This window comes from Elaeis guineensis, chromosome 4 (assembly GCF_000442705.2).
Source record: "Elaeis guineensis isolate ETL-2024a chromosome 4, EG11, whole genome shotgun sequence".
NCBI lineage: Eukaryota > Viridiplantae > Streptophyta > Magnoliopsida > Arecales > Arecaceae > Elaeis > Elaeis guineensis.
The window spans coordinates 37407447-37468095 of record NC_025996.2 but is presented as its reverse complement, the minus strand read 5'-3'; the positions used below and the strand labels follow the sequence as shown (position 1 = coordinate 37468095).

General features: G+C 37.1%; 1 protein-coding gene and 1 long non-coding RNA gene across 2 annotated transcripts; both read right to left on the bottom strand.

The window, feature by feature from the left end:
• Positions 1-22158: 22158 nt before the first annotated feature.
• On the bottom strand, positions 22159-23794 carry LOC140857460 (uncharacterized). Its single transcript, XR_012140933.1, has 2 exons — positions 23348-23794; positions 22159-22374 (listed from the first exon to the last, which is right to left on the bottom strand). It is a non-coding gene; the product is annotated as an uncharacterized lncRNA (long non-coding RNA).
• Positions 23795-25187: 1393 nt separating this feature from the next.
• Positions 25188-38696, bottom strand: LOC105042955 (uncharacterized). Its single transcript, XM_010920332.4, has 8 exons — positions 38035-38696; positions 36060-36589; positions 30252-30302; positions 30053-30160; positions 26000-26095; positions 25800-25901; positions 25662-25721; positions 25188-25570 (listed from the first exon to the last, which is right to left on the bottom strand). Exons 1-8 carry the CDS (start codon positions 38549-38551, stop codon positions 25505-25507), a joined length of 1530 nt encoding a protein of 509 aa, XP_010918634.2. The 5' UTR covers positions 38552-38696; the 3' UTR covers positions 25188-25504.
• Between the last annotated feature and the right edge of the window lie 21953 nt (positions 38697-60649).

The window sequence follows — 60649 nt, the reverse complement described above, 5'->3', positions numbered from 1 at the left end:
GAAATGCTTGAAAGTGTAGACTAATCACTAATGTCCCGCTTTGGCTAGCAAGTGCGTTACCTCCTGCTTTGAGACTTTCCATCCCTACTCTCCTAGGTTAACTCATGACTATTGTCGGTTGAGACATGGTAATGTTCTAAGCTATGATTATTAAACCAGCTGGCCTCTTTTGCACCTACATCGGAGACGATGGTGAGGAAGGCGGCATGGTGGCGGCGAGAGACTGGGCTTGGTGGAGACGGTGGAGCGAGAGGTTGTGAAGGCATCCCATGCATCGCATGGGGTGGAGAAGCATCTATTTGATACGTGGAGTGTTTGGAAAGAGAGAGAGAGCCATGTGGAAAAAAACGACGTCTAAGCTTCCCTATTTGCCTACTTCGTAACTCACCTAAGCTTCTCCCCTGCTCTTGAGGATGAAAGCCTCCCGATGTAGAAGAAAATAGCACCTAAGCATCGGATTTATCCTCGTGGCCATCATTATCGGAGGAGGAGGGGTCAAGGTGGGGCGGCAACAGGGAGGAAAGGTTGAAAAAGGCGAAGTTAGATCCAGTGCAGCTGAGAATGAAACGATCGTTGTAAATCGTGCGAGAAGAAGAGAATGCAGAGAGGGGGTGAGGGGTGGTCTTGAGGACGAATGAAGGCCAAGGATGGAGGATGGAGTCTAGGGCTTGGAGTCGAATCGGGGGTTCTCCATAGAAAGAGGAGTGGAGAAGGACAACACAGAGGAGGAGGAAGATGAGGAGGAATCCATGAGACCATTGCTCTCCTCTCTTCTTTTCTGTTCTTTTGTTCTTTGGAGTCAGGGTAGCAGCAAAAAGCTAATTATACACAAGCTAAGTCCTATTTAATTTTTACCCTTGTCAAAATATTGACAAATGTTGGCTTTCATGCCACTAGCTTTAGGTTTCTGTTTCTTCCATTTGATCCACTTCTAACATACCTTTGCCCTACTTTTCTTTGTGTGTCAAGTAGTAAAGCATTGCCTCCTCAAACTTGAGGCTACTTTATCTTCCCTTTGGCGATTAGTAACAATACTTGGCTAACGTAGACTAATAGCCATGGTCGAGATACCTTCCCTTAAATATGCTTGGAAACTGATACGCTTTAGAAAAAAATAAAATAGCTATAAACTATTTTTATGGCCATCCTAAACTCCGGCACCAACTCTTATTGTAATGCTGCCAGCGTCTCCTTCCTTCCCACCATTCTCGTGACCTCATCACACCCACTCGACAGGTGAAGTCGAGTCGTTTAATGGGGTGGCGGTGTTGGAAATCAATGAGTCGATTTTCATGGTAGGTGATTGTAGTCGTAACGGCCATCAGCGAATTGGAAAAGGGGAGGTTCGATGTCAAAGGCACTGAGATATCTATGAAGTATGGTGGGGCTACCGATGTACAACATCTATTCGATTAGATGCTCGAGAAAAAGGCAGCTCTTCAGAGTTCAGCAATATCGAAAAATGTACGGTGTGCCCTCCTGATGGGGATGAGGTTGAGTCATTTAGATGAGCTCTTGAGGTTGATGGTATCTCAAGCTACAGCTGGCCCAAGACTAATATACGTTGTTTCAATTTTATCGTAAAAAGTTGATATTTGTAGTTGGCACTATTATGGACGCACTCGGATTATATCTTTTATGCTAAAGAATAATTGATCTTCTTTCATCGTGTTATACCCTCCGTCCGTCGATATAGATTGTGAGATAATTTTGCATTTTGAAAATTATGTAAAGTGTGATCGAATGGTTCACATTGTGAAAGAACCAATCATCTTGTTATACGAAAGATATGACCTGCATCTATTATGGACCTAAATGCTTCATACTATTAGTTAGTTTGTGAAGCTTGAGATCAAGGATATGATCCGGATGGTTAACTCTCTTTTTTTTTCTAAACAAAAAATTATATCCGGTGTATCGCAAGAGGTTATAAATTAGTTAAGTTAAATACTAGACTTAGCTTGTATTCCATTTGTTTATATTTTGAATTTAAAATTGTTCCTTGTGCTTTTTTTTTTTTGAGATAAAATGCCTATTTATTTGCTGGTCTAATTGATCGATTTCAAGTTAAAGTCCAACACAAGCTACTCGTGAATAGCCCATTTGATAACCTTGGTAGTTGCAGGGATTCAATGCTGGCATCCCCAAATAATGAATTCTTTCCTAAAACTATCGTTTAATCTTCATAACAAAAGTGGCGGATTCCTTTCAAAAAATAATGAAAGTGACAGTTGCACACAAGCATTACAGCTTCAAACGTTTTATTTGCAAAGAATATTAGATGATTGCAAACAAAAAAGAAGTAATATATATTAACAAATATCAAAATGCATAGAAGGTAACACTCCATTTACTCGACTTAATGCATATAAATAAAATATATTTTTTTAATCAAAACCAAATATTATGCGAACGAATAGTGAGCTGTCATTTCCCTAAATACAAGCTGGAAGTTCAAAATTAAACATGTCGCAAAAGTTAAATGACCAAAAAATCATAAAATTATGGAATTTACCTCTTGCTCATATTCATTGACAATCAAACCTATACACACCAGTATGGCATCTCATTTTTCAGTCAGAAGTAATGTTGTACTTCACTGAATGAAATCATGTTATATTAAGTCTAATCTCATATTCTATAGTTTCTGTCATCATTCCCGCAACATTTATGATGGAGAAACACCAGAATTACTCCATTGCTCGTGCATCATTTCTTGCTCATATTTGGGGCTATAGTATGGGTTTCAATAAGACATGCAATTGCACTCGGCGACAAGGCACACTTTCTTTCTTTCTTTCTTTCTTTCTTCCTTTTGATGAAAGTGGAGGCTAAGAAGATTATTTCTTCATTAGCCACCAAAATTATTAACAAAGATTAAATTTACAGCAAAGTTTATAGAGGATGTAGGGATATTCAAGAAATAAGAAAAGTGCAGAGAAACAAGAAATACAATAGTTCACAAAGCAAATAACAAAATAATGCTGTAGAGAAAATAGCAAGAAGGAAGAGAAAGTAAGATGGATCTCATCTTATATCTATATTATAATAGTAAAATAATTAACAAGTTATGGGGTGGTGTTTTGTGTTGACACGTAGAATTATAGGTTAATATTCTATAAAGCCATGTGTCAAAAAGTTTTAATGTAAATCCATCGGAAAAGGACTCCTTAGAACTGTGATTGTAGACACCTCGAAGCAGGAGTAGGTAGGACTCAAAGATCACAGAGAGGTAGGGCTGGAAGTCGGCATGGGAGACGTCAGGAAGAGAGGGCCACCAGAGGGTCCAGGAGGAACCGGAGCGGTCGACGTGGGGGTTATTTAGGATGGAGGAGAGGCTTGGGCTGGAGGTAGCGGTGGAAGCGGAGGAGGAGGAGGAGAGGGATTCGAAGTTGGATCAACTGGAGGCAGAGTTGAAGCGATCGAGGGAGATTGGGTCATCGGCTGAGGGATACCGTCAGTGGCGATGCGGAGTGGGGGCCTTTCTGATTGGGAAAGCGGTGCTTCCATCATAGTGGAGGCTCAGAGGGGCAGAGGCATCGGAGGAACCCACGTGGGGCAAGCAGACCCCTGATAGATCACCACCCTGAAGGTTGATACCGTGGCAGCCAAAGCGATACGATTACAAGCATGGGTGTAGTGGATAAGGAGGTGGAGAAGGTCAGCTATGCCATGGCCTAACTTTGTCGCCGACTGGCGAAGAGCGATCGGGACCCTCTCGATTTTTTTTTTTCCCACAATATCCTCCGAAATCACTTCATTCGATCGAGCCATCCATCTCCCATTGGGTCCCAAGTCGCTTCATTCAGATGTGGGGCAAGCAGACTCGCAGTCGATGATGACGATGATATTGCGCACCTCGAGGCCCTAGGCATGGAGCGAGGTGATGGTCTTGAGGATGGAGGCACCACTAGCGACGAGGTCTTCAACGATGAGACAGACCTATCCGGGTGGAAGGTGCCCTCGATGGCACGATCGATGCTAGCAACGGGGCACAGCAGTGGAGAAGGGGTGGCGGGGGTGGCAGAGATAGGAGCAGCAGTGGGGAGAATGATGGGGAAAGGGGAGGAGACGGAGGGGGGATGCATCGGAGGATGAGGGACTACAAGGAGATGTCGTGGGCTTTAGGAAAAGTGGGAGGGAGCCACGAGTCAATAGATCGAGACTCAGTCTTTGGGGCGAGCGGGTCAATGGGGCCCGCACTCAGCCTGTTATTAAAGTGAGAGGATTTTCTGCGGTAGCCGTCCTTCTCGCATCAAAAGCGAAAGTTGGAACATGACTAGAATACAAGTGATTGACATCTGACCATTGATGGGGTCTGATATTTTAGGATCGATGTATGGCATAGTTTCATGCTAGCTGGGGTGACATGTAGCTTAAGGAGATGATCTGTTTGTTTTAGATTTTTACTGAGAGTTGATCGGGAGGAAAAAAGAAGGGCACAGGCAATTTAATATATGATGGTGTGAGTATAGATACATCCAACCACACGTCAAATAATAATACAGTAATTTTTTACCAAAAGAATAAGACAGTAATTTATAAAGTATTAACAAGTAGATGATATTTTAAATAATAAGACAGTAATTCTTTACCAAAAAAAATAATAAGATAGTAATTTATAAAGTACTAACAAGTGGATGATATTTCATCCCCATTCATTGAAAAAATTATTTTTTCTATTCTTTAAATCAAGTTGGAGAGCTTGCAAACTATTTCGGACTATTTTAAATCTGAAAGATAATATCTTTTTCTAAGCATTAAAGGAGATAATTTTTTTATAAAAAAATTAAAGTTTAGATCTCTAAAATTTTTTATCGGTATTTGACAAGATCGTCATCTATCAGTATATTTGTATATTTTTGCTCTATCCCGAGCTTGAAGATGCTGCTATTATTAATGGCAGTGGTGCCTGACAGATAAATTGTCGGCTCTACCATTGGGAGAATTAGGAGATGTGCGAGAAGAGAATCAAAGGAGAAGAGGAAGGAGAGATAGAAAGGTATAAAAATGATTCAAGATAGAAATAATAAGAAATGATAGGTTTATGAAGAGACTTCGCAGAATTAGAATTGTCAATCTTCACAAGATTTATCTGATAACTTATAATCCACACCATATACATATAGTTTTTTATTATTTTAATTATTTTTAAAATATATATATAATAAATAGAATAGAATAGATAAATAAAATAAAATGTTAACGGTCTCTTTTCTATTCCTTTAGGTTTAAAAAAATATTAGAAAAAATATTTAATACAAATGAAACAAAAGCCCACATGCTATTAATACGGATGGGATAGAAGCTCATCCATTTGTATTTATTCTGAAGCATTTCTGTTTATCCTATAAAGTTTATATTTACTCTATAGTATTTATATTCATTCATCATTTTGCTACAGAATTTTAATAAATTTTTATTCTTGAAGTATTTGCATTTGGAACTACCAAGTAATTGATTCTCAATAAGTTTTCTAAAATCATAAATTTTTTTTCTGAACTATAATTTGTTTAGAAGGAACATTCTTTACTACATGTATTATGTTCTAAAAACAACTTATTGAACAAATGTGTCCCACAAATAGTTTAGATAGTCTATGACATTAACCTGTTGATTAAACCTTACATCTTTTGATCTGTGAATAATTAATCCTTACCATCATTTTGCCGAAATCCATGCTAATTGTCTAACTAATTTATATTGGTTAGATTAAATGTCATACTGATTAGGTCTTTGGGTAAATGATCAATAAGTATTATTCATTTTGATCTAAACTATTACTTTGAGTGCTTAATTTATTTTCTTATTTACTCTAATTAAATTACAAACTAAACTATTATATTTATAGTTTGCTTTATGTTGAAATCTATTATTATGGTGGCTATTCTTCTACATTTACAAAATCAATATATCCAGACATCGCCCGGCCACTATGCTAGTTAGTTGTAAAAGCAACAAAGAAATAGGAAACCATATCAGAGAACCAAAAAATTCAAAGAGTAAAATAATTGCATCCAGTCACACCAAAAAATACAGAAACCATCAGGCAAATAAAGCTTTAGATTTTAGTCACATATGCCACAGAAGATTAGCTTTTTAGTTTGGGTCAAACATTCCTGTTGCTGCTCGTTCTTATGGAGGTTGGAAAGTGGGTGATTAAGCCTTGTGCAGAGATGCTAGAGCAACCTATAAAATAAGTTCGAGCCGGAGATTTTCACTCCAATAAAGATCCTTCGATGCTCAAACCAGAAATTAGAAAACAAACGAGCAACAACGGATTCTCTGAGAATGATGCTTACCTTGGTCTTCAGGGCTTTGATTATTTATATAGAATGTGATTGAACAGCTGATCGAACAGCTGTGAAATTATGCAATCCCGAGATTGTAAAATCATTAAAAATATCATTGCAGACGAGATATTTTAGTCCTTAATTGCTCCCGTAAAATTAGGAGAGGTGGTTATCTCTGAGCCTATCCACTTAGGATGGACAGCTGCTGCATGTGTCAAAAGACTCATTAGTCGAGATAACGAAGGCAGCTCATGCGTTGAACAAGCCATACAGCAGATAGGATGTAGATAGCTTGGCTCCACATACTTCAGCTCTGTGCTTAGGTCAACAACCACAGCAATAGCTCGACGGCCTGAGATATGCCTTGAAAATACATAGATCCGAGATACCCACGATACCATCATAACACTACCTCCTACTCCTGAGTTTGAAAATCAAACGAAAGAAATATCTTAAAAGTTGTACCTTGGATCTGGGGATGCGTGCTCTCGCACTTTCATAAGTGCCCCCAGCATTTAAAGTTGATAACGTCAGCCTGACAGGCAAAAGTATGCTGTGGATGATCATGACTGATGGGACCACATAGCTGATGATTTTCTTGAGAATTAAATTTTTCTAGTGGTGGCTTTTTGTCTTCACTTTTATCCTCTTTTAAATTTGCCCTTCGGGTGTACAGAGAAGATGGCTGCAAGGCTTTTTTGCTCCATATTTTTGTTGCAACTCTCGAAAATAAGATGAATCCAGAGTACTTGAGAAAGCTTGAATTGGTATTAGCCAAGAAGAAGCAAAATAAAGTTTCGTCCATTGACCCTCCAGTCCCAACGAATGGCAATGTCAGGGTTCTGACTGCTGGATCAACTGTCGCGGCCGTGAGGGATGAGGATCCTCTTTTGATCATGGAGCCAATGGTTTCTCCATTGGAAGCTATGAGGAAAACTCTATTAGAGGAGGTTCCAACAGAGGAGAGATTGATGGAGAAGATGCTAGTGGCAGACATAGCCGGCCATCCTGAGGAAGTTTCGATGATGACAACACAAGCGAAGGATGCGGCTGGTCATACCAAGAAGGCTCCGATGATAATGATGGAGGCCGAAGAGTCTTCGGAACAGATACTTTCAATCTAGTGCCCTCCCTTAGCAGTCACTCGAATGGGACATTCGCAACTGGAGACCTCTCCTCCATCCACGACGAAGAATTTCAAGTTCGCGGTGGAGTTTCTGAGAAACCTCCTCTCTCCTATTGAGAGACAGTACCTAGATGAACAAGGGGCTCAACAGTGGACGAAGGGTGCCCTGAGATCTCTCGCCTAGGTTGGGGGTTTTTGAATTTCTTCTTCAAGTCTTCTACAACTTGTATCATCTAACACTTTCGTGTAAATGTATACAGGTTGGACATTATCTAGTCAGTTTTGTTGGCTCCACCTTTGATGCATCAGCGCTGAAGCTTACAGCAGCAATGGAGAAAATAGACTTGCTAAAGTATCTCTTGTAGGGGTGGAACTGGGCCAGGCTGGTCTGGGCCCTACCCCTACTCGAGCCCAGTCCAAAAATTATTTTTGGGCTTCGGGCCAAGCTTAGACCCGATGAATGTATAAAAATCCCGATCCAAGCCTGACCTGAGCCCAGGCTCGAGCCCGGCCCGAAACCATTTGGGCTAGCCCGATCCCATGCATGCCCTTTTCCTCTCCTCCTCCGCCTCATCCTTCGCTACCGTCCAACGCCAATACTGACGATAGCGGAGCATTGCCGGTGCCTCCAAAGGCCGCTGCTTTGCGGCATGTTCGGTAGCTAGAGAAAAGACTTAAGCGGGCGGCCGTGGCGGTAGTTGTGGTGGTGGTAGTGGGAGTTTAGCCTTCAGTCTAGAAAAAATCGAAGGTACTAGCAAAGAAGATCAATCGAGAAGGAGGCAGATCTCATGAAGCCACTAATTAAAATGGTAGGAGTTTTTGAATCAGATCAAGAAGAATATAGGAACAATGATGACGATGAGAAGAAATTGGAGAATGAGGAGGAGGAGGAGGAGGAGATGAAGGTTTTCGTTTCGTCAGTGACTATGATGTCATCGAAGAATGCTCTACTACTGATGAGATGCCGATTAGCTCTGCACAATCGAGTGTCATCCCTGGCCGCCAACCGATTCCCGATCTCTGTCTCTCCACTTCTACCATTGAAAATGAAGTCTTCCACGATAGAGAAGAAGTTGGAAGTGGGAGATGATAAGGAGGAGGAGGGGAGGAACTCAAGCAATGGGAGCTCGAGAGATAGAGGGGAGGGGGGAGAGGAGGGATTGTGGCCCCTGGTCCTGATGCGATACAAGTCGGAGCCGACGAGGAGGGTCGTGGTCCCAAAAGCATCTTATTATTTTTGGGTGAACAACGGCAACAGTAGGTCGGCCCTCATAGATGAGGAGCAGCCCCCACCACCACCACTCCATCACTGAAGCTGATCCAAACAGTAATCAGAAGGAAATGAAGAATGGAGGTACGGAATGGAAGATTAAGAAGAAGAACAGTAGCCTGTTGTCGGGCTACAGTTGGGCTTGGGCCCGAGCCCATCTCAAAAATGAAATGGGCTAGATTTTTAAGCCCAAACCTAGCCTAATTTTGTTCGGACCTGGCCCGAAGCCCGACCCGTAGTCAGGCCGGCCTGAAGCCCATCGGGCAGGCCCGAGCCTATTTCCAACCCTAATCTCTTGGAACAAGAGAAATCGACAAATGTCGAGTTGGTCAAAGAAGCCAACTCCTCTGAAGAGACTCGAGAGATGATTGACCATCAGGACGATGAGCTGAGGAGAGCTAAGAAGAGAATTAAAGATCTCAAACGATAGAGATCTGAAGCTGAAAAGAAGATTAAAGATCTCGAGAGGCAGAGATCTAAGGCTGAAAGAGATTGCCGTCGAACCCGTGATGATGTAGAGCGCCTGAAGAAGACACTCGAAGGAAAAAAGGACCAAGATTATACCTCCTCTGAGGTTCATCCTCGAAGAAGTCACAGCGGAAGCTTAGCTAAGAGGGTCAGGACCTAAAAAAGATCAAGTTGCAGGGAGAAAATACCTCAGAGGGGTGAGGGCTCTACTTCCAAAGAGATTCAGATGTCTCTGGGGCCGTCTGCTGAACTTTAGGAGGCTTCGCCAGAAATAAAGCACTTGAAGAAAAAGCTAAAGGAGAACAGAGAGAGCCAGGATCTTCTCTGACATCGACTCATAGATCAGGAGCTTCTGACTATGAATACTGAAAGAAGAACAGGTCGATTGGCAAAAAGAGGAGTCGAAATCATATATCAGGCTTGCAAAACAGTGTTCTCCATGGGCTTCGAAAGGTGCAAAATAATGGCTCAGGTACATCTCCTTACTGACAATTTCGAGCTTCTACAAGTCAACTTTTTATATGAAAGCATGAAGGCCATGACGGTAGATAGCACAGAAAAATTTGCAAGAGCGTCTCGTCACTCTACTGAAGCAAATAAGGTTGATGCAGCCATCTAGACTAAAGAAGCTACAAATGCTAAAGAAGACTGCTCTAGAGCAAGTCGCTCTGACGATGCTCTGGAGCAGTGATGTATTTTTCTTTCTTTTTTTTTTAATCCAGACGATGTAATCAATTTTAGATGCGAATGAATGAAATTTATTTTTGTTGATAATATTCACAGTGTTTGAATGAATTAGTACAAATCATATTCTGAGCTATATTGGCTGAGTTTTGATCTGTATTAGCTAAGAACTTAGTTGTAACTGAAATCATAAAATATGATTTGAGATATAATTTAGCAAATATATAACCTAAACAACATCCTTAGCGAAGTATGGCTCGAGTCACAAACTAAGCTATAATCTGAGCTATATAATTCATACATGTTGTGCAGGCACTAAAAAAATTGGAGTTGAAATCGCCTCCATGTAGCAGTTACTATCACACATCTTCGCACGTCTCTTCGAAGGTGGCGTAAAGTATGATTTGCCTGTCGCTAGCATTAACTACCATATCGATGGTAGGAATAATATCCCAATAGTGGTTGCCACACATCGAGCATCTGTTTATGCTTTGTCGATTCATACCACCAATAATTAATACTTTGAAAAGAAGCATCGCTTGGAGATGATTTGAATTCTACGTCTATTTAAGACCTCAGACAAGACCAAGCATAGGCTTTTAAGGTTCTCAGTCATCCCTATTTTCTTTCGCTGTAGTTTTTCTTCCTCCTTTGTCCATTGCTTTCAGAACCTTTCTTTGCTTCCAAAACTCTTTCTGCAAGGAAAATGGCCTCTGGAGACTCTGATTTCGTCCCATTGGGATTTCAGTCCGAGCTAATGAATCGAAATGTGATATTGCTCTATGAGCAGTTTCAAATTCCTCTTGAGTTTTAACCAAAAATTTTGAGGCCAAATAATCGAGTCTGCCAACCTCCCCCAGGTCGGATAAGCCTCTATGAGAAATGCTTTCGGACTGGACTGAGGCTTCCTCTCCATCCCTTCTTCAAAGCTCTTCTCCAACATCTTGAGATGTCACCATGTTCGATAGTCCCGAACTCATAGCAGCATATCTGCGGTTTTACCATAACGTGCATGTTAACTAGGATTGATCCCAGTATCACACTCTTCTTTTCTTTCTTCAGTCTTAAGAGGCATTCTGATTCATGCAGGTGGTGGTACGTATCAACACGAAGGAAGAAGAATGTTTGTCCATTGATATAGGATGCTCCTATCATTGTCCACGACTGGAAAGAGAGATTTTTCTTCATCTCTCAGACGTCCAATGAGGATTAGGGGTTCATCACCTAGAGCGAACCTCAAGAGGCTGGGCTAAAAGAGCCTTTGTTAGATCAACACCAGAGGTAGGAGATGGAGGCCCTGCATAACTTCAGGGTCCCGACACTAAAGGAGCTTCTATCGGAGCAAAATTGTTCAACCCCGGTATCAGTCAAGTCGCTTCTCAAGATGCGCATAGGTCACTTGCCTCGGAGCCATGTGTTCTTCAATTTTCACTTTACACTTACACTAACCATTTGGTTGCCTTGGTTATAGAGATAATTGCAGAGATGGGCTTAGATTTGCCGAAAGAAGTGGAGAAGAAGGCCCATAGAGAAAAGACAGCTGAACCTGTGCGTGGATAAAGCACCCATATCAAGATCAAGCATCCCCTGGTGCTATCAGTTCCTAGGCCAGAGGGTCCTGAGCCTTCTCGTGCCAGCGACCTCAGAGTTGTGAGGATTCAATCTGGCCCGACTTCATCAGCTTTTGATGGAGATTAGAGAAGCCAAACCAGTCGAGCCCCTGAGGAGGCAGTTTCAAGCCTATCGGCCCTCGAGGAGACAATTCTGAGCTTGTTGGCTCTTCGTGTCATCGCATTCTCCTCGAAAGATAAGTCATCAATGAGGCTAGGACTTCTGGGGCTACGCTAGCTATACTGAAGTTCAAGGCTTCAACCTTAGAGGACTATAAGCTGGCACATGAGCTATTTACCAGGATACTCCTCCCAGCCGCTGCAACCAAACTGCTGGCCAAGCCACGCAAGGATGTGAGGAGAAAAGCTGTGGAGAGCTTCATCCAAATAAGTTGAAACTTTTACAGTTTTGTTTACTTTAATCATACACTTATCATCTGCACTAATGAGAGATTTCTCTTGATAGCTCGTCCATTATCTGAATGGATATATAGAGAGCTGCTGTGATCTTTCGACAGAAGCAAGGAAGCACCGAACCGACGTTGAGATGCTAAAGGGCACCAAAGGCAAGACTGTACGGGAGTATGGAGAGGCCTCCATAAGGGCCGACACTACTGAAAGGAGGCCTGAAGATGCTGAAGTGGCTCTGACAAGAGATGTCGAAGAGAACACTCGACTGCAAGGGAGAATAAGGGAGCTTGAAGCCTAAGTGAAGAAGAGTAAAGCTGTAGCCAAGGCAGCAGAAGCCGCCTCAAAGACTATTATAGACTTTCGGACATCAATAGAGTACGAGGATGAGAAGATCGAGTTCTCCACTGATGCCTACATCGATGGAAAGCAACTGGTTTGGGACAAGATCACTATTGATATCTAGAATTAAATCTAAATTTTTTGGATGAACTCTGAAAACACGCTACAACTGACGGACCCACTATGGATGTCTCAGCTCCCAACACTGCCTTGTAGGCCTTTATCTTCTTTTTTTTTCTTTTCTATTTGAACCTTTTGAGGTCGTTGTAAAAATTTTTGAAGAAATGAAGTCAATTTTTTCTTCATATCCTCTGCCTTTCATTTGTGATTGCGCATTTTTATTCAGCATGCAAACTGACTTAAGATATTAAACTTTGCCATAAATTTAGTTCTGATCGTAGGAACTAGGAATGTTCTGAGCAAGGAAACTCCAACAGTAACTAGGCAAATTTTGAATTAGGGCCGATCAAAGGTCGTTGAGATTTAAGCCAATCAAAGGCAATTGTCCATGCATGCCAATCTGAGGCAATTATTTGAGAGTGCTGATCTGAGCTCTACTCTTTTTAATGCAAGCGATCATCGAGAATGATAGTTGCTAACTCTTGCGATGGAATAATATCTAGAAAAGAATGTGGGGCCTATAAGCGTATGCCATGTAGTCATGTCCTGATTTATGAGGCATCGCTTAAATTTATTTCTGGTAATAGAAAGACATGCAATTTATTGCCTGATGGATATTTGTATTCTTTCAAGCTGTCGATTAACGATCGATATGGGCACTGGTGCTTATAAATAGGAGCAGAAGGTTGGTTGAACTCCACCTTTCGTTTTTCTCTCCTTTGCTGAAACTTCTTCTCCCCTCTGCTACAATGGCACTACCTTTGTCAACAATCAAAGCCAGAGTGAAGGAACGAAGGGCCTTAGTGAGAGCGGCTTGGGAGAGAGCCAGGGCCAGGCGTGCTGGTCCATTCTCTCGTAAGGTGCCCTCTACCTCTCGTTCCCCACCATCTTCTAGGGTAGGTGCACCCCCTAGCTTGAGCCGATTCCACTCGATGTCCGAGCTCGCTGCATCCATGAGTTCCAAACCTCTATGAAGTTTAAGAGGGAGGCCATCGATATTGCTGCTGCCGCCTTCATCCTCAATTTCAAGGATTGCAAGACCCGCTTGTGGTGGATAATGCCATACCTAGAGCTCTACGGCTTCGAGCTCAAAAACAATGATGAGGAGGTGGGAACCTTCTCATTAGATGAGGACTGAGCCTCTTCATCCCTGCTCTTGTTTTGTTTTGCCCCTTTTTCTTCTTTTTTTTTGTAAGGTGGTGCTTCGAATGCCATCTTCTTCCTTGTAAATATTTGGATGAATGAAAGAAAATCATTTTTCATAGCATCTATATTTTCTGTATTCATACTTGTACATTTCTACTTAGCACGTGAGGCTAGTTCTGGCTTGAGAAACTCAAAATTATCTTGATCTGATTTGATTCCAATCTTAAGAGTTTAGATGAACACATTCCAACTTAAGAGAAACAGAATTATTAAAAACAGTTCCGACCAAAGGAACTTTGGTTTTGAATGAAAAAATCTCAGCAGTAGCTGGGTCGATCATAGACCATTTTGAGTCAGTGCAAATTAAAAGCAATCATCCGAGTGGCACCTTTACTCCGCTCGTTGATGCAAATGGCATTTTTGTCCTACTCGTTGACGCGAGCGACAGTATTTTGCCCTGCTCATTGATGCGAGCTTGTTGACGCAAGTGGCATTTTTGCCTTGGTCATTGACATGAGTAGCATTTTTGTTCTGCTTGTTGATGTGATAGATCGATCCAAGGCTGATTGTTGCAAACTGAGGATCCTTTTGGTTAGCCCTCCGAAGGTCCTTTTAGGTTAGCCATCATTCATTAAACACAATTTCGATAAAAGAAATCTTTGGAATCTCATCTCCAACCAGAAAAACTTCTATAAAAATAATTTCGATTGAAGGAACTTTTGTAGAACTCGCAAGACAGAAATTTGAGCTTTTCGTGCCATTAAATATAAATTGATAAACTTGAAAATTCATATATATAATAAGAGCAAGATATTACAACATCACTGATGATACATATGCAGGTTGGCCGAATTACATGGCCTAGAAAGTGGAGTCCCATCGAATTGCTTCAGCCGATAGGTTTCGAGATGTACTATCTTGTCTACTTAATAAGGACCTTCCTAGTTGAATAATAGTTTCTCCTGCTCAATGGGCTGTGAAACTTCAGCTCGCTGCAATACCAGATCGCCAACTCGAAACTCCTTGATCTTGACCCAGGCATTGTAGTATCTGGCCACCCTCTGACGATAGATAGTCATTCTTACAGGAGCATGTTCCCTGCTTTCTTCGATCAGATTGAGATTAGTCCAGAGCCACACTAAGTTAGTGTCTTCATTATACTCCTCCACTCTGAGAGATGGGAGTCCAAATTCTACATATATGATGGCTTCAGTCTCAAATATTAGATTGAAAGGAGTCTCGCCAGTTGGAATCTTCTGAGTGGTCCGATAAGCCCACAGCACATGATGAAGCTCCTCTACCCATGACCCTCCAATCCGATTTAATCTAGCCTTCAAGTCATGCAAGAGAGTTCTGTTGGTCACCTCCATCTCTCCATTTGCTTGTGAGTGGCCAATCGAGGTGAAGCAGTGCTCTATTCCATATTCTCTGTAGAATTCGCAAAGTTGAGCACCATTAAATTATCTATCGTTGTTTGTGATCAGTACTCTGAAAAGATCATAGTGGCAGATAATAAATTTTTAAATAAAATATTTTACTCTTGCCTCTATTATGTAGGCCAGAGGCTCGATTTTGACCCATTTTGTAAAATAGTTGATGGCCACCAAAAAAAATTTATGCTGACCTAATGCGAGAAGGAAAGACCAAGGATGTCCATCCGCCACTGAGCAAATGACCACGGGGTGCTGATGGGAGTCAGAAGTATTATCGGTTGATGTTCAATATTGAAAATTCTTTGGCACCGATCGTACTTCTTGACGAAGCTGCCTGCATCTTGCTGCATACTGGGCCAGTAGTAGCCCTGTCGAAAAATTTTGTAAGAGAGAAATTTACCACCCAAGTGGCTTCCATAGATTCTCTTGTGGACCTCCCATAGCACATAATCAACTTCGGATGGGCGTAAATACTTTAAAAGAGGTAGGAAGAACAACCACTAGTACAGCTTGTCATCATATAGAACATAATGAGTAGACTGCTTCCTTATCTTTCAGGCTTCCCTGCGATCAGACGGTAGCTCGTCCGACCTCAAATATTTGAGCAGAGGATCGATCCAACAGAATTTTTCATCAACTTACTGGACAACAAGGGGCTCTTCGAGGCTCAAGGTCTTTAACACCTCGAAATAGGTCTCCTTTTTTAGGTCGGTGAGTAGTAAAGCCGCAAGCTTCGATAGTGCATCTGTCTTGGTATTTTCTACTCTGGGGATCTGCTGAATATCAAAACTCAAAAAAAATTGAGGTCAAATCCTTTACTTTCTGAAGGTATTTCTTCATATTCTCTTTTCGGACCTCATATGTGCCCTTGATGTGCCCAACAACTAGTTGGGAGTCGCTGGAGACCTTCAAGTGTTGAGCCCCTGCTTCTCTTGTAACTTTGAGACCAACAATCAGAGCTTCATATTCTACCTCATTGTTGGTAGCTGAAAAATCAGAGTGTAGAGCATATCCCGCTATATCTCCTTCAAGATCGGTTAAGATAAGCTCAACCCCTACTCCAGATGCATTTGATGAGCTATCGACATGCAGTGTCCATAGCTCCTTAGGGTTAGATTCTGTATCCACTTCCTCACTCCTCGAGCTTTCTCTAGCTTTTGAACTCTCTCCACTTTTTGGATCTTCTTCAGCTTTTGAGCTTTGTCCATTTAGGATGGTGCACTCCAGGATGAAATCTGTCGGCATCTGAGCTATAATGAAAGGCCTCAAACGGTATTGCACATCTAACTCCGAAAGCTTCAGAGCCCACTTTGCAATCCATCCCTAGGTATCTGGATGGTGGAGAATAGCCTTGATTGGCTAATCAGTAAGCAGCACAATGGTGTGAGCTTGAAAATAAAGTCGAAGTTTTCTTACTGTGATGACCAGTGCAAAGATCAACTTCTCCAGCTTGCGGTATCTGGTCTCTGCATCATGAAGGACTTTACTAGTATAATATATGGGCTTCTAAATCAATCCTTCTTCTCGAACAAGGACTATGCTAATCGCCACTGGAGAGATGATGAGATACAGCAATAGCTCTTCACCCGACTGAAGTTTCACGAGCAGTGGTTGAGAGCTAAGATATTGCTTCAACTCCTCAAACGTTTTCTGACACTCGATAGTCCATTGAAAGTCTTTTAGCTGTTTGAAGATTTGGAAGAAAGGAAGATACCTCTCGACCAACCTAAAAATAAAATGGTGGAGCGAAGCAACCTTATCGATGAGATGCTGTACCTCTCCAACAGTTCTCGATGTCGTCATCTGAAGAATTACCTTAATCTTCTCAGAGTTTGCCTCGATGCCTCTTCACAATATCATAAACCCGAAAAATTTATCGATGGTAACTCTGAAAGCATACTTTACTGGGTTCAGCTTCATCCAAAATCGATGAAGGATGTAGAAGGTCTCCTAGAGATCAGCAACATGATCTAGAGCGGCTCGACTCTTAACCAGCATATCATCTACGTATGCCTCTATATTATGGCTAAGTTGGTCTTTAAAGATTTTGTTCACTAACCACTGATAAATAGCCCCTGCATTCTTTAGGCCAAAGAGCATCACCTTATAACAGAAAAGCCCACGATCAGTGATAAAGGCTGTTTTCTCCTCATCTTCAAGCACTATCCGGATCTAATTAAAATTGGTAAAGACATCTATGAAACTGAAGAGCTCATATCCAGAAGCAGCATCCACTAGCTGGTCGATCCGAGGCAATGGATAACTATCCTTGGGACAGACTTTGTTCAGGTCGATGAAGTCAATACACATACGCCACTTCCCATTTGCCTTCCTGACAAGGACTACATTCGCCAACCAATCTGGGTACATCACTTTTCTGATGAAGTCATCCTTAAGTAGCTTGTCTACTTCCTCATATACAACCTTCCAGTGCTCCAGGGTGAAGCTTCGCTTCTTCTACTTCATCAGATGACAAGTTTGATCCACCTTCAGGTGATAGAACATCATCTCTGGGTCTATGCCAGGCATGTCTGTAGCTGACCAGGCAAAGAGGTTTGTATTTTTTTATAAAAAAGTGGTTAGTCGAGCCTTGGTTACCTCATTCAAGTGTGAGCCGATCTTCACCATTTGGTTGGGGTTCTCCTTCCTCAACGGGACCTCGAGGAGGTCATCAGATAGTCGGGTGCACTCCTCGGATAGATCATCTCAGGTGTCCAGCCCTATCGAAAGTTCATGTTGGGCCTCTGCTTGGGATGACTGACCTTTTGCTTGAAGCTTGGCAGCAAAACACTGACGAGCCATAGTCTGACTGCCTCAGATCTATCCTACTCCATTCTTAGTTGGAAACTTTACTATTAAGTGATAGCTCGACACTACGGTCTTTAAAGTTTAGAAGCTTGGACAGCCAAAGATTGTATTGTAGGTCGAAAAAAGTTTAACCACCAAGAAGTTGACTTGGATCGTCATTCACTGCGATGGGGTGCCCACGGTAACAGGCAGCTTAATCATTCCCTCCAAAATCACTAAACCTCCGGAGAAACTCTGAATCGGGGTATCGAACCTACTTAGCTGGCTCAGAGTGAATCCCATTTGGGAGAAGACAGAGTAATACAAAACATCAACCGAGCTTCCATTATCAATGAATACACGGTGTACATTATAATCAGTGATATTCATGGTTACAACCACCGCATTATTGTGTGGGGCTAGCACACCCTCCGCATCCTGCTCGATGAAGATAATGGCATCCTCGTGCCTATCCTCGAGCCTTGGCCTCTTCGCTTTCAAAAGCTCCGCTAAGCCAAATAACCCCAGTTATCATATGGATTTCTCCCCGTATGGGTCGGTCTTTTGCTACCACCGATCTCCCTACTTCCTACCTCTCCTACTGCATCGATACTGACTGCAGCTGAGGCAGAGAAAATGGCTGATAAGGCAAAGAAGATAGCTGCTGATCCCTCGGAGGTCGACGTTGAGGTGCTCCCCTCCAGACAAAGTGATTCAACCTCTCCTGCCTAATAAGTCTCTCGATCTCGTCCCAGAGTGGAATGCGATCTTCAGTGTCATGACTATGGTTACAATGGTAGAAGCAGTATTTACTCGAATTGTGGTGGCGCTCTGGCCTTGTCTGCAACTTTGGAGGCTGAGGTAGCTCGGCTCGTATCTTCATCAATACCTCTCTTCTGTAAACAATCAAAGATATATAGTTAGTATAATACCTTGAAAGTGAGGGTTGTCGGTCCCTTCGCTGAGGACTCCGAGATCGACGATTCCGACCTTCATTTTTCCACCTCCGAGATGGAGACTAGGAGCGCTGGTGGTTTTTCTCATCTCCCTTGGAGAGTGCTCCTTATTCCGCCCTGTCGCAATAGAACTGGCAAGGATCTCCTCTACAAAAACCTCCTCCGTGCAAGCATACTTCTCTGCACGGACAAGCATGTCGAAAAAATCTCGAGGGTAAGTCTTGGTCAATGATTTTTTTCAAGTCATTTTTCAGTAGATCGCTCATCATAGCAGCCATCGCAACTGACTGGTCCAGATCATGAACCTCCAAAGTTGCCGCATTGAAATGGTTGACAAAGGCGCAGATTGACTCCCCCTCCTTCTATTTGATGGTGTAGAAATAGTCAGATCACTTCTACTGTCATCGACTCCTGACAAAATGACCGACGAAAGACTAACACAGCTCTTTAAAAGAGTGGATGGAAACTGGCTTCAGGCTCGAATACCATGATCAAGCTGGCCCTTTAAGGGTAGTAGAGAATGCTCAACAGAGGATGGCATCTGTAGCTCCTTGAAGGAGCATTGCCGTCTTGAATATATCTAGGTGGTCGACAAGATTGGCAGTCCTGTCGTAGGTATCAAATTGCGGCACCTTGAAGTATCGAGCGAGTGGCTCCTGCACTATCTTCGAAACAAAGGGCGACTCACTATTGAACCCATCATAGGGCTACAGTGAGGAAGTATTATTGAGGGCGGCATCAATCCACCGATCGATTGTCTAAAACCACCTCTTTATAGCAAGACTACAGATGGTGCAGGCCTCTAAATGCTAAGGAGAATGGCAATCAGGGGTTGAATCATGCCCTGATCGCAAGCTATAAGATCGTCGCCTGATCAGTTGCTGGGCTCTGGGATATCTCTGGTGGGTTTGCCTCTTCTCCAAACTCTGAGGAAGCACATGCGGCTCCGATTGTGATGGTGGTCGAGGAGCCAAGTACAGAACCGAATTTGATGGGGGCACCACCATGGGAGGTGCTGGTGGGATCGCTGAGAAAACCACTGGCTATATCGTCGAAGGAGGTGCAAGGGCAGTCTGAGCAGACTGTGGTGCCGTTGCAGGAGCCACAAGAACAGTCTGAACCACTTGAACAGTGACCATCAAATTCTGGACCTACTGGAAGAGCAGGTTGGGCTGGTCCATCGTGACCAGTGCCGATTGAGTTGGCAGAGTCTCCATCGCCAGTTGCTACTCCTGGCTCTCCGTCTGACGGGAGGCGATGGCGTTGGAGAATCAGGATGACACTTGCTTTGGTAGCATAATGAAGATTGATCCTTCCTCTATCTATTACTGCTCATTCTTGTGGAAATCGGAAGGCGGGTGACTAAGCCTTATGCAGGGATGCTGAAGCGACCTGCAAAATAAATCCGAGCTGGAGATTTTCGCTCTAGCGAGGATCCTCCGACGCTCAAATCAGAAATTAAAGAACAAAGGAGCAACAACAGATTCTGTGAGAGGGATTGCTTACTTTGATCCTCGACGCTTTAGTTATTTATATAGAATGTCATTGAACAGTTGGTCAAACAGCTGTGAAATCATATAATCCCAAGATTGCAGGGCCGTTAAACAAACCATTGCGGGTGAGATATTTTAGCCTTTAATCACTCTCATGAAATTAAGAGAGGTGGTTACTTCTAAGTCTATCCACTTAGGGTGGATAGCTGCTGCACATATCAAGAGACTCATTGATCAAAATAATGAAGGCAGCTCACATGCTGAATAGGCCATGCAGCAAATAAAATGTAGATAGTTCGGTTCCGCATATTTCAACTCTGTACTTAGATCGACAGCCACAACGATAGCTCAGCAGTCTGAGGTATACCTTGAGAACATACCAAACAGCACCACTGTAATACTTCCCAAAGTCCCAAAGCTGGCAAAACTTTTTCTTCATAAAGCATTGACCAACCAAATAGAGGGTGCACTTCTACCAAAAAAAATAGAGGGTGCACAATTTTAGAGGCCATGGCATGTGGAGGAGAGCATCTGTTGGGGAACACTGAGTTCCTTTCTTTCCAACAGCACCATACATGAGCGACAACAAACATAAGAATGGCCAATTGCAGATTCTTGGCGAAGTTGTTGCATCTCCAATTTATACATAGATAGTAAAGTATCACCATCTAGAGAAGGCACCCAAAGAAGAGAACAAAGTAGATTCCAAAGATTACCGGCATAAGAATAGGAGATTAAGAGATGATCGGTTGTCTCTACGAGATCACCACATAAAATGCATCCACCCAAATACCTTGCAGTTTTCTGATGCAAGTTATCTCTGGTATTTAATTTATTGAGGATGCACAACCACAGGTAATATTTTACCTTAGAGAGAGCCTTGATTTCCCAAAGAAAGGATGTCAGGTCCCACTTGATGCCCCAGGAATTGAGAAAACACTAGAGTGAAGCAGAGAAATCACCTAAAGAATTAAGTTGCGAACAAATACCATCGTTAATAACAAAAAAAATAAAACAAATACCATCGTAGTTTGATCCAAGCTGAAATTCTGCAAGAGTCGCACACAATTAGATTAACTTAAATTAAGCATCCAAAGATAGAGAGGGACAATCCTAAAATTCCAAGAGTTAGTTCTAGAATTATAAAATTTTGTCATTGTTCTGGATTTCAAACAGCACGCTTGATAGAGATTAGGAAAATTGTTGCGAAGGGGAACATTAAGGATGCATGGATCCTTTCAAAACAACACATTCAAAATATTTTCCATCATAAATTTAAGTTTGCTCCAAAAGGAGAGCTCCAACTTATAATATCGTTCTACATGCTAGAGCACCTATATTAAGTGCAAAGTTTAAACTACTTAGTATAAACAAGTAGATGGTTCCGAGGACTATTTTCATTGTTGAGCATCCTCTAGCCCGATTTAGCAAGAAAGACTTTCATGCTCTGAACCCAATATTTGGGTCGGATACGTGAAGACCGCATATTCCTTGAGGCAATCCCTAAAGAATATGCAAGGCCTATAAAATTACTTACAACACTTCAATATCTATAAGTAATAATGATTTATTTTACTAACAATTAGCAAAATTTACAAAATTACACATTCAATTTTTTCAATCATCCGATCAAGTATTAGTGATATTCTAGCTATCCATTCATTTATTCATGAATCCAAACCATAGCTAATCGTGAGTGTCCTACAACTCTGAGAAGAAAAAAAGAAATGGAGAGATTGTGAGCTTTACAGCTTAGCAAGAATCTCCACACATTCATACCAACATAATAATAACTCGAAAATAGCATGTGAATAGTATTAAAAGAAAATATAAGCTATAAAATCTCATGTTAAATATTTAGTATAACTCAATATCGATATATATAAAAATATACATCATATACCATCAAATATCTATCTTTTCTAAAAGTCATATACTGTACATATATAACCAAGTAAAACTACTTTTTACTTAATTATAGTTTCGTGTCTTATCGTTCACATCTCATAAACATGATCCGAATTAATCAATAGTTATCTTTAGGATCATGGATTAATCACGGTCACAATCTTGCTCGTGACTGGCAAACCATAATATCTGCGAGCAATGACAAATCATACTAGCTATGCTTCCATCCGCAGTGGCAAACCATACTAGCCGTGCTCTAGTCCATGGTGGCCATATCAGTATATCGATGATTCGGTCTGTGATGGCAAACCATATTAGCCACGCTCCAGCCTGCAATGACCATCTCAAGTGTCACATTCCTATTCGTAGCGGAGCTTTTCTCTGTTTAATGTAGTTAGTCCAAATATCTTTTCTTAATCATCAATTTATTAAGTCTCAATTTATGTCAGAAAAATACTGCATCATATTATGTTCTTTTTTACAATTCTCAATAGTCGGTATCACATTCCAAACTGTCCAAAAAATCATCGTTATTTGATACAAATATATGGTACAAAATATATTGATAATTATATCAACAAATATAAAACAAATATCAATTATGAAAAATCAAATCATACAATATAAAAATAAATATAAATATATCGATGTTTGTGTTCAATAATCCGTACTTCTATTTATGATTGACTCAACATAATAATCAATGAACTTCACAATCTACAAACTCAAAAATAATATATTTCGCTTGATATCTTCTTGTGCAAACAATCGCACTTTTATATGATTAGGATCAAATATAAAAATTATAAATAATTAAAGATAATAGAAAATTATAATAAATGATCTTAATATTATAAATCTAAGTTTCTTTCTGACGTCAATTAAGATCTGAATATGTTCAAGTATTTGAATCCTTCGCTAGTCTATAGATTTTTTAGAGAGAATAAATCCATGAAGATAGAGAAGAAGTCTGAAAAGAAAAAATTTTAGAAAAAAAAAAGTTGGGAGAGAAATTGGTAGAGAAAGTGTGAATAGAGAAAATAAAGGGAGGATAGGAGGAGAGGGGAGGGGGACGATGGCTTAGGACGGCCACACCCACGGCGGCGACCATGACCGGCGGTGATGGTGGCTCTAGCCTGTAGCTGTCCGACCATGGCCACATCCGACGACAACGATCGGTGTGGTGGAGGGAAAAAAAAGAAAAAAACAGAGAAATCTCAGTTGTCCAAGAAATCCGGCGACTTATCGGGCTTAATCCAACAACGGCGAGGCTCTAAAAGGAGGAGAAGGGAGAGAACGTTACCTGGGTTCGACGACACCCACGGAGGGAGATCCGGCGATCTCTCCGATGAAATCCAGCGAAGAAAACTCGACGGAAAAATCCAAAATCAACGGTGATTTCTCATGAAATTTAATGGTGGAAATCTGAGGGAGAGGGATCACTATTTATAGGCATAATTAGTGGTGTTTTAGTCCGATTTTTAGAGGGTATAATCCTAGTGTTTGATGGAAATCGAGAGAGAAGAATCCCGGTCGGATTCCTCTTCCTCTCCTCTCACGTATTCCCTTTCTTTTTTTTTTTTTTTTTTTTTTTTTGCCCTACTTTTACGTTCGTGCTGGGATAAAAATCGGGTCCTTATAATGACAGAATTAAGATCTTTAAGATCTTTGACATTGAGGACATCTTCGTTGGTCAAACAAACTCTCTTCCAACAAACTTTGCAAGAGAGGCCGTTAATCTTGTCCACTCTTTTCCAAAGGAAAGCTTTTCCAGTCCAATCAATTCTTTTGATGATTCAGGATGGAAATTTAAAGAGAGAAATATAAAAGTGAGGAATAGCGATTGAGACCAAATTAACAAGGATGAGTCTTCCCACGTAGAAGAGGTATTTATATTTTCAAGCTGATAGTTTCAATTCAATTTTTCAGAGCAGTGACATCCAATCTAATGTAGATAATCTATCATCTATTTGAGAGAAACCAAGGCAAGTAATTGGAAAGGAGGATAAGTTGTAGTTAAGTCATATGGCATACTACTCAAATTGGTTAGTATCATGACCAGTGGGAACGACGATGCTTTTTTTTTAAAAAAAATAAATAAATAGATTTGGAATTAACTCAAAGGAATGAAAAATAATTTTAAGTGTTGAAATGCTGATCTTTCTCCGTTATCTGTGTTATTATTTTAGCATCGGTGAGTCATCGTCATCATAATTAGCCACATCAATCTCCTCCTGTTCATAGTCCGATCTCTATACTGATCCCTCTCTCAAGGAGAGAAAAAGTGATAATTGGAAGTATTTGGATCTCAAATTCAGACAGTAGATGATGATGATGGTGCAAAATGAAAAATAAAATAGCGAATGGCAACATCGATCAATAACCACATACACAACAACACGTATGACTTCGATGAAATAATGGAGATTGATTTGTCATCATCCTCTTACTCATTTAGATTCGGCCCCTCTCATTCACAATCTATCATCCACCCATCCATCTATATTAGCATGGGGCCTTGCTACTTCCTTCGTGTGAACCCATTATTGGATTCGCACTCATCCAACCGTATAATTTTCAAAGCACCCGGTGGACGAACTAATGGTGGATCCGTGCAAAGGAAAGTGTTTTTTTTTTTTTTTTTTACAACCTGATCTATGCAGCTCTCGGTAAATGTCCAAACCAAAAATTTTCAAAGAAAATTAAATTGCTTCTTTAAGTTCTAAGTTCTAAGTTCATATACCTAAATATGCTTATCAAATCCTTGAAATAGCAAGTAATGATAAATCCCATTTCTAGTGTTAAGATCACATGACTCCCACACCGTAAATGGATATATCATAGGAAGCAACACTTCTCAAGATGATAAACTCAATGAACAATCCTAAAATGCAAATCGAGCTCCAGTCATGCAGAAAAATGGTGTGATCTAGAAATCACTCTCCTATTTTAGACGTCTGTTTTGTTAGCATTATGATATAATTTTACTGTCTTAAAAACATTCTATCTCTTATTCTCCAAACCGGAAGAATAACACACATCCCATGGTAAAGTATTAATTAAAAAATAAAAAAATAAAAGCCTAAAGAAGAGAACTGGGCATGCATGTTAACAACATACTGGTTGGACAAGATTCAGATGCATGGTTGAATCTAATGGTATCCTTGTAGATTTACCCATGTGAGATCTCAACTTGGCTAATCTAAAAGTCTGTCATGCCTAGATAAGCATGATCTAGTCCAATCTTATCCTCATAAACATGATGTGGACCCACAGGTTGCTTGTGTTTATTCAGTACATGACTGGATAGAGAGGATGGTTGCAAAAATGGCTAAAGACCTTAAAAACATCAAGAGGGTTTGGCTCAGCTTATGGAGGGACATAGCTTGAAGAACTGAAAAAAAAAATTGCAAATAAAAGAACTTTTGACATTGAAATGGAGTGCTCAGATGCGATTGCTTCATAACAAGTATGTTTCAACAACAGTTCGTCCAAACTTCTCCTGGACATCTTTCGGGGTTTCAATCTGCATGGCAAAGATGAGATCGAGCAACATGAAATTTTGGACATGACAACCAATCATAAGATAGGAAAACTTAGGGAAATGTTCAACTTACGGCATTCAGTGCTTTGAAAAGAGCCTTCATAACATTAAGCGGATTCCTTGAGCCAATGATCTGAAAGAAAGCCAACATCAAAATCATCTGAGATGGAATAGAAACAGGAGCACAAGTTTTCCATTAGCAGCAGTGCACCTTTGATTTGACATTGCTGAACCCAGCTAAACGCAAGACAGTTTCAACAGTTCTGCTGGCTGCTGACATCCCACTTCTCATTGGACCTGGCCAGAGGTATACCTAACAGAAGTTTCAACACAAATGGGACAAATTTAAAACACCTCAGACCTGAAATGACAGAAAAGAAATTACACAAGAAAAAAGCAGGATGTGCGCACCTTGGTTTTCTCATATTTCATATGGATTGCATGAGCAATAGTATGCCCTTCATATCGCTCCACATAATGAAGATTCTGGAAGCATTTTTCGTATGCCTGAGGATCAAAGGAAAGGCAGAAATTAAGTTTCTCATTGCACCCATACCAGAACAAATGGCAAAAGTACATACCGAAGCATAGCCAAACTTCCATACAAAGCCAGCCTTTCACACAAAAGGAAACAACATCATCTAATGTTGCAGCAAAAATCATATCATAAAAGGGCAGTCCACCAAAGCATTTTATGTCATGGTATTAAGTGCTACACTTAATTGCCTCAAACTTAGTGCTCATGAATACCCGAGTCATGTAACAGTAAGTATTGCCTCAGACTATCCCACTTATATGACCAATCAATGCACCACAAATAACCCAAATTCCTATCTGATGCTTTCACATACCTTTCATTCTTCATATGAGACAATACATGGCTAGCATTAATGCTCATGGTAACTACCACATACATCTTGTAGGGGTGTATCTTATAGGCTGTGTACCCTTGAATATGTTATAGATCATTGCACTCATGAATTTTACCAATTCAATCACTACTGCTAAAGTTTATTGATTCACTTGTCTCACTTGGCATGTAGGCACAGTAAAAGTCCATAGGTCCATAGGTCCGAGGTGAAAGAACACAAAACATTGTAATAGACTAGCTAAACCCAAATGTATTACACTCTTTAAGTCTTAACATTGGTATAGATGTTAGATACATGCAGATCAATCTTTAGACAGTGTTGGTGGTAATGCTTCAAATTCGTTAGTCAGAATTTGCAGTATAGTCAACAAGGTCAATGCATAATCCTCTTACTTTTATGCACATCGAGTATTGAAAGTTGTAGCAAGATCATGCTACTCTACAACATAACATTCAAGTCCACCTTTGTGCAGATCCCAACTACAATAAATCTATACATCATATGAAATGGCCAACAAATTTCCATCCTTGAACAAGATCAATCCTGATTGAACCAAAATGCAAACCAATGCATCAACCCAACCCGATCCACTCTCCTTCTCCTGCCAAAATGAACAGGAAAGGAGTTGGCTTCTGATGGTTGATCTACTATGGACAGCCCAGTCAATTTATCATGACCGCCACTCCCTAGGACCTGATGGAGCTGGAACCACTGAATGACTATCTATCCACTGATAGGCAGGTTTCAGGGTAAAGACCTATAATCCCCTTTCTTTTCTTTTTCCCCCAAATCCAAGACAAAAGGGCATTTTTCCAAATTCACCGCCGCAAAAAGTTCATTTGAGTCCAATCCAACATAAAAGAGAGACTCTTACTTCCTTTCTCTTCTTTAGCTTGACTATGGATATCACCCATTAGTTCTTTTCTTTTTTCATCCCAATGGGAAGCAACCAATTGAGTAGAAGAAGTTAACCAATGAAAGTTCTTCTTACACTTTGGTCCATGTAATTCCAAGTATGATACATTACTTTTTTCATCTGCACTTGATCTCCAAAATAATGCATTTAAACTGTTTATTGTAATGCCTCTTATGCAGAGATTCATGATTTGCGTAAAATAATTCCAACATACCTGTCCAAAAATCCAAAAACTTATTTGAGTTTGAGTCTTTATATTCAGTGAATAAATTCTTGAAACATGCGCTTTTGGATGAATTTCTTGTACATACACCTTCTTGATAAATGACACTTGTTTTGTTTTATTTTATCCTAATATTTGTTTACTTTCCTGCACAAATATGTGCAAATGAATGAGGTTGTTCTAGAAATTTACTAACCTATCCTGTCTCATTTTCCTTTTTGCTATTCATGGGCAAGAATTAGTAACTCCTTTTTGGAGGGGCGAAAAACAAATCAGAGTCCCCAAAAGAAAAATACAAAAGTGGGCACCTACCCAAGCCAAATAACTAGGACAAAAATAATCCATCCATATAGCATCCTCTTTAAGGAATAGGGTACACTAACTCCCTAAACTTTGATATCCTTACACCCAGGGTTTTATATACCAGTACATGGCTGATACCACTTTTTGGCCAGGACAGTATGGTACCAGTCCATCCTATACTAATACATGGTATGGGCTTCGTCTCGATCCAGTACAGCAACACCCAAAATAATGTTATATTCTTTGTCTTTTCCAGATTTTTTTCAGATTTTTTATTCTTTAAGGGTATTAGGGTGACTTTGTTTGGTATTTTGGGGATTTAAATTGTGTTTTTGATGGGTTTGTTTTTCTAGATAGTCTAATCTGAGGCTTAAAAAACTGGAGCATGCATGAACTATAGATACAAGAATGAAAATACTGATAATTTCTAGAAAATAAAATATACAGCAAAAAATCACCATGTTTTAGGGTACCATCCACCCTACAACACATTAGGAATTTAAGCAAATTGGGAAAAAAAAATAGCACAAGATTCCTTAATTGTTTCAGTTGTTGCCTTTTTTTGGTCCCAAAAAGAAAAAATGGAGGGGGCAAGAAAAGCCTCACCAAATCCGAAAGCCTTTTCCTCCATGTCGCTGATGTCCTACCCCTGCCAAGACCCTCCACAATTCTCCTCTCACTTCCCTCTTTCTCTCATTCTCTGTCTTTCTCTATTTTTTCTCTTTCCCTCTCTTTCTCATGGCTTGGGCAAAGGAGAGGCTTGCCCTCTCACAAGATGCCTAAAGGCATCCTGGGATGCCCCGCCAGCCCCCCTTGTCCTCCCATCACAATTTTTTTTTAAAAAAAAAAATGCCCTTCAATCAGGACAACCATGTTACTGATCAAACCGAACATGGTCTCCAATGGTGCCAGCATCCATCATCCAACATGCACAATCCATCCCTTGTACAGGCCGAACCATGTTCGATACCAATTAGTTCCAGCTAGTATCGACCCAACCCAACCCGGATGCCTAGACTTAACATGTTCTGGCAACCAAAGGAATGTCCTGGTGCCGATTTTTGGCCAGAATAGTATGGTATTGCTTGTGCCATCCCCTTCCAGGCAATATTTAAAACCATGCTTACACTTTTTGTTCCAATAGATCTCTATTTGACATTTAATGTAGACACTATTGAATCAAATCCATCCAATTTTCAAAATCAGCAATACCAGTTATCATTCACGTCCATACTCTCAAACTGATTCGCTTAGTGGATGCGAAAATTTTTTTACATCAGTGCAGTATTTTTATTTTAATAATTTTACAAAATTCCTTACTCAATTGCACATCTGAGCCTGGTAAATATACTAACATACTCACAGATCACAAAACTTACCAAGACAAAATAATTTGATCTCTTTATTGTCCTTGCCTAAAAGAAATGCTAAATGCACATTGACTATATATGAAAGTGTGCACCAAAACTCTCATGTAGCCACTAGTTATATTTCATGTATATCAATAGGTTAGATGGAGAAGACTGCAGAAGAGAAACACTCTAAATTACTTCCTTGTTGATTGTAGGACACAACACAAAACATCTTTTAACAAGCAACAACAATCAAGAGATGTACTGAATAACAACAATCTTAGCATTATTAACTAGAGCTTCGGTAATTTATCTTTTGGGTTATACAGTTTATTCAGCTTTTTGTTCAGGATCCAACAGAATTTCTAGTTTTGATTAGGTTGCTGACGGCAACCAAAATACAGGCGTTAACTCTGGTTTGTTCGTTCTTTCTAAAATGCTGACAGGAACTAAAGTACTTCCTCTCCAAAATCCATCACAAAACCTCAGCAAGGACATCAAAAATCCCAAATCACCTTGTTCTGGTAAATGATAACCAGTTGTTCCTTTTCGCCTATTAATTTCTCTTGTTGGTAAATCTATTTAAATGTATATACTTTCATCTTCACTCTTCATTAGATGACGAACTGTTGATATTGAAGTATTCCAATTTCAGGTTTAGTTACATATACCATCAAAAGAGCACCCGGCACCTTATTTCAAAGAAACAAGCCAGCACATTGAACAAGCAACAAACTCAGTTCTATTAACATATAAAATTTATAATTACATAAATCTGGAAAAGTTTCAAACTCTTACCCTTTGGATAGCAATCTTAGCTGTTGGAGCTTTAGCTTTAGCAAAACCCACAACTCCATGGTAGTTTCCAGTAGCAAGCAATGCAGTGTACTTCACCACTTGCCCTCCCTGAAATAGAAATAAATTAGAAACATATCACTTAACAAAAAAAATGAATCACCTCTAGTCAAAAGAGTCAAGTGAAGTAAAAATTTATCACCTTTGTAACTTTGCATGTCCGATTTACATCGATTACCTTCACATCAAAGCCCTGTATTGATTGACAAAAAAATTAACTTGTATATCAAAAGATGAGGTACAACTTGCAGAATGGCGAGCAAGAAAAAATCAAAGTTGAACCACGAACTTAGCATACAAATGAATCTTTTCAGGAAACTGTTTGTAAAATTGCTACAAATGGTACATGTATAAGAAAATAAACATGTAATGTTTTGCCATTTTGTATTACTAATAATAAGATGCATCAACATAAAAAGAGATACACATATTTTTTGAGAAAATTAAGAATAAGATGCATAAATCATCATAAAGAAATAACATGACATAATAAACACCTCCTTGGTATGTCCATAGGTGCTCATTATGAATGTAAGAACAGTCACATGACACAGATTTTGATTTACTTGGGGAGGAAATAACCATAGTCATTGGTCTTCGCAAGCACAATGCTAATACATCACCCATAGATTTTAGTTTTTACCATTAGAAAGAGTTTATATTACTGAAAAGATATAATTAGGCATGGGAATGATTACAATTTTGGGGGATAAATGGAGGATAAAATTGGAGTGCTGCTGATGAGGATTGAGGGGGTCCAGGCTTGGGGAAAGGGATATGGAAGGTATCTGATGCAGCTAGGTTGACAAAGAAGCAAACATGAAAAGGGCAATACTAGAGGAATACCCAGACAGATAAGTAAATGCTCTCAGAAGGATCTTTCCCCTGATTATATTTTGCCCTTTTCTGCAGAAGGATAAGCTGGTCAACCCAGATCAAGAAGCTAAAAAGAACTTCCTACAAAACAGCCTCAAATCCGCTCTATGGCTGCCCTATCGTTTCTTTGCAGTACCCAAGTCCTAGTTCCACTGATTCTTATGAACAGCTAAGCATACAAAATTTTAGCACAAGTGGCAAGCAAGGTCATGATATCAAAATTTCTGTTGATGCCCCCAGTATGTGGCCAATTTATCAAACTATCTGAGGTTGCCTATCTTGAGTTCTTGAGCAAAAGCTTTTCAAAAGTGAATTTTAGTCTGAGGGATACCATCAGAAAGGACTAGTAATCAAAAGTCACTGCAGTTTGGCCAAAAATGTTGAACCTGAGTCCCAACTGCGCATTAAGTTCTTGTCAACTCCTGAATCGGCTAGTAAGGTGGGGGTTGGCATACTCCAAAAATGGCTGAAATTAGCTGGAATAGACACCTTAAAATAGAAACTGAGAAGTACTGCCTGGTACTGCTTGGAATATGCTATTAAGATGCAGTTTTGTTTGTTCTCCACAATTTCAAGGTGGTGATAACAATGAATAGTAGTGGAGGTGCCTACAACCAGATTTCGAACAATTGGAGCTCCAACCTAGCAATTTTTGAGATATAGCAAGTTTCTAGCTTGGTAAATGCCTCTTCCCACTATGTTTTTCAAATTTTTCCCAAGCCCAAATTGCATCATGGTAAGATTAAACATGATCATTCTTGTTCAATAATATTATATATGTATTCTATCTTTGTTCACTAGTCAAATCAGTACAAGTAGTAGATTTTCATATTGAATGATTGAATCTTGGCAATCTTCAGCATCATTCATTAGTTCAATGAATTCCAACAATCTAAGTGGGTCCCAAGTATTAAGTTTAGCACATGTTTTTGATGCATTTTTAATTTTGAGTTATGTGACACTGCAATAAACAGCAACACAAAAAGTTTAGCACACATCATATTGGAAGACTAAGGCACTAAAATTAATGTTATTACCATATTTTTTCAAAAACATAGAGCTAAACAATAAAGCATAAATGAATGCAACAAAAAAAGTTTAGAGGCCACAATAGTCAGTACCAAGAGCATATCAGCTGCATCAAAGTGTATCTGTCAATACCTTTATTGAGACAATGCACAATATGATGCATATGTATTGGCTACACGCCTACACCTACAATATTAATGCTCGAAATTTGAACTCTTGGCATGGCAATTGGAAGCACGACAGGGGCTCATCATGCCTTTGTGCCAACACATGGTACAACTACTATCGCGACTCCGACAGTATACCATGTGTTGATAGAGGAGATACCATACCAATCCAGCCCATACAAGTTACTGATAGAGAGTCCAGTACTGAGACTGAAAAGATTAAATCTAAACCAGTGCATAATGCCCCGTTTGATAGATCATAAAGAGGCAGCTTGCAATAATCCTCCATTGATGTAGAAAATACATAGTCAAGATTTTTAGTTTTTTATATCAATATTTTCAGCCTCTTCTTACATAATTCAAGCAGCTTTAGTTAGCAACTTGTTCCCCCACTTCATGGGTACTGCATATATAATCAACCGGTCTTTTACCGATTAAAGATTTTGGTTGCATGTCCCAAGAAGTCAGTGAAGATGCAGGCCTAGAGTTGGCATGAGAGTAGAAAACTCCTTTCTTGTCATATATATCTAATCAAAATTAAAATACAAGGAAGCTTAACCTCAAATGCATGTGCCCAAATTCCAATTGTCTAGAGCAACCAGTTTCTTGTAATGCTTTTTAGCACACACCACCAGAATCATTTATTTGTGCAAATTACCTTTACAATATCTTCTCCATATTCATTAGATTTCAAATTATAATCAGCAATTATATATCCTGTGGTACTCTTTTTGATCTTTGGATGGATTTCTTCATGTAATGCTCCTGTTCTTTCAAACAAGGTCTGTGTCACCACTACAATGTTGTTTATTAAGAAGAAGTCATAGATTTAGATCATAGGTATGATCGACCATTTGTTTTATTCCAGAAAGAACTATAAGAGAATTCGGTTTTGTTCAAGATATGCTTCAGACAATGACCAGCTTTCAGTAAGTCCAAGACTTCCATTAACATCTTCAATTTGCCCAACTTCTTATGTCTCATCATACTATTTCCGATTTTCTTATTGATATTTAGACTCTCATGGTAGCAACTGATATTATATTACAAAGTTCAGTAGCTTAAGCCATGAATCGTTGGTACTCCATTGCTTTGTAATCTTGTACAACAACTACGTGTGGATGAATAGAAAGATTTGTGAGAAACCTAAGGAGAAATTTATGGAATCAAGTATTCTTAACTATATGTAGTTCCTCTATCAACCAAGCCCTCCAATTATAAGTATAATAACCTAAGAGAGAAAATGGGATGGGTCAAGTATGTATTTCAAATTGAGGAATAAAATATTTCCTAAACAGACCATTTACACCACCTTTGAGATAATCAAATTTATTCTACAAGAAAAACTGGACATAGATAAATATGTATTTAATAGGATTACGGCAAAGCAAATAAAGTGGAACTTCACCTTGCAAATGTTATGCATATGAATCAGAATACCCTGATTATGAGATCATAAAAAGATCCATCTCAGCATATGAATTAGAATACAAGGCAACGAACGACTCCAGATATAAGGTGGACATGAGTTGATTCTGAAAGGGATAGTGTTTTAAAATTATAAAAGGTCAGAAATGGTATGAGAAAAGGATAAATCAAAAGAGATCCATTTAAAATGGTTAATACAACAAAAATGTATACTAGATATGGCCTTTCCAGAAGGCATTCATAATGAAGGCCTGGAAATTATAAGGGCAGCCCAAACACAATTAATGTAAAATTAGGGAGAAATGACGTGAAAAGACTTCCCATTTCAATGGATTAAATCTTCACAGATATCAAGAGAGAAGTAGAGAACATATACCCAAACCCATATTGATGCACAAGGATGCATGCAGCCAAGCAGACAGAGAGCATCCAGATGCCCATATAAAGTTGACCCAAGAATCAAGATGATTTCTTGATGTTAAAAAATATTTTATTTTATAATAAAGCCTTATTTAAAATCCTGTGAATGAAATTATTGATTGTCCTAAATAACTGCAAGAATTGAGTAGTGCAGTTTGATGTGCTACATTATCATATTGAGGTGAGAAGTTCTAAATAACCCATAAGTATGAACTGCAAGTCCATGCGTAAGATGAATTCCAGCTAATAATGCTATATGAATACATGTACTAGAAACTAACAAAGGGCTTGTTTGGATGGGCAAGAGTGGTGGAAGTTGAAGTGGGCCACCTTGGGCAACTTCAAATCTTCCACCTCCAAAGTCACTGAAGTGGATTTACAGTTATGGCACATTGAACAGGGGAGAAACCTCCCTTCCAACTAAACTGCAATTTGGCAGTCACTTCAGGCAACCAAACAGCCTAAAGGCCCAGTTGCACGGAAACATCACTTGGGTGCAACCACTTTCGAGCAACCAAACATTAACAATGGATGAAAGTGAAGAAACTGTGATTCTGCACAATTTATAACAGGTTGATAGAATTTCATGTTTTAAAATGGACATGATAGAAAGCTTCTTGATTCAAATATCTTTGAATTCTCATATTTTCTACAACCGATGAAGGATTATTTCAGAAAAAAGAGAAAAACAGCTATAAAAAGATAATAAAATACAGGTGATTAAGAAAATAAAAGTGCATTATATGGCCAAACAACAATACTAAACAAAAGTGACTTAATTCAAAATAAATCATGGAAATGGTTGCTCCATTTATGTGAAAAAAGATTCAAATTTTTACTAGCTGTAAATGTTGCACATGAGGCAGAAATTCTGCACCCTTGTTAAGCCATGACTCAACCTATCAATAACTTCATGCAACCCTATCTTTTTTTCAAAAGTCTCACCAAGGTTCCAATTGGTTCCCGTACTGGTACTGGTACTATGCTAGTACAGTGTCAAAATGCCCTATATGGGGTTGTACCAAACCTTAAGCCCTCCCCCGCCAAAAAAAAAAAGAAAGAAAAAAACCGAGTCTACGTTCAGTACCAGCACACCGAACCCTGGTCGCCTGGTCACTTTAAAAAATTAAATTCCATTAATTTATAAGATTAATCGGGATGCAAGAAAGCAACCAACTCTCAACACTTTCAGCGGACAGAATAGGTAAATAAGCGCCAAAATGTTTCATAGAAAAAAAAAAATCAACACCGAACAAGAGGTTTTCTGTGTCTCTGCTTGCATATATCAATTTCTCTCCAGAACAAGTTTATAAAGTTATTGTTCCAACAAATGCCTGAAAGTTCTGTGCCACCAGTAGGTTCCTCGCTTCTTATATGCCAGGGATCTTCCATCTGAAAATTATAGTATGGTCTAACAACTGGATGTTTTACTGCGCCCAAAGTAGTACCAGGCAATTTTCCTAGTTCTGTCAACCTTTTGCTTCCTAATAGATTAGATAGTAGGAGGCTCACAGTCTCCTTTTCTTCAGAGAGAATTTACAATCACTTACAAAGTAGGATCCCAATCAACTGCTCATAAGTATGCACAATTGAATCATCAAGATGGTTAAAACTGTGTGAGGCTAAGCTATGTTAATGAGTGCACACATCAAAGACAGGGAAAGAGAGTATGCTGTTGAAAAATAGAGAAAATTTATAATCACTTCCATCCTAAAGTTATACACATGAAGCAAGAATTGTGTTGATCATCTAAGAATATAGATACTAACATAAGCAATATGCAAATCTAGTTCCTAGAATAGACATAGGAAAAAATATTGATCAATTATAGCACATAACTTTTGCACAGCTTGTCTGCAACCATAGTCCATGGATTGATTACAGTTATCATTTATAAGCTTCTTTAAAAAAATTTAAAAATCAAGGTAAAAAAATAAGGCCATAATATAAATATACAGAAAACATACTCCTCGGAAGATAAGTAATTGTTTAACTTGTGAGATAAGTTTTGTAATGATGCCAGCACTTACTTTCCGATAGAGAGGTCTTCTTTTCTTTTCTGTCAAAGAATTTCTCTCCTCTACCAGCTCTCTGATTTCCTCTTCCAGAACTCTGCCCTTCTTCCCAAATGTATGATCTAGTTCTGCTAGCTTCTCCTCAATCCTTTTCTCTATGGCATTTAGTTTCTTCAATAGTACATCATCCATCTCTTTTACTTCAGAGAAATCTTCGTCATCTTCCTCAAGACTGGCCCCTTGAATCATTTGCTTTTCCCTTTCAAATCCAGCATTATCCACCAGATCCTCAGGAGAACCAACTTGCTGATGCTGGATGACTCCAAAATTTGCAGGATTGTTTGGGTCATAGGCCTCCTTGCACTCCATCAGCCTCACAGCTCGATTTAGCTTCTGCAGAAGAATAAATCTGTCCTTTTTTTCAGTTGTCTCCTTCAGGCGATTCATCAAATCACCAATAACCCTGTACTCCAATGGCAGTTTCAAGTATCGGTCCTCAAATTTGTCAATCCTTGTCATCCATTTATGAGCTTCATCAAGAGTTTCTGTTTCAGAAACAAATACATAAATGTGTTACCACTATTCGAATGTCAGTGAAGATGTAGCAGATTTTATCAGAAGATGTAAATTACACTAGCTATGCCCAATGAAAGAAAACAATCAGGGAAGGCAACTCAAATTATCTGAGACATTAAAATCAGTATCAAGATGTGGGAAGTTCTGCAACTCATTTCACAATGATGCAAACCAGAAAGATTGAGAAAGGAGTAATATAAAGTCCTAAAAACCTTGTCTACCAAATGATTCACCTTAGACATCTTCTACATATATTTTTGAACCATTAAATTCAAATTAATGTGTTTAAGCATCTTCTACATATTTTTGACCATGCTCATAAAAAAAATGTTGACAACCAGTTAGTTTAAGCAACTAAGCTGCAACATTATGAGCACATTGATGAACACAGACAAAATCCAATATTTGAATATTAAACACTCTTATGGTAAGATGCTTACAGCCATCCAATTTAGCGCGCAACTGAGAAATCTGCAAGACATGAGCACATGGAACTAACGTATATCTATAGACTGAATGGAAAAAACTATACAGAATGAAAATGTTCTTTTATGAATCAATAACTAAGACATGAAAATATTTGCACACAGCCAGAAATTATGCAGATTTGAAGGCATTGAAAACATTTGGTAGGACTATGCATCATTCATGTGCTTTTCTCTTGGCTCAACATCACATGTGGCTATCTCTCCATTATCTTTGACAACACCTTAAGACCTCAAAAACCCAAAAAGCATTCAGTGCTGAAAACATAGTCAACAAAAATCCATGGTACAAAAACCTGATTGCTGTATTTTATTTCCACACTCAGTTAAATGTTGAAAGGAAGTGCATCTCACTTTTATTATTTGTACCATTAGAGTCACAAGATTCAGTGACTTGCAACAAAGAAAACAGAAAAAACAACTGTAACCATCCACCCTCGTCCCAACTACATGGGCTCAGCACCAAATATCCTCATGCTTGATTCACTCCTCTCACTTAACAAGCAGTATATTATTAATTAACTAATGTGGTGCTTTTAACACTCATCCTTGGATTACTTAAATTTTCAGCTTCTCGAAAAAAGGAAAAACGAAAATTATGTTTTCTTCCCCAACCAAACAAAAGAATAAGTTAGGGACTTGATAAAACTAAAGCTGGGATATTTTAAATGAAAAATTGGAACTTTTCATCTTCCCTTCACAACAAGTAGCAGACTCGTAATCCCCATACCCAAAAAACACCAGCGTACCCTCTATGTCTTGAATCTAAGGATTAATAATTAAGTAGTTGTGCCATTCAAAAGGTCGGATGGTTGTATACAAGTGACACCAATTTCAATTTCCTGTCCAACTCTTTCCACGGTCCATAAAACATTTAAATCCAAAACTGAGAGAAGGAAGGGAAAATGATGGAGATATTGTTCCCGCACCAGCCTCCGCGAAGTTCTTGAGCAGCTCCCCGTGTCGCTTGCACTTCTTCTCGAACTCATCCGCGCGCTTCTTCACCTCGTCAGGAGAGAAGCGCTCGTCATCATCGCTCTCGGAGTCGGTGGGCTCCCAGAACTGATCGATATTGTCGAAATCCTTGACCTTCTTCTTCTCCAGCTTCTCTATAAGCGGGCCCACCCCCATGTAGTCCTCCTCTTCTTCCTCCTTGTCGACTTCTATTCCGGCCTTCCTCTTCCGCTCTCTCTCTTGCTGCTTCTCCCTCTCCACCTCGGCCAGCAGCTCCTGGACCACCCGGTCCCCCATCACCGCACTGGCCGAGAAGCAACGGTTGAGCTGGGGCTCGAATTTCGGGGGGGAAAGGAGGGGCCGGATCGAAGGCCTTCGCGCGGCGGCGAGATGGATTGCGCCGCCATTGGGAAGTTGGGAGAGGGAGCGCAGAGATAGTAGGCGAGCCCACGGCGCCTTGAAGCATTTACCGGTGGTGGTTATTGCGGCCATCTCGGAGGCTACTCGACCTAAACCATTGGAGAAGAGGGAAGGGGAGGCAGATAAATAGGCGTTCGATGGACTGAAGGAATGCTCAGAAAGCAGCGGACCGCGCGAGCTAGTCTGAGCGAAGCTTGGGGTTTTCCTATGATTTAGAAACTCCAGAACTTCGAAGTTTAATCGAATGGCCAGAATTTAAAGGTCAATATCGCTGATGTTTGAGGATGGCCAGGCTCAGCCCCTAAAACCTCCCAACTCCCAAACGTGAGTCACTTCTTGGCCTGTTTGGTTCCAGGATGGATCTGAATAGACTTGAATCGAGCCTTTTTCTTCCAGTTCTGGCAGAGAACGATCGAATTTACCATATGGTTTAAAAGTTTTTTAAACATATTGTTCATCTCTAAATTAGTTTGTATACATATCTTTTTTTCCTGATACCGTGTATACATATCTTTTAAAGTTGTTCATTCTCATTATGATATTATAGTCCCTAGCGGCATTCTAGAAAGAAAAGGAAAAAAATAATCCGAAAGAATTAATGTAACTCGAAAGTGTCCACACACACACACACATATATATATATATATATATATATATATATATATATATATATATATATTTGGTAAAACTCGAAAGTACATATATTGGAACATTCTTCACAACCTCTTCATGTACAACTAAATTTCTACAGTACTACACATGAAGATTCTCTTAACTTCCTACAACATTTTTTTTAATCAAAAGTAGCCTCGCTTGCTAACCTGCAAAGCACTCAAATTCAAGTCCTTCGGCCCAGCAGCAGCGCATTGATGTCTACCATCTGTTCGACCGTCCGTAGTTCAACTCATAGAATAAAATGATGATAAGGAAATTGATGGACTTGAGGCTTGCTCTTCTAAGGAACTCTGTAAAGAAGATAAGAACTATTTTGCTGTCAAATGTAAGAGAAAACTAGGGAACATTTTTGCCTTGGATTAGTTGGAAATTTTAGAACTAGATTAAAAAAAAAAATGCCTATTAGACTAGCTTGTCTTTAGTTGAGAACCATAGATAGAGACAATAAATTTTCTTAATACAAAAAAAATCTAATTTGTGGTTGCATCTCCCTGCAAACCAGATTTATTTTTGTAAAAGCAAGAATATCGAAAACAACTTATTGGATAGATTTTGCAAAATATAAAACCATTGCTGCATAATATCCTCTATAAGAAAAAAGCAATTTGGGTTTGTATATTATCTTTTGCTAAAACAATCCCTTTTTTTTTAACTGTATGGCAAGGATTGCCGCTCCCAACTAGTTGATACCTTTATTTGATCAATATATATATATAACTAGTTTTTAAGCCCGCGTGTTGCACATGGGTTTGTAGATCACATTCGTATAATTGATTATATTTATAAAAAAAATTTGATTACATGTCCATTCATATCCTTAACATTCATGAAGATTTTAATAACATCAATCAATGAATATAAATAAATTTTAATATTTTATTAAAAAAAATTATGAATAACATGTCCATTCATATCCTTGATGTTCATAAGTGAAAATCTTAATAACACCAGTTAATCGATATAAATAACTTTTAATTTCATTCATTAAAAATAAAATATGTGCATCCAATGCTTTCAAATAGAAGAGTCCAAATGGCATGCATAGAAAAAATTGGATTGCTTACGTGGACAACTTCATTTATAAATCAATCTTCTCTCACTTTCTGTTTTCTAATATATATATTAAATTCTTTGAAAAATACTATGATGCTCCAAAGGACAGTTACATTATTTTTCATTTTAAAAAAAATTCTAACCATCCGATTAAGAAAGGATGGTAAGAGTTGTTTTACCGAAAATTTTCCATAGCCAATCATGATCGTGGCTGTTGCGGATAATTTCTTCATAATCAGTGGTATTTTCAAACTTGGAATGGTCGGTGCGGTAATTATTAAGAACGTTAAGGGCATTTTCAAACTCACCTTCCTCCTCATTTTTAGATCATTTTCAAACCCACTTTCTTCGTCATTTCCCAATCCATGGCTAGTACTTCTCCATCTCCTATTGCCGAGAAGCATTTAAGAGGAGGTGCTAGATCGTGTCAAGCGAATATTGGTGCTCATCAGCGATCGTGAAGGATGTACCATCTTCTCTTTGATATTCGTCGGCGATGTGCGGCGGTAGGCACAATGTCATGGATTCAAGGAATCATTGCAGGATTGATCTTCTCTACTGGAGTATGTCTTTCTCCCCATTTGAGCATTGTTCCAATCAACAATATCTTCTTCAATTTCCCAACGACCACCTGTTCGATAAAATTTCAAGCCCATATCCGGCCAACATTTTCTCCCATTCTTTCATTAGACGATAAGAGTTGGTCCTACGTCCATCTCAGAACTACGTGGGATGGAATGAATACTTTAGTGTTATGTAAGGAAAATCCTATGATGATGCATCTCAGCATATAAAGAAATTATTAGATAAATATTTTTTATTTAGGATCAAAATATAGTCGCAAGGTGGGAACACCTACTAGCACCATGAGATTTTTGTTTAAAACTATCTCATGTGCACACTTATGTTTGTGATTTCGAGAGCCTCATACTTTTTTCAATAATGTTATCCTTGTTCTTGTATAAAAATCAATATTTCAAACGTCCCTTTCTCCTATTTAAGTTATTGGATGGATGATATAAATTTTTTAGCCGGCACACCATGTTTCGAAATTTTTTGAGCATAAACTTTTAAAACTAATTCAATATCTTTCATTCCTTTAAACTTTCACATAGAAAAGAACCAATTGTTCATTGGATTTTATAAAATTTAACTCAAGGAGCAAAAAATTGTTTCAAGATCCTGTAATGTCACATGTACAATACACCATTAATTTCATCATGTTTCCTTTGAATTGTCAATGAGAGAAACATCTCCAGGGCCCACCTAAAACTATAGAGCACTACACCATCCAATCTCTCCAATAGCTGAACCTGAGAGCACAGGTTTCCAAATAATTGTCCCAAAATCTGAAACAGGCATTAAAATAGAACACCTAGTATACACTGCTAAAGAGCTGAGATTTCTTTTGTGATCTGAAATACTGTAGTATTGAGATATAACCAGAAAATGGACCTATAAACTACTCCAAAATAGGCTCCACCTCAGAAAACCAAAAAATATTATGTATATTCCAAAATCCAAACATATTCTCCCACCTTACTGCTATATTTTATATCATGTGCCGCAATCTTTTTATCTTGATATATAGTTACCATCAGTCAGATAAGAAATGTATCTCTTTCTCTAGAAGTAAAATTTGTATATTCTATATTCAATATCTTGTCATACTTATTCACAAAATATGGTCCATATGCTTCTAACTTTTATTGATGGGGCTCTTTATCAGCTGGCATCAAATGAATTGCCATTAGCAAAGGAAGTAGTTTGTTTCAAGTCGAACTATCAATCAATTAATGTCCATCATATTTTGAGATACATCATCATAGGATCCTCCTCAAGTGGCATATATTCTCGGCTTAAAGATTTTGAATACTTTGGTACCATGATTTTTTTATATATGATGGCATGTAGGATCATAGTTTTTGTATTCATGGTGGTTGTAGCTAAAAATGATGGTTGTAGTTATGATATGTCAAGATACTTAAGATGATAATTAACCATGACATGTTTATATTTAAAACATAATTGATCTTTCACAATAAAAAAAATAATCTTCATTTGCAAACTATGCAGAAAAATGAGTTTCATGCAAAATACAAGTTCCATGCAAGACATTAACTTATCAATAGATACAACGTGCTCTATGAGACGGTTGGCCAATTTGATTGATAATTTGAACAATGCACAAAAGGATGTGGTGAAAGAGATGAGATTGGTGGTATATTATATATGCAAATGATCAATCTCCATCGAGCACTTTTGGTTTGGTTGTTGAAAAGATATGATCCCATTAAAAGATTGATCAGGATCAACAACATGGATATCCCTATTACAGATTGGGATTTATGTTGTACAATAAGATTGAATGATAAAGGAGAAAAGATATTGAGTCAAAAACACAAACCCAATCAAGTGTCAGTGGACATATATGCTGTTGGTGGCACAAGATAAATTACTATAAATCATTTGATTTTATGTATCAAGAATAGTAACAATGGAGATGAACATTTTAAAAAAATATTCGTACTTTTACTAATAGGAGTCTTTCTTACCCCAAACATAATTAAGGGTTGATATCAACCCTTAGTCGAAGGTATCAACTATATTCCTAAATATAATTGGGCAAAATTCACATTAAATTTTTTCATTTCAAATGTTATAAAGGAGCAGTATGGGAAGGCAAAATATCTACAAGGGTGCTTTGCATTTTTTCAGCTTTGAATCTTTATATAATATTCAAGTAATCTTATTATTATTCTGAATTTATTTCACTTAATGTTTTGGCTTAAATTGTTTGATATATAGTTTTAGTACAATGAGCATATTTGGGTTTCTCTCCCTCTATCGTTGTTTCTCTTGCATATCCTTTTATGGCTTACTAGATAAAGGAGCATTGTAGACAGAGAGAGGAGTATGAGATGGAGCATGGATGGGGTAATGGGAAGGTGATCATGCAATTGAGTCTTCCCAAGGAAGAAGAGCCTCCGTGTGTAGGAAAGAGATGGAGAAGTATAATGACGAATATTATGGATCTCTAAGTAATATCAAAATAAACTTTTAAAAGTTTATACATTTATTATTGTATAAAAATTCATTATTAACGATGGTCAAATGCCATTGCTAATCTTATTAGCGACACACGACCGTCACTAAAAAACTATCAAAAAAAAGTATAGCACTAAAGCAGCTTATTAGCGACGGCTAAGGAGCCGTCACTAATAAACTATTAGCAATGGCACTCTGTCACTTAAAATATTTTTTGAATTTAAAATTAAAAAATTAAAAAAATATAATAGTAACGACAATCCATTGTTAATGAGCTGTCGCCAATACTTTTAACGATGAAATTCCATCACTAAAGTCATCGTTAATAATTATATATTTTTAAAAAATATATTTTTAATAATTATATTTATTAAAATCTATTATAATTTAATTAAAAAACAATTATATTTATGGATATTATACCAACTAACAATTAACTATCACCATTATAAATAAAAAACTAATATTATATATTAAATCAAAATTAAATTGTGTAGATAACACTACTCAAATTTTAAATACAATATATCAAAACTAAAAAAAAATCAATGAAGATTGTCCTCCTCCTGCTTTTGTACATCCTCTACAGCAGTAAATAGATGAGAATCGGATATCCCACCATCCTGTAATGAAGAAAAATAAAATATTATTAATAACTTTAGAACTAAATTAATTAAAATTGTAAAACTATTATAATTGATGCGCCTCAAATTTAAACTTTTACAGAGGGATATATTTTAATAAACTACTTCGATTCTCGAACAGATTATTCTTATACATTCTATTCGATAATATGGAGCTATTGACACCTCTAGTTAGTACTTCATCAGATGGTTAAGTTAAATTTTAATCTTCTGAATGCTCTCTCCCTCCTGTTTGAAGCCTAAATCGACATGGATGGATATATTTTGATATACTCTTTAAATTCTCGAACGAATTATTCCTATACATTCTATTCGATGATACAAAGCTATAAACATCTCTGGTCCATCCATCAGATTGTTAGATTGAATTTTGACCCCATGATATCTCTCTCTCCCTCCTCAAGCCTAAACCCATATAGAGAGATATATTTCGATATACTCTTTCGATTTTCGAACAGATTGTTCCTACACGTTTCATTTGATGATATGGATGTATCTACACCTCTATCCCATCCATCAGATAAAAAGATTAAAAAATAAATAAATTAATTAAAATTATTCAAAAATGGCTCCATTTACCATAGGGCCAACTCTTGCTGCATGCCAGTCTTCTCCAGCGTGCTAGAGTTAACTCCTTTATCCTTGGAATCGACTCCCTCCTTCCTAGGGTTAACTATTCATCTTCCTCTTCAAATGTTTGGTATCTTTTGATTCTTCTTCTAATTCCTCCTCTTCTTCCACTTCTTCCTCTTCTTCGTCTTCTTGGATAGAATACTCCTTAAAAACAAACTCAATATAATCTACCTCCTCATATAGACCATCATATAGAAGAATTTCTAGAGAATCCAACTCTGCATCTATTAAATACTGATGAACTCCTAATATTTCATCCTTCTAAAAGTATTCTGATAAATGAAGCTCTTTTTCTTCTTTGAGTTCGTAATGAATGGCTCGAGACTTAACTTTACATACAGTCCACCAATCTTTCCTTCCTCTCTTCCTTGATGGAAAAGGAGTATAATACACTTGAACAGTTTGTTGAGCTAGCACAAAGGAGTTGTTAACATATGCTTTTGATTCATGTTTGATTTCAATAAGCTCGTGCCATGGATCAACCTTCATATAATTATCAATATCAAACTATTGGCACTTAAATAGAATGATACTATTACCTCCAAAGTAGGTCAACTTGATTACTTCTTCGAGGATTTCATAGTAGTCACTCTCCATCTCTGCCCACCAGCTTCTCTTTATACACACATCACTGTTCATTGTACTCTTATGATATCCATATTGCTACATGTAAAATTTGAAACCATTTACATTACAGTCATCATAACATGCCATATACTTTATTGGCCTGTAATCTAATAGTCTTAACTTCTTAGGTATGGATTCGCTCCCTTACATGACCTATATATTATAAAAAATAAATTAAAATAAATAAAATGACAATGGTTGCTTACCAATTGATGGAATCAATCTGCAAAATTCTGTGAGCATTGAGTGAAAATTTCTTCCTGACTTATCATCGGATTGTTCTGTCTCAGTATCTCATTATATTGCCTAAATATGCATAAAATAAGTACAAGAAGATAAGTGATTAAAGAGTTAAGATTGTGATGGATACTTATTCAATATATTGATCGACCTCCATGTAGTTTAGCAAAATATATTTTTCTACCTGTCGAATTTCAGTATTAGTTAATACCCAATAAACCTCGTATCCAAATTTATAAGCGAGATAGAAAAATATTGAGATCTCCACCTCTGATCCCTCACCACTACCATCATTATTTCGATCTACTTGAGTCAGCTTTATTTGCACATTGAGATTAAAGTAGTGTTGGCTAAAATTAGAAATTTCTTCAATTATGTAAGCCTCCACAATAGAACTTTTGACTCTGACCTTATTTTTCACTTTCTTCTTGAGACTGTATATGTATCTCTCAAATGGATATATCCACCTATACTGCACTAGTCTCCCGACTCTAGCTTCATATGCCAGATGAATTACAAGGTACTCCATGGAGTTGAAAAAATTAGGAAGAAATATCTTCTCCAACTTGCATATATTCTCTACACTGCTAGTCTTAAGACTGAAGGTGTGGTCAGTAGATAGTTTGGTAGCATAAATATCTCTAAAGAAAAGACTAAACTCAGTCAAAAAATTCCATATAGGGTTGGAAAGGAGATCACACCAAGCCAATGGGAGTAATCATTACATGAAGACATGGCAGTCATGATTCTTTAGCCCATACAATTTGTAATATTTGATATTAACGCATCAAGCTAGATTACTTATATAATCATCTGAAAATTTAAGATTTTTGCATCATTCATATACATCCTTCAACTGCTCCCTCATTAAGGTGTAAGTTGCTTTCGACTTCAAAATTTTTTTTGGAGATACCTCAACCAGCTTTAATAAAAGATGCTTGCATATGTTCTTCATATCTGCTCAAGCCTTGGGATTGTCTTTTGTCTTACCCTTGACATTCATAATAGTATAGAAAATATTATCGAATATATCTCAATATGCATGATGTCAAGATTATGACGGATCAAATTGATGGACCAATACGTCAATTCCCAAAAGATGCTACGCTCCACCCCATTATGAGTTCTACCGAACCCCCGAGGTTTTTGCTTATCAAATAGTATGCCAAACTAGATTTCATCCACTTGAGATACCCTCTGAAATACTTTAATGCCACTGAGTCATGGGGGTGCCTTATCTTTCTCTATTTTATTCCTCTTAAAACTATCCCACTGCTTTTGAAAAGAATGATACTCGGAGATAAATTGATGATGATAATCAAACTAGCAGGGCTTACGGCTATGCTTAAGTTAAAATACTTTGGTATTCTTTATGCAATAGGGACATGCTAGCGTCCCATAAGTGCTCCAACCTGACAGCATCTCATAAACAAAAAAATCGCTAATGGTCTATATTAATGCAGCCTTCATTACGAAATTCTGCTTCTTTAATACATCAAAGTACGTATGTCATCTGTCCGACGGTACTCTTGGACAATTAGAACCTCCAAAGCCTAGGAGTGAGAAAAAGATATCGAAGAATCTTATATGATATGTCCTTTTCATTCCTATTCTCTTATCTTAACTTAAATCGACTTTCACCGCATACGTCACATGAGCTCTTCAGTTAATCCTCCTTATAAAAAAGTATGCAATCATTACGGCATACATCTATCCTTTCGTATCCTATGCTTAATCTTTTCACTATTTTCTTCGAAGTATAGAAACTTCCAACAAGCTTCTCATCCTTCGGTAGTATTTTCTTTATGATTGTTACCATCCTATCATAATAATTGACTATCACGTTAAACTTGACCTTCAAGTTCAATAACTCTGATACAATCGATAATATAGTGTGCGTTTCATATGCCGGCTACAGTGGTTCATCAGTATCTCTCCGCATATGATAGAAATCGTCGTTGTCAGCTTCTAGATTGTTCTTCATATTCTAGTTAAAGTCAGAACCAGCAGCATCCATAATCATATCTATCATTCTATCTGTGTCCCTGTCCTGCTCATTTCTAACCCTTGCAACTATCTCCCACATCTCTCCATATAGGTACAAATACTTATAGTTAGATATAAATCCACTCCTATATAAATAGACAGTCATGTATTCCTATCAAGTATTTCTCTATTGCCACATTTCTTACAAGGGCAACGAGCCTACCCTTGATGTAAGAGTGCCATATTTTCAAAAGCATAATCACAGAAGTACTCTACACTCTTTTTGTATTCAATAGAAATCACCCTATCAACTATTCGACGATTTATCCAACTACGATCCATGGTGCACTACCTAAGGATTCTGTATATACAAATACAAGAAAATAGCTAAATAATTATTTTATCATTTCAAATGGCTTATATAATAATTGTATCCTACCATCAACTAATAGGTATAGAAAGTCCTATCCCATTCAAGAATTGTATTAATTTTATAGATCAAATATAGTAATCAAACGATATGCAATAGAGATCGAAAAAAATTTCAGTAGCATCTTCTCTTAGTTCTGCCCCACATAACATAAGATGTGTGAGGAGAACTAAAGGAAAGCATGATCCAAAATCTCTCTCGAATCCTCATCATATCATTTGATTACTGTAATGACTTATATAATTAATTAAATTATTCAAACTATCTATATTAGACAATCAATTGACCAATACACATAGTTCTCCCACCAATACAAAAATATATAAATATACGGATATCATAGATTATATATATTAATCAAAAGATGGGTCTATAGTTATATGCAATATAATATTTTTTAAAATTTTAAATTAGTGTGTTTCAAAATACATAGCATCATTCTAAATAGGGATGGTTGGGACGTGCGTCTCGCACATGCAGACTTAAGGAGTGCCAGACGACTAGGCCGCGCGAGCACACCAGCATGGCATCCAGGTAAATCTCATCTTAGAGGTTTCAAAGTATTGAGCAGCATTGCAAATAGGACTGAAAATGGACTGGATTGAATCGGACCACATCCCTCCTTAAATTCGGCTCAAAAATTATTTTTGGGCTTTGGGTCAGGCTTAGGGCCTAGAATCCAATTATCGAGCTACTCCGATAGCCGTCAAAGTAGATGAGTGGGTCAGAGCTGGTTCTATGGTGGCCTAGCCTCGAATCCTTACTATCGAAGGCAGTAGGACTGCTCTCACTAGAGAGCTTCCGATTCCATCTTCTAAGAATAATATTAATTTAAATAATATTATTAATAATATTATTAAAATTAATAATATTATTAATAATATTATTTAAATTAATAATATTATTAATTTAAAATAATCAAATAAATCTAATTTTAAATATTTAAAATTTAAAAAGATGGAAACGGGGTGTGGCGACGGTGATGGAGCCATCACGGTCACCGTCACCATCGCTAATACTCACTTAGTAATACACAGTTCAACGGTGCAGATCCGATAACGCGGCACTCTGGAGGCTAGGCACTCTGAAGGAGGGAGGCGGCGGTGCATGTCCGGCAATGCGGTGGGGGAAGAAGGGGGAGGTAGGGGAAGAAGGGGGAGGCGGGGCACGGCTGATCCGAGGGGAGGGCAAACGTGCAGGGCACGATGGCAGGGAAGGAAGAGGAGAGGTCGGAAAGAAGAGGGAGGTCAGGGCGGCGGGATGTTGGCTTCGGGAGGTGGCTAACAGCATCAGGGAAGAAAGAGGGCTTGAAAATCATCAATCCGGTATGGGGACATCGGATTTGAGGTGGGGACAGTGGCACGAGGCGGGGGGGAGGAGGTCAAGGGCTCCGACAGTGCAGTTGGAGAGAACGGTAATCGAAGAAAAGGGAGAAAGGGGAGCCGACATGGGAGATAGGGAGGCGGCAAGGGATCCTGTGAGCCCATCGATGATCTGAGGGGGTTTAGGACTTGTTATTAGTGATGGCTAAATTGTATCGCTAAAGCTATCGCTAATAACTATTTTAAATTATTAGCGATGGACAACCATTGCTAATAATAAAAATTGCATCACTAATAACTTTTTACACTTATTACGATGGATCTGATTTTCATCGTAATAAGTTATCGGTAAATGCACTCATTAGCGATGCCAATAAGCTATTTTCTTGTAGTGTATTATGTATGTCAAGCTAATAAGATTTAATATAATAGAAGAAGCAGATAATGTTTGGATCAAATGGGTTACCATAAGATTTTAAGTGTAAAGCCACCATTAAGGAGGGCCCTTCTGAAAATTATAAGGGTATGGAGAAAGCTCCATCTAAAATTTATGAGGATATAAAGAAAGCCAAGGTGCAAGGCGACTGTCAGTTTTTAGAGGTACTTACAATTGAATTTATCTTTCACTGTGATCTTCATTAATAGGTGGGACGAGACATACTAATAATCGTTATATTGACTGAAAATAATTCTTCTCTTTTCATGATGTTTGTTATCTATTGAACAACAACAACATCATTTAGAGAGCAAGTTGATCAAAGGATCTCGCTAACGCAAGAAATGTTTTAGTTACCATAGAATTTTTAATATCTTAATTATTATATACATGTCATGAAATAATTTTTGTACAATAAATAATTAAGATCTATGTTAATTCAATTTATTTCTTCATAGAAGATATTGAGGAGGCTAGATAATAACGTGCAAATTCAACCTATGAATCTTGTACCAATTATGCAGAAAGATTCAGAGTTACAGGATGATATTTCTCTAGTATGCCATGAGACTACTTCTACGACGGTTGTGACACCGATTTCACTCAAGAAAAAGAGAGAGAGAGAGACATATCCTCTCACATAACTCTTACAACTTTATCATCTACCATAACTCAGAGAGTAAAGGTAAGATATTAGAAGAAGCCTAGTTCATACATAAAATCTCTCCTGGATAGTAGAATCCAAACAATGTAGAAAAAAAGTTGATAAAAGTATCAAAGAAAACTCAATTATATTATGCCAGTGGTGAAGATTCACCAGCAGAAAGCATGTTAAAAATATCAATAGTCAATAAAAAATTGTCCAACGATTAAGTTAAGATACTTGACAGCATGCACATTGGTTTCAGCTCAGATGCTCTAACATCGACTGTAGTGAAACTTACATCATTTGAAAAAGCTTCTCTTAGATATATGAAATTTCATGTGTCATTTGTTGAAAAGACAATAGTTTCTATAGATGATGTTGAAGTCAATAAAAAGCAAATATCCTGTCTAACCAAGATTGCATGGTTGAATGATAATGTATGTTTTTATTATTATATTTATAGTTGCTACCTACAGTCTATATTATTATTGTTTGACATGTACTGAAACTTTGACTAACATGTGCCGGTTTTTTATCTAATATGTACCGATACTTTAACACATGCTGATATTAATGGTAATAGGACTATATTCCATACCTTTGAACTCATATACTGGCCAAATTGATTTTATCGAAGTCCAACAGACAAGGTGAGATCAAAAACGACGTACTTCTATTGGTCAACAATGATGACAACAATACTTTGAAAATCAGATTTTGAACAATATTCAGATAAGTTTTAAATAATTTTTAATTCAATTAGTTGGAATATTCTTTTTAAATACCAAAATACTAGAGCTGTTATGGTTGTCACTACAACTTCATCTATCTTAATTTTTAGTTCGGGGCACATATAGGCAATGTATCATCTAAATGGCACGATCCTTATCAGGTTTTTGGCACAGTACATTCACCTATGATTATTCTCATTTTCTACTTTTAGAGGGTATTTGGTTGGAGGGAGTGGGGGTCTAGAATCAGAATCGAAATGGATGACTTCCATTCCAACCATTTGATTGGAAGGAGTCCCATTCCGATTCCGATTCTGAGATGGAATGAGAATGGCTCAATCTATATAAAACTCAATCCCTACTCTCCTCTATGGATTCAAATTTTCATTTCAATTTTGATTTCGATTCCGATCACGAACCAAATACTTCGGGAGATTTGGCCATTCCGATTTCAATTTCAAGCCATTCTGATTTCCATTCTCATTTTGATTTCGGTTGTGAACCAAACACCTCCTTATTTTTGTATTTCTATTCTTACTATCACAGGATAACTATCATGGATGATGCAGGTGCCCCCTGTGCTTAGGCAACTTATAACAAGTAAATATATTTTAGTTTTCTCTGATTTGGTATTATTTCACAATAATTTTCTATATATACTTTGACACTGTTCCTCAGCACTTTTTTTTCTTTTGCTTCATAGTTTTGTGACTGTTGCTATTTGTTTTCTCCAGATTGTATCAGCATTTGCCGACTATTTACTTTTTTGGAAGATGGATGTTCTCGATTTTCAATCTATCAAATTATAGTATATTGGGAGGTGGCGGGTGACATGGGTGCTGAGATTTTAGGTTATGGCTATAATTTTGTTACTTCTTTGATTTTGTCCCTCTATTGCTTTATTTTCAAGGGCCATTTATTAAGTACAGTGCCAGATTATGCTGGGTCTATTGTACCGTACTTTTCTATAGGGAGATGCTACGTAATATTGGATATTTTTAGTGAATATGCTGTAGTATTTATTTTAGATGTTTGAACTTTATTTTAGTTGTCAATACATGGAATGCAATAGTTACAAGATTTTATGTTGAATTTTTATAATGGCCATTTGAATAATAAATTTGAATTCTGTAGTTTGAAGCAGTTTTTACGGATTCCATGGCACCTATGATAGAGGATATGATGGGAACTATGATAGAGCTTTCCTTGTTATTTTTGTTTTGGGTTGAAAGAAAGCATTGCCACAGGTGGCACCAGATCAATTTGAATAAAAATAGAAATTCATACAATGCACATGATTATAATATTAAAATAATTTTATATGTCGAGGGAATCGGGGCTGGAATTTATACATATAACCATCTTGCATCAGTTTTGGATATTTTTGATAAATAAACGTTCAAATATTAGAATTGAAAATAAAAATATTCAAGATTCAAATAGAATCCATGTTGCAGCTTTCCTCTTTTTTCACAAGCATGGTGTCAGGTGGGGATTGGAGTGATATCGAGCTTTACTCAGGTTCATAATACGGATTTAACGGTTCGATCAAGTGGATAGATATCATTGATATCGGAATGGGATCAAACCAACAAATGGATAGGTATCATGGTGTCGGACGGGGATCGGAGCGATATTGAGCTTGATTCGGATTCCAGTATGGATTTAGCGATCTAATCAAATAGATAGATATCATTGGTGTCGGGGTGGGATCAAGCTAATATTGATATCGACTCAGGTTTCAGTATAGATTTAGTGATTTGATCAAGTGGATAGGTATTATTGGTCCCAAAATAGAATCGGACCGACATCGACCTAGACTTGGGCTCTAGCATGGGTTTAGTGGTCCGATCAAGTGGATAGGCATCATTAATATCGGGGTGTGATCTAACCGATATCGAGCTTGACTTGGGTTTCGAGCATGGGTTTAGATCATTGGTGTCGGGGTGCGATCAGTCCCTCTTCTCGTCTCCATGCATGTCCTAACCCCCTCACCACCCCCATCCACTGCTTACCCGCACCGGCAACCTCCCCGCGCTGGCAGGCTCGCCGCCTCCCGACCAAAGTGAAGAAGAAATCTTTAATTTTAGTATCTTGATATGTGATATAACAAGGTTGAAAGTCTTCTCTATCTTTTTCTTTGCAATTGGGTCATCATCCCTCATTTACAACACGATGATATCTCATTTTTAGACATGTGGTCCCAGTCCCCAATGGCATCAAATCCTTCTCTTCTTTTGGTGAGAGAGGAGGCAAGAAAATCTTCTTTCATGCATCATTAGCAAGGTCTCTTTACCTAAGATTCTACGTCCTCACTGGCAGGGCTTTTACCATTCTCTATATTTTGCTATTCAAGTTTTGGTGAAGTTAAGTCTATCTGAAAAACCAAAAGAACTAACTTGCTTGTAGTATTCTTATTATAGCTATCTAACAAAACAATATTAATCATTTCTATTATTGTAGCCAAAGTGATTAAGAATCGGCATAAAAATGTTACAACCTTGAAATTATGGTCTTCACTCTCCTTAAAAAAGGAAGACTCAATTTGTGTCATTTGTGTCTACACACTTATACCATAACTTTTATGGCTATTATAGGTTGATTGTAAAAAATAAAAAATGAAGGGTCTCGTTGTTCTTGTAGAAGTAGTAAGATAAAACTTTATATTTCAAAAAGTAAGTAACTTATGGACGTCACTTTTATTATTGCCCTGATTAGAGAGTAAGTAATTAATTTTTTTCTTCCAAAAAATATTTTGAATTCATGAACTATTACTCATGTGATAATTGAAATTTTGCAAGACCATCCAAAAAATTTTGTTTGATCGGATGACTATCATGGTCTAAAGATTACTCTATCCAATGGCATGATACGATGAGATCGAAACAAGCACAACCAATTTTATACGAAGGGAATGGTTATTGCTTGTTATGGATGCAATGCATACCTCATTTCATTGTTAATGTTGATGATATTATTTTTACTTTTATGCATTCTGTGTGGATAGTAGAGATTTATATGTATAATCTTCTAAAACATTACTTTAGATAATGTATAGTGTATTATGTTATATATAAACTTATGAACTTGGTTTTAGCTAGCTCACCTTTAGAATATTGTTGGTAAATACTGTAGTTTGATGTTTTTATATGAAATTATATCATTAGTGGTTAAGAGTCTTAAAACATATTCAACTCTTTTTCTTCAGCCTGCTTATATATGAAATTTTATCTTTGTAGACAATGTAAGCAAAATGGAGGAACATTGTTTGACAGGATACATATAGCTGCTCTGATTATAATTCTAAATTGTCTAATCTTTTTTGTTCAAAGGCCACACATTCTGCATTGATTTTTTGAGGGAGTGTCTTCAGTCTGATGATGACTAGTTGAAGGCAACTACAACTTGAACTCAAGGGATGATTGGTCGAGTATTGGTTTCCTGAGGTGGAGCCTATTTTGTAATAGTTTGTAGTCCATTTCGTAGTTATACTCAATACCACCATATATCAGATCACAAAAAAAGTCTTAACACTTTAGCAGTGTATAATAGGTATTTTGTTTTAATAACTATTTTAGATTTTTGGAATAATTATTTGAAATGTTCCTAGAGATGTTCCTATCATTGACAATTCAAAAGAAATATGATGAAATTAATGGTGTATAAAATCATGATGAAATATGACAAAAAATCTAGGAAGTTTTTCTACTCCTTGAGTTAAATTTTATAAAATCCAATAAACAATCAATTCTTTTCTACATTAAAGTTTGAAGGAATGAAGGACTGAATTAGTTTTAAAAGTTTATGCTCAAAAAATTTCAGAATATGGTGTGCCAGTCAAAAAAATTACAACATCCACCCAAGAACTTGAACGAGGGAAAAGAAGGTTTGAAATATTGGTTTCTATAACAGAATAATGTAACATCACTGAAAAAGATATGAGGCTCCTGAAATCACAAACACAGATGTGCATATAACATTATTTTAAACAAAAATCTCATAGTATAGGTAGGTGCTCTTTGGTGCATTATTATTATTATTATTATTTATAAAGCATAAGAAGCTCGATTGTAGAACAAGAAACAATGTAAGATAAGTACAAACTCTTAGAAACCAACATTGTTATATCAAAAATAGATATCCCTATCTAGAATATGAACATAAGTAAAATAAGAAGCAGTAAAACCCAATACCAAAAAGAAAGAGGCCATGGATAGGTTGGCAAGCCAAAATACCGTGCATGCAGTAAAAACAACCCCAACAAATGTAAAAGCCATGATGACCTAAATAAATTGATGAAAATAAACCATCTAGAGCAACAAACTTGTCTCTCAAGGCAATTGATCTGAGAGAAATATAAGCAGACAATATAATAAATAATTTTAAAGGTATGTTGAAAAGCCATATTACCACAAAATTGAATATGACCATAAAGTTAATAATGCTTTCAATATAAAAGATTACCACATCTAGATATTGCTCTTAATAGAAATTGCTCTTAATAAAAAATGCTTTATCCATGATGCTGATTCGTCTTGTAACAAAAAAGAAAGCTTGTGATTAGCAATAATCTTGAGAAAATTTTATGTAAAGCAATTATAAAATATCAAAATTATAATAGAATAACATGTGTAGATTATATAGTGGATTGTAAGTAATGATGTAATATATTATCTCCTGACAGCTATGTATTATGTAACCATATTTCTTGCAATGTCCATATCGATACTTTCATATTTCAAGATGAGATTTCAGCACTTCTTTGGTGCTTCTTTGCTACTCATAGGATGAGGATCAAGGACTTTATAAGAGGAGACATGATTTTCATTTAAAATATATTTTAAATAGCAACTAAAGTATTTGAGATCATTATGAATACTTAAATACTTTCATTGATTGTCAATTATCACTAACATCTTATTGTAGCGCTCTTCGAACTTGAATACTTCATAAAATAACTGATTTTCTATACTCATAAAATACCGATATCTAATTGATTGCTGCAATGTATAGTGTATGCCTGCATGCCTATTTGATAGAATTTCTATTTTAACCTTTTTCATCCAACGAGACTATATGCAACATAACAGAATTTTTGTGTGCTGCATTTGATTTAGAATAGAAAAAATATGGCTATAAGATATGTCCTCTATTTGCTATTTTAAGTAACTACATATAACATCTTTAATACCATCACCAAATATGCAATCAATCTTAGTTATAATTTTAACATTTTTTGCTACCATGAATACCATCGAAGGAGGAGTATCTACAATACTAGAAATAACATAATATCTTCTCTTGACAAGTTCTTTTTGCATAAGCTCAAATATAGCAAAGGTATATATATTCGCAGCATCTATCTCTAATTCTTTTAATTTTATGCAACAAAAAAAAAAGATTATGATGCTCTAAGTCATCATGAGCCTCATTTCGATGCAATCTTGATGCACATAGTTCATAATAATCAATAAGATCTTTCAAGTATATCCTTCGATCAAGATATTTATGAAGACTAGAGTTCAGACTCTTATTTTATTGTATACTTGTATATTCGAGAAAATTTTTTTCTTGAAGATAGGCTTCAGCCTAATATTTCTTTATTTTGTATAAAGACTTTATATATTCATAGTCCTCACTAATCATATACTTCATAACAAGTTCATTCTATTTGATCTCAAATTGATGTGGACTGCATCTATTAATATTAGACTTCTAATATTAAATAAAATAGTAGGATTTTTTATATGATCAGATAATTTTTTAACATGTGCTAAGTACATAAGTGATGAACAGTATTTAGAAGTATGCTCTTGATCATTTTACGTATTACATGGGCACCATCTATGATGACAGACTTTGGATGATTTTGATATATTACTTTTAAAAATATCAATAACAACCGCTTATAACTTTCAATAGTCTTATTAGAAACAATTTTACATTCAAAAATTATAGTTTTATAATGATGGTTTATTTAAACAAAAAGAATAAAAGGCATGGAATAACAATTGGTACAATAAGTACTATCAAATATGAGCATATCTCCAAATGTATTGTAATCAAGACGAAACTAAGTATCATCCCAAAATAAATTAGTTAAGCAGCCTTCACAATCTATTTCATAACTATAAAAATTTTTTTAGCATCTTTACTGAATACTTTTATGTAATTCAGTGCTTCCTCAATACCTGCCAGAAATTTTTTTTTTAATATTTTGATATTAAAAATTATAAAAAATTTTCACTATGATACCTAAATATACTCATATCCACCTTCTCCATGCTTCATAAAATCTAAAATTTTATTTTTACTAATATCCATGGCTGCTAAATTAGAAATTTTTACTTTTTTAGCATCATCTATTTTACGATGCGATGTAAGAAATGGAACTTTATCTATTCCAGCCAACTGATGATTATGTGCTTCATTAAAATAAAAAACGAACCATTTCTCTATATTGAGATCAAGATGAATTGTGAGTTATGTAGGGCAATTGCATTGAGTAAGAGCCCATTCTTTTCTTTCTCTATCTATTCTATCTATATGCTTCTCATCTTATAATCCTTCCCTTAAGCAAATAAAATACTATTGGATTATTATATTAGATTTCGAATTATGTGATACCTTATCTCTTCTAATGCTAAACCTAAATGCTTGGCATATATATTGAAAAATTGGTAACCTTGCTTTTCTGGTGAAACTTGACTAATTAAGTTACATCTTTGTTAACTTTATCAATAGGCATATTGCTTGTCATCACAAAAATACTTTCCATAAATTGATATCGTAAATACATCTATATTGAATGATAAAAAAGGATCACAAATATAAGGCTATTTCATAAATATAGATATTTGTATAAATTTAATAAATAGAACTAATTTTGCTTGGACAAACAAAATTGATCAAAATAAGGGGCAAGTAACGAATATAAAAGATAAACCAGAAGAGAAAGAGAACTCGATAGCTTGGGACGTGTTTCCCTTCTCACAAGTATAAGGCTACAGATGTATAAAGATTACTAGCAAAAATGATCAGGAGTTCGAAAAAAACAACAAAATCTTTACATAGTGTTCGAGAAAAAACAACATCTTACTAAGCATGGAAAACACGTAGCCTAAAACCCTACCTAAAATGAGGACAAAAAAATATTTTAGCTATATTTTTGGGATCTTCAATAAGTGTTGGATAATTATCAACTATATTTATTAATACTTGCAGAATGGGTTTCTCTTCTTGGATCTTACTATCTTGTGAAATTATTACTCAATATTTATAAAGAAGAAGATAGACAACAGTAACAAAAATTATAGAAAAAATGAATCTTCATAGGAAAACCCCAAAAAGATAGGAAAAGAAAGTCAAGGATTGAACATTAAAAAACTATAAAAAAAAATCGACCCTATCAATCTAACATCCAAAAAATCAAGCTCAAAACTAGGACTTCGATCTAAAGTAAATAGAGAAAGTTTTTTTTTTTTTAAAAAAAAAGCCAAATCTTAACCAAAATGGAGAAAGAAAGATTAGAGAGGCAAGGATAAAAGCTTACCTAAGCTTTGGAGATGAGGGGGAGAGAGGAGAGGGGGGTGCGGGGAGGCTATGGGCACGGGGACATATCTGGCAAGCGGATAGGGACGAGTGCAGGGATGGGGGCATGCATGGAGAGGGGAGGGAGGGACTGGAGGCAGCGAACGATGGATGTGGCTAGCGAGAGGAGGAGAGGCGCCAGTATGGGGATGCATCAATTAATCAGACAGGGGTGGCACATGCATGGACGAGAGGGGAAAGGTGATGGAAAAAGGAAAAAAAGAGGAGAAAAATGAAAAAAGAGGGGGGTATGGGTTAACCGACTGAAATAATTTTACTTTATTAACTCTTCATAATCAATAGCTAAGATGACTCTTATCTTTTAATAAAATATAATTAAAGAGTACCATAACAAGCCTCTAAATTATATTTTACTTGGATCATCTAAAACTAAATAGAAAACCAATCATGATAAGAAAAAAATGTATCCAATAGCAAATACTTATGGGATGCTCTTTTTTCTCTTGTTTGGCTAAGTGAATTATACCAACTTAGTCTTATCTTTCTCTCTCAATCTAATTATGCTCTCTCTATCAGCTCTCTCCTCATTAGAGCTATCTCTCTCTATTCTCTTTCCCCCTTTCACTATATATACATATCTCTCTCACTTTATATTAATGAAATATAGTTACATGCTCTGGCCTATGCTAAATCAAAAATTGATGAGGTTGTTAGTGAGTAGCTAGCTAATACTTTAGTTATTTATATTTTGAATAGATTTAAAATTATATAAAATATTTATTTTTTTATTGATTGTGCTTGTTCCCATAGGATTGATACACTTTTGCTATTATTATTTATGTACACATGACATTATATTTGGTAAAATTAATAAAACATAGTATAAGGCACTTTAATTTGCATTATATGTTTTGTAGAGGCACATTCTTTGTTAATTATAGGTATCATTTGATAGGATTCTCAAGCTTCTTATTGAGTTTTTTAATTACATCTTTCTAGTATTGTACAATATACTTCTACATTGATATATATTATAGTGCTAAAGTCTGCATAATACTTGTATTCATTAATATAAGGTTAACCATACGGAGCCTCTATATCATATCAGTAACAACCAAGCCAGTAAAGTATGCCCTGCACCATCTACAATATACATACCAACCTATATTTGAATTTTCGAATAGTAACTTATTCCCGTAGATGAGACTTTATTTATAAAGTTTAGTTAATTTATTATTTAAAGAAAAAAAAACTACTAATAGATCTTACATTGATTTTACATGATGTAGGATGTAAGGAGTTGTGGGGTTTAGATATTTATTGAACATAAGTAATGAATTTTAAATATTTTTAGAAAAAATAATTTTGTACATAAATCAATAAATAAAAAAAAGAGATTAATTTATGGATGTAATGCATCGAAAGATGATGAAAATCCTATAAAGAATGATTAAATTCGATGATAAGAGATAAATAAAATGATTGAAGCCCTAAAATTTTAGAAAAACTAAAGTTTACCTTTATATTCATGTATGGCAAAAATCATGTAATGTTCATATGATTTTGGATGTCATGAAATTTTTTTTTTTATAGAAATAAAAAAAGATAAAGTTGTAAATTTAAATTTTAGATTTTATATATAAAACAAAAAAGAATATCTCAAATTATGAGTTTCAATTTTCTGGCATCTGATTTCAAAAACCAAACACCATATCTTGATTCTTGAAAATTATAGTCAGGTTTTAGGTTATTAGATATGACTATTTATTTTTGATTTAGAAATTTTGAAATACAACATTTTGAACTTCGAGTTTAGGATTTTGAATTGTAAGACAAAAATAATACAAAATTTAAAGTGTGATAGAGGAAGAGAAGCAAATGAGTAAGGAGGTTAATGGCTTGATTGGTAGGCTCTGCCTAAAGGAGCTATAGCCAAACAAAGAGGTAGCCTACCTATAAAGTGATTATTATTAGAGATAAAAAAATAAATAGAGATTATCTCCAATAAGTACAAGAATTATGAACTCATGCTTGATCTCCAACTTGAGATTGTGTGCCTTATTTCTCTTTGCTATGATTTATTATGGTATGGAAGTTGGGGTTGGTGTCTTGGAATGGGGGCTTTGGACCAATCTTTGTTTCTCATGA

Bases quoted from the DNA above. Each gene is read 5' to 3' on its own strand.
- LOC105042955 (XM_010920332.4), bottom strand. From the start codon at position 38,551: ATGGCCGCAATAACCACCACCGGTAAATGCTTCAAGGCGCCGTGGGCT. The intron at 30,161-30,251 runs GTGATAAATTTT...TTTCTATTTCAG, and splicing joins GGACATGCAAAGTTACAAAG to GGAGGGCAAGTGGTGAAGTA. The intron at 26,096-30,052 runs GTAAGAGTTTGA...TTTGATCCTCAG, and splicing joins CTAAGATTGCTATCCAAAGG to GCATACGAAAAATGCTTCCA.